At 41.4% G+C, this 72,089-nt stretch overlaps 1 protein-coding gene across 4 annotated transcripts; it reads right to left on the minus strand.

Moving 5' to 3' along the window:
• Nucleotides 1-10,656: 10,656 nt before the first annotated feature.
• On the minus strand, nt 10,657-55,805 carry RRAS2 (RAS related 2). Of its 4 annotated transcripts, XM_080617211.1 has the most exons (8): nt 55,533-55,805; nt 23,889-23,976; nt 23,056-23,158; nt 21,569-21,625; nt 20,599-20,707; nt 12,842-12,953; nt 12,577-12,695; nt 10,657-12,104 (listed from the first exon to the last, which is right to left on the minus strand). In XM_080617211.1, the coding sequence occupies exons 1-7, from the start codon at nt 55,635-55,637 to the stop codon at nt 12,595-12,597; spliced, it is 675 nt and encodes a 224-aa protein (XP_080473337.1). In that variant the 5' UTR covers nt 55,638-55,805; the 3' UTR covers nt 10,657-12,104; nt 12,577-12,594. The 4 variants fall into 4 exon arrangements, with proteins under 4 accessions (XP_080473337.1, XP_080473339.1, XP_080473338.1 ...); XM_080617213.1 differs by lacking the exon at nt 21,569-21,625; XM_080617212.1 differs by lacking the exon at nt 12,842-12,953.
• Between the last annotated feature and the right edge of the window lie 16,284 nt (nt 55,806-72,089).

Raw genomic sequence — 72,089 nt, forward strand, 5'->3', positions numbered from 1 at the left:
AAGATTTCAGTTCTGTGTTACAAACATTGAGGTGCTGCATCACAGGAAAGCAACCATCCCAGTGAAAGCTGGGAGAGAGACTGGGTGCTGAGCACCAAGAAAGCAGAAAACATGCCTTTTTTTCAGGTGTTTAGTATCTGGCACATGACCTTTCCACCCTAACAAATATGATTTGGGATATTGGCTCGAGCTGTTGAAATGCCACAGAAATTAAACTGGCGGCAGTGCTGAAGGAAGCAGGATGTTCCTGCACTTTCATGTTGCCCATAACTTGCTACAAACAAGTGACAAAGTGCCTGGATGGTGCCTAACAGGCTTAACAATGGAAAGTCAAAAACCCAACACAGCACAACTCCAGATGAGGCAATCTGGAAACACTCTGAAGTTTAAGACTACATTTTGGGCATCTCCAGACAGTCATTTTTCCAGCAACACATCACATTCATAGTCAATCATCTGTTCCATCATCCGGTGTCTGTGGCTGCAGAATCTGCCCCTTCATTACAGTCCAGCCAGAATCCAGAGGTGAGCTCTGGAGAGAAACAGAGACAGGTCTCCGCACCTGTCCAGCCAGAACGATGCTGGCCAGAGCAGACTACATGTTTGCTTTCCCACTCCAAAATCCTGACACCAGCACATGCATGGTCAGTGAATTAATAGCCAAGATCTCCCTTCCTATGAGGCAGGGCTTGCAGCTGCACCTGCCAGCACTGCTCAGGTTGTTTTCCTCACCAGGGCAAGCTCCCCAATGAGATTAAAGTCCTTCAGCAGTGCTAATTAGTGCTTATGCAATCAAGGATTTCTCCAAGCCCTCAGGGCTGCTGCCTGGAGGGGGCGATGCTCCTTGGCTGCAGGCAGTGGTGTTGTGCTGGGGATCTGCACCAGGGCACCAACTGCCCCTTCCCTGCTGCTTCAACAAAACAATCCTCCCCACCTCCAGAGGGGCTGCCTGTGTTCAATGCCATGGCCAGGCAGTCCCAGCTGGTGAGGAAGAGTGAGCACAGAGGACTCCAGGCAGGAGGCACAGGAGACCTGGCCTCCTGAGCGTCCGCTGCCTCCAGCACGTTGCTGGGGGACAGTGCCAGGGAGATGTTTATGAGAAGCAGCAGGAGAATTTTGCAACCCAGTATGTGTGTTAGCTTCAGAGTCAGGCTGACTCGAACAAAACATGTATATTCTCCAGACAGATATTAGGACAGCAACAGGAAAACCTCAAGAAAAATCAGTTACAAACTCTGACACCTGGGCAGACATCATCCTTGTATCTGTCCCTTGAATAAACATCTGGGCCTCTCTTAGAGACTTGAGTTTACACCTAAGCCCAAACACAGTGACCCCCTGCGGTTTTAGCATGCTCGTGAGTCTATAAAGCAAGTCATCAGAGCCTCAGAGAGCTTCACATGTGCTCCAGAGATTTAGGAGTTAAGAACCTCCGTCACTAGTCGGTACCACATGCTGTTCCTACAGCTAAAGGTACTTGACCAGTAGCAATGTGAGATGCTAAGTGTCCACAGATACAGGAACGGTGCTGCAGAACCTGCCTCCTCACATATGGCTTTGTTGCCTTATGAGAAGCACGACATGCAAGTGAAAGAAACACTGCATCATTGAAAGAAAACCAAAACCAAAAAAAAACCAAAAAAATAAATCCCAAAAGCAAGCAGCAAAGATAGACTGCGAGGCACATCATGTCCTGCCACAGCAGCAGAAAACACCATAAAAGCATCTGTGCTGCTGGAGAGCAGCTAGCTGTAATGAGAAGAAACACATACCAATGGGAAAAGCAGAGAGGAGTCCAGGCCACGTAACATCTCTGCCAGGGACTAATAGGCCAGTGCCTCGGATAATGTCGATTTTTATACTCAGGAGCTAGGGAAGGTGGAATGCTGCTGTTTGTTTTCCCACATGCCCTCATATTACCCTGCCAAAGTAAAGCTCATAAAAAGTTGGGCTTAACAATTTTGTCTGAAAAGATATTTACATCTTTAAGAGCATCTGACATATTTCTGTATCTCATCTTCCTTTCAAAGGATAATGCAGCTTCTAAAAATTCCCTCCAAGAGTCATTATCATTTTACTCTGCTCCCAGTACAATAAACAATCTCATTTGTCAGTCTGCAAGCACTTTGCAAAGAAGCCAGCATCCCTATTTACATCTTACAGAAAGGAAACTGAAGCAGCACAGCTTTCCTAACAGCTACCAAGAAACCATGGCAGGCACCCATACTGCCTGCAGTCTCTGGGTCCCACTCCAGCACCCTGCATGTTGCAACGCCCCCAAGTCTTGCACATGAACAGAACAACACCGACCCTCTGATAATCTCTGCCAGGCAGTGTTTAAAATCCTGTCACCCTTCCTGGCAGCTGTGCAATCCAGGCTTGTTTCACAGTCCCTCTCTTCACAAATACAAGGAACTGGTGCTTGCGCTCATGAAAGTTCAACTTCTTTCTTCCTTTTGAGTGATTAGAAAATACCATATTTACTATATATACTACATGTGCTATGCTCACTCTATAGAAAAGTCTATAATTATTAAACCAGAGAAAATCCATAGTAGCATGAGTGCCGATCTGTATTTTTTAGCAGACACTGCTTTCCTCAAGAACCATATTACCAAAAGGACTACACGCTGGTTTCACCCCTTTGTACAGTCTTAACTGCTAAGGCAATCTTTCAGTAGCTTATTGGCTCTTTTCATTCCCTACTCGCCTTGGCAATATTTGCTAATTTCCCAAATGTGCATGTGGGAAATTTCCCCATGTTGTACACCAAACTTGAGGTTGTGCTGATGGATGGTTATAGTGACCTTCAGTGAAGTATTGCTCTGTTAATAAAAAATAATAATAATAAAAAAAAGAAATATAAAAATTGTTTTGACCATTCAGAATTTCCCTCAGGTTGAAGAAGGTACAAAGCATCCAACCACATCCCTCTCCTTCGGAGCACCAGCAGCTCCTTGATGCTTACCTTGGGCTGCAGCAGCTCGCATCAGCCCTGAAGCCCCCCAGGAGCCAGCTCTCAGCTTTGCTCCTTGGGAAGCAGCACAGAAAATTTGACACAGTGCATCTATCCACTCTGCTGCTTGCTGCCTCTTAGCCAAATGCCATTCATGGTGCAGACGGTAGATAGGCAATGCTATTCAAAAAGGCAGCATTTCACTGGTGTATATCTTTCCGTTCACATGGACCAGAGATATAAAGACTAGAAAAAGCAGGGAGGAGAGAGCAAAAAATGGCACAAGAAAAGCCTCAGAAGAGGCAGAGAGGAAAGACATGTAATTGCAGTGACACAGAAAGAAGCCAGGAGAGTAATGCAAGATCCCAAACCACCACTGAGATACAGCAGCCGTATCAGACACCTCAGGCCCAGAGACAGGTTGTGAAGAATTATCTGCGAGGAACAGAAGTTAAGTATCAGAAAAGATGAGCGACTTCATTGCAGCTAGGCTGAAGTACGCAGCCCCAGAGGTGTGCGCACAACAGCTGAATGTATTGGTAACACAGAACAGGCAAAGGGACATGCTGCTTTTGGCTGAGCCCTGATTGAGCTGTCCCCTGCTCTGCTCCTCAACCCTTGAGCACACACAGGTGCTGAGCACTCCCCAGCAAGCTCACAGCCAGCTCTTGCCTTGTGCATGCTCTTCTCCACAATACTTAGAGCAGATAATGTCCTCATTGCTGGGAGTGAGCTCCAGATGGGGAGGCAAATGGGCATAGAGGATGTCCCACAGCAACAGCAAGGTTAAAACCAAAGAGCAGTTTCCAGCAAGGGCAGGATGCAGGCTTTCAGCACAGCCTGCCTCCACCTTGTCAGATGCCAACAGTTCAGAGCACTTTTCACCCTAGGGTCCTGCAAGAGTGACAATGGCAGATAATAACCTGGTCTTACAGCCAAAGGGTGTTTTAAATCCCTGCTCTGCACTATACACATCATTCCCCTTACTATTCCTCCACAGTTCTGGCCAGCTTTTGCATTAAGAAGCAAACTGCTAATGCCTCCATTGGTTGCGTCCTCAACAGCAACTACTGACACTCCCACAGATTTCTGTAACTACTACAGAGAGTGGGTAAATTAGCCACCCAGGCATCCCTGCCTTAAAGCAGTGCAGTAACAGCGACCATCACCAACTGGCTTCTAATACGGGAGTTTTTAAGCAACTGTACCTCTTGCTAAAGAAGAAACACAGTACCAAGAGCATTACAACAGGGAAGTTCAGGCTTTTTAGATTAGAATCTGGGTGTGGGAGGGAGCAAAAGTGAAATTAGCTGATTTACCCTTTAAAATTAATATGTAAAGCTTACAACGTAAGTTAATGTTATTGAAATGGCATGGGAAATGGGGATTACTTCAGGACAGCAGAACAGGAAGTTCATAAAAATATGAAGAAGGTAATTTGAGATTTTGCAGTGAAAACCAGACAGACAAATGCCCACAAACCCACACACGTACCTCAGGCTTTCTCCTCCGCTGGGAACCAGGAGCTTTGTCACCTCAGTGCAGCGACACCAGCCAAAAACAAGGTGGCCTCACACCTGAAATAAATGCCATCTTCGGGAGAGCTGGCAAAAAGCACCAATACAGCTCCACACTGCTGTCAGCTCTACTGCATCTCAGGGGGTTTGTGTGAAAGTGGCAGATTTCATGATGGAAAACACATACACTCCAATTATGCTTTCCAGCTTTTTAACATCATTTTGAAATAATATAATTTCCAGATATGGAAGAAAGTCACCTGATCCTGCTCTGGCTGAGAAGAGTGGTAAACAGGAGTGTATTCCTTATTTGCACATCCAGAGCCTTCCAAAGGCATTAGAGTTAATACTAGTGGGAAGAAGTGATCACAGAGCAGCTCCTGGCAACAACGATGAAGCCCAGGTCTTAGGACCTAGCAGTGACAGATACCTTCCCAGACACCTTACAAAACCAACAAACCACGGTATTAGACCTGGCAGATGTTGATAGCATCACGAAGGTGGCTATTGCAATGAGGATTTTAATGATCTCAAGCTGATTGTTCAGGAGAAAGATAAACAAAGAGAGGTCTCAAGACCTCAAGATCAAGAGGTTAAGACAACTAGTTCCAAAAGGCACCCGGAGTAGAGAGGTGAGCAACTTCACTGCGCAACTTGCATATTAGGCACACACAAGACAAAAAAAGGTACCAAAATATTCAGAATTCACCAGGTGTTCTCCCTCTCATTTCCCAGAAATACAAGCGGCTGAATGGGTATTTTAAAAGCAGTGCTGGGGGCAGACGGAAAGGTTACAGCAAGCACATGGTACTTTACAAAACCTTGAAAATGCAGCCCTCAGAATGATCAAAAGTCAATCTTCTGAATGGGAGGGATTGACCATTTAAATAGAAGCGTCAGTTCACGTTGCCAGGGTGGTACTCTATACTTGCAAATAACAAAAGTCAGACCAAGACACGGAATGAGGAAATAAATGAGGAAATAAAGCCATTTACAGTGAAACATGAAGCAAGCAATTCAGGAATATGACATCCTTCCAAGAGGCAACGAAGGACAGGCAGATTTTACAGTTTGAAGGAGAAACATTAGAGCACACGTGAACTTTTACTGTTTAAAAGACACAGCAGGTGTTGTCTGAAAGTTGCTGTAGGAAGGAGAAAACCATTAGAACGTTGTTTCAGTTTCAAAGGCCAGCACCACATTCAAGAGATTTCCCAGCTCCTCAGGGAAATGCCAGGCCTGGACGAGAGGGCCATTTTTCTCCTGCTAACAGCAACCCTCATTTAGATGTATTATTTAGCTGAACATGAAGCGTTTATACATAGCTTTCAGATTGCAAATTGTACATGTTGCTAATGATATATAAACATTACTCATTTTATTTTGACTCCTGTACTCCTGACACAGCTGGTGACAATAAGAGCTTGGCAAATTATAAAGAAACTAAGGATTTGTACAATATTTTAATTAACATGCATCTAATGGTTTAGATTGCAAGCATTCTTCTTGCTTTCCACATGAGTTTCTTCAGAACTACTATTTATAAATCATTGTTTTTTCTCTCACTACTAACCAGATTCTACAGAGTTCACAGAACAAAATAATCTGAAATAGCACTGACACATGGCCCTGTTTAATTATAGATCAACGGCTTTGTTATGGTTCTTGTCCTTCATTCCTGCCCTGCTTGTAAAAATAAGAACTTGAACTCTGTACAACGATCTTGGCAAAAGCAGCCCTGAACAGCCCTGTAACTACTCAGGTATATGCCTACCAACAGTGACATCTCGTGGTTGTCAATAAATCGTTCCCTGTGCAATTCACATTAACTAGGCCTGCAGCTAATGATTATAACAGCTGCTACAGCTTTGGCTGAACCTTTCAGGGTGGTAGTTAGCAGTTTTCTTTAGCCATTCTCGCCTCCTTATGCCTTCACCATAAGTTCCTTCTACATGGCTTTTATTGCTGTTTTTAATCCCACCTTTCTTCCCTTTCTTAGAGGTGGATCCCCTACGCAAGTCCACTGCTTTATAAATCATCATAACAAAAAGATAATACACCATTTACTCCTAGGAGACCTTCCTTCTATAGAAGTGCTTGTCTTACCTATTCAGATCACAGCCCTCCACAGAGAGGACAAACTCATATTACGTTCACATGGTGGGCTGGATATGCGGTCCCAGACAGGTCTCAAAATACTACTTCACAGAATACTTTTTAAAGCATATAAGCTATTCTTATCACCAGAGTAAGTTTATTTTTTTATATTTCTCATAAGAAACATGAGATGCATTCATAGGAGTATCTGTTCTGTGCTATAGCTCTTCAGCAGCCCAGTTCAAGTGAAATGCCTGGAGAAGAGAAGGCTCTGGGCAGACCTTGTAACAGTCTTCCAGTACCTAAAGGGGGCCTACAAGAAATCTGGAGGACTTTTACAAGAGCATTTAGAGATAAGACAACAGGGAATGGCTTTAAACTGACAGAGGGCAGATTTAGATTAGATATTAGGAATAAATTCTTTACTGTGAGGGTGGTGAGACACTGGAACAGGTTCCCAGAGAAGCTGTGGATGCTCCATCCCTGGAAGTGTTCAAGGCCAGTTTGCACAGGGCTTAGAGCAACCTGGTCTTAGTAGAAGATGTCACTGCCCACAGTGGGGGGCTGGAACTGGATAAAAACTGTCTCTAGTACATGTTAACTTATGACCAGGACTAAGAGACAGAGAACTAAGAGGTTTTGTCATTGCCCCTACTTGCATTTGTGGTGCCCGTACCCTGCTATGGTAACTTCTCCCTCTCTACAATACTTCCATGTCAGAAACATTTTTCAAAAATGTAGTAATTTAGAAAGTGTGAGTGCCACTACAAGTTACTGAGTACCAAATACTGTGGGTCTTAATATAGCTCACAGCATCCAGTTTGAACAGCAGCTGAACAGACTGACTTGTTCAAGGATTAACATGTTGAACATACTTCTACTTAACCCCTATTAAAACCCAGAATCTGCTTCAAGCCTGCAACTTTAACTTAGCTTTCCAATAGAACCAGGTAATCATGGCAAGAAAAGCTGTATTTACAAAGGGGCAAGCACTGCATTTACCATTTGGGATGCTCTGAGCAAGTGCCCATCTAAACGTCAAGCCTTGAGGTTTTGACAGATTGCTGCTCTGCAGTGGGTCAGCTGAACAACACAGGAAACACCCCAGTGCCCCCACCTTTCCAGCTTGAGTGTTTTTCAAAATTCAGTTTGAGTGCTTAGTGTGGTTTTGGTACATGAGAGTAATCGACTTCCAAAATCTGACTAAATTAAGCGAACAAATGCATTCCCTGTTTTGCAGATTCCTGAGCTTTCCCAGGCAACACACTTCTAAATAAGTGCAGATAACTTCTGGCAGTGCTTGGCTTGTGGTGACTGACTTCAAGAATCTTCTATTTGGAATAAGCTTGTTAAAGCTTAATAACAAAATTATATGGTAAGGCCAGTCAACGACAGCTACAGCTAATCCACGGGTGAAATCTTGTCACATAAACCGATGTCAGATGAGCATTAGCTGGAATTTTTGTATGAATCCAGACTTGAACTTTATCAGCAATGACTAACCACAAGGCCATGCATAAAGTCAGAGTTTTCTTTGGCATCAGTGGGTGTTAACTCATTTCAAATATATTTTGCTTTATTAACCCTTTCACAACAGCTCATTTCATTACACACTCCTACACCAGGCTAGCCACCTAGAGCTAGAGCATTTATCTAATCACCTCTTGCCCAATAGCCTGAGAACCTAGCACTTCTCCAGGGCCAACACCATTAGCCAAGGCAATGAGGAAGGGGTGGAGGAGCCTTTCTTCTTATGCAGGAAGAGGGCAGGCGCTGTCAGGGTGCACCGCACCATGTGTCCTGTGTGCTGCGAGACACCACAAACTTAGAAAATTGAAAGGAAAACAACTGTGATAGGAAGAGCACCCACCTCATATGCCTACACAGCTCTGCAGTTTTATCAGACTAGGTTAGTTTTAACCTGCAGCATAAGGGCTGACCAGTTGTAGATGCACAGTTCAGGTAGATGCCCGGTGCAACAGGCTGGAAACAGACTAAGCAACTAGTCTTTCTTTTGATTTCTCTTTTCTGCACAGTCAAGGTCAATTTATAACTATCATCAGTATCAGTGGCTCTACTGCCCCTGAACAGGCCATGTCACAAAGAGCAGTTTTAGAAGAAGTAATGTAATACCTTCTGGAAATTCCCCCCTTCACCTGTATATGTTAGTTAGCATGAGTACTGATGCAGAAGAGTTACTAGGTCAGAGAAAGCAAAGACATCAATCAGAGCAGGTATAAGGAACTACAGTGTACTTACATGGAAGTAATTCTTCCTCAATTACGGTCCATCTATAAAACATCACCAATTACAGAAAAAGGCTTTTGCCTATGAGCAAGTCAGTCCTCCTCATCCAGCAGAGTAGCAGGCTCAGCAGTGTGCAATTCCAGAAAGAAGAGAGTTATTCTGTGCTTTGAAACAAAGGCCCAGACCCTCCTTCTCTGCCCTAGGAGGAGCAGGAGGTCATTTTTGGGATACATCTTGAGCCCCCCAAATTCCTCAAGTGTGAATCTAGATGATTCATGAATGTGGTCTTGAACTGAAGTAACTACAAACATAAGTTACAGACCTTTCAGCATTTCTTCTGGCAGGTGAAGTCATAAGAAACTCTGAAGTTGACAGCTAAATTGATGTCCTACAGCAAGGCAGCAATATTGCAATTCACAAATAATCCAAGGCAGACAGATCGGGGCTACTACTGTTGAGAAGACTGACAAGGTCCCTCTTGCACTTTGCAAGCTCCACGCTAGGGAGAGAAATGCCATCTTTCACCACTACCTTCAGGTGCAGCAATTAGAAAAGCAAATCTTTGAAATACCTCAAGATGTTTGGAAATGAGGACCCCCTAGATCACTATTACTGTATGACTTTTCTAAATACCAACTTCAAGTCTGAAGAGTAGGATCAAAATAGCTGCATCTAACAGTGTCTTAGAGTGCCATACATGAACCACTCTCAAAAAGAGACCACAACATTATGTAAAGATTTCCCTGTACATTCTCTGCAGCAGAAGCCTTAAAACACATGCACAGGAATATATTGTCTTAGTTAATGAATATAGAGCTGACTTCCACAGCAGCAGCTGATGGTCCCACTTCTATTTAACTTGCTTATACAGTTTACCACGTGGCTTAGCAGACAGGAGTAGGTTGCTTCGCATCAATCACCTCGAAGCTATTCAGCTTTCCCTATGAGGAAAAGCAAGGGTGTGGTGCTCTCCACCTTCTTTATGAATTACAGAGTTACATATTAAAAGACCTATCTATATCACAGTCTACTATTTTAAAACCAGTCTATCATGAGTGAAAGGTTAAAAAAGGGAAAAGAAAAAAATAAAAAAGATGAAACTTGAAGGTATTTGCGCCTCAGAAATTCAGCCTCAACACACATGCTGCAATTTGTTGTCTTAACTCATCCTAATGCCACACATTCAATGACTTACCTCCAGAGAGCTTTGCATATTTAAGAAAACTTGTGGGGTTTGCTACAGGCTGTAACTTCTTACATTTGACTTGAAAAATGTAATCCATCTCCCAAATGTACTTCCACCGTAACTCCTTGCTTGAATTTTCTACACATTATTCATAAGTAGCCCTTCAACAACCAGTAACTCTATTTAAACAGGATGAAGGGGGAGCTACCCACGCTTTCAAAACAGTATTACACAACCTAATCTAAATAACACAAACAATAATTAAATTTCTCTGCTATGAACGACACTAGCACTACTTCTAGGTTTAACACTTTGCTGCTCTACAGGTAACAGAACTTGTTTCAGCACTGTTTTCTCAGCAGATGTTTACAGATTTATGGCAGAGCACCTGACTGTGAGCACAACACCACAATAGCTGTTGACCGGACCACTGACTACATACTCCCAAGTCAAAACAAACATCAGCTTTTATCATCTATTATGATTTAAATGGAAGTAGGCTTTCTTTACTTCCAAGCTTGAAGAAAGTTTGTGCAGGTGTGCATATCTATCTCTTAAGCAGGTCCCATCATGCCCTTCTTCCCCCCCACCCCCAAAAAAAATCAGGTTTTGGAGGAGAGTCAGAAAGAGGCAATGTGCTTACCCCCTTATAATGGTTAGATCATCTTTAATTCTAGCACCTGAAGTTATACAAGGGTTTGCTTAATAATCAAGTTTCAAAGAGCTGTTGGACACATTCAGTAAGGTGACAACTGTGCAATACCACTCAGTATTTCAATATCGGGGACCATACTCTTGAATTGTTTAAACACAATCCACAGAACTCAAAATTAAACAACCATCCACAGTTTAACTAAACAATCAGTTAAAAGTCTTACAATTTAATAATTCACATAATAGTCTTTAGTAGGGGATACTGAAATTCATTAAAACACAACACTAGATTTTACTCTATGGGTGTGTTGGGCAGGCACATAATTTGGCCATTCTTGGGTATAACAGAAGAGTAAGGAGAAGTTTACCACAGTTTGGCAAATCCCACATTTTGTCAGTTAAAAGTGAACTGTGAGAATTAAATACTCATCTTTACATATACACAAGTTATGCTGTGAAAGCATATTTGCTTACAAACATATAAAAATACTTGTTAACTAGTTTGATAAGAAAATAATGTATAAAAGTATATAGCAAAAACATTTAATCATCTCTGACAATGGAAAGATCAAATTCATTTTTATATCACATGAAACAAAAACAGCTACAATTTTAGTTTTCCTTAATCCCTTACCCAAAAATACAAAGGAAGACACAATTTGTTTCCAAACAAATGATGTGAAATTTCTTACTAAGCTGAAATGCCTCAAATCCAGAATAAGCTCAGATATTTGGCCATATCCTAATAGTAGTAGTAGCTGTCCTGTAGCTGTTCTGGATTCATAAAATAAATACAGTAGACTGTTTTGGCCACTGAAATAAAACTGCAGCATAAGCGAGAGATGAAAATTTTTGCTGACAATGAAATTCAGTGTAGGTTTCTTAAGGCTAGCTGAATACTCAAGTCTAATTTAACTGAGGGCAAAAAAAGCCAATCCACCCCTTTTTTAAAAAGTATTCTCTATACTTCAATATAGGTCTTTGTAATAGCGAAAGAAATTTCAGAAGTAAAAATAAATTAATTCACAAGAGACAACTTATGCATGACTTCAACACCTTGTCCTACACGGTTTTGTTTCATCTCCTTTGCGAATAAAACTCCACAAGGTGCAAGCTCTTAAGGGAGAGGAGGAAGGAACTGTGGTATTAAAGAAGCAGCCTTAGTGTTTTGCTTTGAAGTCTGCCCCAGGATGACCGAGTCTTCTTCAAGAACTATTTTGCCAGCTTCTTGGACTAAGGCTATTCTGGTGACCACTTTTAGGACATGCACATGTAAGGCTAGGCCAATACCAGAAGTGATGTAAAATGGTGGAAAATAAAAAAATAATCTGGCAGTTGATAGCTTGGTTCTTGGGATTCTCAGAAAATAACACAATGGCAGCCTTTCTTGTCTTTTTCTTTCCGTGTTGGCTCTGGTGAAGGAGGGCACTCTTGTTCTTGAAACTTTCTGAAAGAGATATTTCAAATTAAATTCAGAGAATCATTTTCAGTTAAATAAAAATAAATACTGCATTTTAAGTTACGGGGTTTATATCCTTATGGAGGATGGACTTACTTTTGACATTCAAACTACTGATTAAATCACAGCTTTTTGAGATTTGCCTTTTTTTTTTTTTTTTTTTTTTTTAATAAGAAACACCATTTTTTACAGAAAGCAAATTTAGTTTATCAGGCTTACTTACTGGGTGATCAATAAAATCTGAGAGATTAAGGTTAAGAAAATACCTTTCAAATACATATTACATTCATGCAAACATTTTCCCTTATACACAAGAACACTTTATAATCGAGAGGATTGGTCAAAGCTCACAAGAAACAGCAGACAGAATTTTCTCAGCGATTTCCCACTACATTTCAAAACATGTGCTGTAGCTATCCATTAATGTATGGACATCAATTACCTGGTCAAGTTATCATACCTTATAACTCTGACAAGTTCATGAAAAGCTTGGTCTACATTCAGTCTGATTTTTGCTGAGGCTTCCATGTATGTTACTTTGAGCTGCCGCGCTAGCTGCTGACCTTCCTCTTGCGTCACCTGTAACAGACACCAATCATTAAGTTCAAGGCTTCTGCGTATACCTGCCAAGGATTTATTTCCCTCGAGCAATAGTGCTCATTTGGCCATAGAATAGCTTCCACACTGTCCACATAATACAACTGGGAAGCAAATCCATGTGATACCTCTTTTCAAATGCAAGTGAAGACTCTGGGGTTTTTTAAGTTTCTGCAACAGGCAAAGACCAACCCTCCAGGGAATTTCCCTCACTGCAGCTGCCTCATCTTCACTCCAGTTCTGCATAAAAAGACCAAATTTTTCTTCACAGGCAAGCAAGTCCTTCACTCTTCAAAGCAAGTGCTTCAGTTTACATCTGCTAGATTACTAACAGAACTGTGAACACTATTGCTAAACTCACTGTCTCCCTGCCCCAGCTAAACCTAGACACAAAAAAACCCCCACCAAAACACAGATGACTATTTTAGAAACAAGAGCTGATGTTTAGCTTCTGAATCTTTATATTTAAAAATCTGCTTATGGAACAGCAAAATGTTAATACAGACAGTCTTAAATGTAGCTTAAATTACAAGAGATCTGAAAAACCCATTAAGCCTTCAGGCTATCCAGAGATATTGAAGAAACCCTGTCTACCTTTTGACTCCTTACGACACAGAAAAAGGAGATGAAGACAAAATAAATAATGAGTATCATAGAGTTGGTATAAAATTTGAAGAGATGAAGCAGAAGCCAGGAAGCTAGTGGACCATTATAGCAAGGAGAAATAAGTCAGCCACAGGGCAAAACCAAGGGTGATCATTGTGAATTTTTGGATGAAGTAAGTAGAAAGCAGTGAGGTCAGAAAGCAGAAGGCTACCCCGAGCAGTGCAAGGCATGCGAAGCTTTAACGGGAAGGTCACCCACAGGGCCAGAGAGGAAAGGGCAGCTTTCAGTGATAAAAGGAAACACAACAGATCTTGCCAAGACAATGCCTAGTGGAAGAAATGTCAAAGATTACACAGCTTTCACAGAACAATGTTAAAGCAGCACGCAGGGCGCTGATATGATGAGAATAAAAAAAAAAAAAAAACAAAACCAAAAAAAAAAAAAAAAAAAAAAAAAAAACCACAACAACAACAACAAAAAAAAAATCCACAACCAAAAAGAAGGTTTATTTTTAATTAAGCCTTGAAAACCACTCGTATATTCCCTTAGATTAAGAAGCTAAACAGAAATAGATGGGAATAAGAAAGCACAGAATTACTTACTAACTTGTAAAATACTTTCCTGACAGCTATGCACATGGTTTGAGAGCCTTCATGCCCAGTATCTCAACATCTTTGATTCTTCTGTCCTTAGTACCCCCACTGGCATTATATTCATTAATTTACTGCTGAATTGAGGGCTGCTCCCACTAAACCCTCATGAAGCTCTACAAAGAGATCCCAACTGGAGTAACTCAGGATGCATCTGCTGATCTCAAACACTCACAGAAAACTCTACATTTATTTCACTGTTATTACAATCAGCTGAAGCAAAAAAAAAAAATACCCTCAAAACCAACCCAACACCAAGATCAACTACTGGAGCTTCACTTTAATCTGCAGGGCACAATGTGAGAATGACTGGGACCCTTCAGCCCTCCATAGGTGTCTGAATACAGAATTATATTCAAGATTTTTGCTCCACTAGCTAGAAAAAACCCACTTCCACCTTCTTCTCTAGCCCCGGATGTTGAAGTATCCTTATTCCAAAGCTTACAAAGGCTGAACTTCGAGAAACATTCACAGGTACTTTCTGGCACATTAATGACATTGCAGAATCTCCCAAAGTTTGCATTAGGGCTTCCAGAACCTTCTCTACATCTCTGCCTCGCCAGACAAAAGTAAGTACAGATAAGGCAGTTTTTGCAAAACTAACCATTTTTACTTTTCTTCATCCCTACACAGTTTTTCTAGTCCCAGAAAGTGGGAGGCTAAAGTCTAATAAAAATAAATAATTGGGAAAGAATGCATAGGCCTGAGGAGAAACTGAACCCAGTCTTTAAACATACATGGCTACTACTTCCTTCATTACTGTATCTAAAGAACATTAGAAATACAAGTCAAACTAACACTGTAATAACATCAAGCTACACTTCCACAACATTGTGTTTAAAATACTATAGGTGCAAATTAAAGTTCTTTTTGCTTTTACTAGACTATCTGTGGTTGCTTATATTCTTTTCAGTCTGTCTTACAAGTGTATCATCAAGTAGCTTGTGATCATTTTTAGTGACCTTAACAAGGTCTGTTTAGAAAAAATATTTGATTTTGGGTACAATACAGAAACACTTGCAGTGCCCAAGCTGTAAATTAGAAGCCAGAACATACCAGTTCCATTTTTCAAGTCTGAGGGAAATGCAGTATGCGCAAACAGACAAAAATATGAATTTACATCTTTTTACTCTCCCTTCTTGAGTACAACTCTGTATCATGACAGGCTTTTCAGTAGGTGTGATGCCAGAGCTTATTAAATATCACCAGAAAAAAACAAAAACTAAATCTTTTTTCTTCAAAGAACACTGTATTTTATTTTGACAGAAGTAGAGAACTACAGATTTTCTGGTAGTAACTGTGTGTGTACATGTGTACATGTGTTGGTTCTGCACAATCTCTCTTTAGTTTTGCAAAACTTAAGACTGAATACTAATGGGAATCATGATATTTATCCTTTTGTTGCAGGATATTTTACTGGGGTTTGGGGATATTATTAATTCATGTTGTTCAGACATTTGGTAAAAGTTTCTTAAATCTTCTATAATGGTGTTTAGGTTAAGTGAGCAAGTCAAACACAGAAAAGCTTATTTCCCAACTCCCTAAGCTTACAGTCTTCTTACTAAAAGAGTTACCATTTGAGTATCTGTGCAAGAATCCTGTGAACATATCTCACGTGGCCCTCCCTTTTAATTATTGTAGCTGAGAACTGCCAGAAATACATTCATTTCTGAAGTTTCTATTCTTTCCTCCACCTAAAGCAACTCTACAAGGCTACCTAATCCAACGCTGCATCTGTATTTTGCCTGGACACTTACAAAGGGCCATATTGTACTCATGTCAGCAGGTAACAATTAAGTATTCCCTCAAGTTCGAGAGGAATCCATTTCTAACTCCTTGTGGTCATCCTGCAGTGCTCTCTGCTCAGAAACATTGCCTATTCCTGCCAAGAGCTCCATCGCTTCTGAAGAGTGCATCTGTCATCCCATCCACAAGTGCTGCTTGTTCATGCTTACTGTGGTCTACCATAATGCTTTCCTAGGGGAGTCCAATACTGACCAATTCTATTGTCTGCATTCTCATATAAAAGGTCACTTTGGTACACATAAACTGTGGTTGTGAAGCACTGACACATATTCAGACTGACTTGCTGCACTCACATACTGCATCAGATACCCAATTGTTGGTTACCTATAAAGCTCAAAATCAGGCAAGCCAGGGGAAGACCTGAAGGTACAACCCATCTCTAAGAACAGAAGCATCACTGTATATGGCCATAAAAACCTACCACCTCAAGAAGTTAATGTCACACTGCCATACAAGTTCATACTCATTAAGAGAAGGCCAAAACAAAATGTTAGTGAATTTGGGTAGGCAACCACCTGGGTCCTCAAACCCATTCACCTCCTGGAATAAGCCAGCTCAAGCCAACCTATTTATGAAGCTGAGATTCTGCAAAGCCAACATTAACTGCTTGTTTGCCAGCATCTAGGCTGATGCTGATCAATGTCAAAGCACAAGGCTGCTTGCCTGGGATCATTAGCTTTGTTCATCATCTGTCTGCATAAACTGAAGTCACACGCACCTCTCTTTAAAACCTTGCTTTAAAGGTATCTAGCAGCACAGATGGTATTAGCACTAGGTCATTGCCTTAGTTTAGTCATGATGCAAAAGCAAAAACTGGCATTTAATGAAACCCAAGCACTTTCCTGTTGCAACTTGGATCTTCCTTGAAACCCTGCCATCTGGGGAATGATCAGACTTGACCCAGTTTAAACTAGCAGTTATCTACTAAAACTCATACATATCCTGCACTGACAAGTCTACTCTGTAAGTAGTGTTTATTACTAAAACATATGGTGCTCTTCTGTATTGTCTTAGTGTAGAAACATCCAGTGTTGTTTGACTTGTACAGAACTGACCAATTTAAGAGAAAGACTACTGTGCATCATTTACTTTAAGGAAAGAGCCATGAGAGATGTGACTGATCAGGGAATCTGGAAACACTGTTAACTTTATTCCTTATCGTACACGGACATCCTGAAGTTTAAAGCTTGCTTATCCTCCAATAACTCATTTTGATTTGTCAACCTAACCTGTGGATATTGAGGACTCTGCCTCCCATACCACAAAAGAAACAAAATTACAAGTCTACTTAACTCCATTTATCTATACAGGTATCACTGTAGCAAATCACTATTTCAAACTTCCTCTTTCACCTCTCCCCAAAACACTTGTGAGTTGACTTACAGTCTATTACAGTCACCACTCTTTTAAACTACACCTTTGGTATGCCCTGACACTTTATCAAGATCATACGATTGTTTGTGCACTTGCTCTGTACAACCTAGTTCATACATTTCCTGAGGAACAGTTGCCACCGCACAAGAATTAGCAGTTCCACATCATTTGCTCCCAAATGTATGGTAGCACAACAATAGTAATCTGCACTGCCTTCAACTACAGAACAGTTACTTGCATAAAGGTGTGGTCAGACCCTTGAGACACCGAAAACTTTTATACATGTTTAACTCTGGCTCCAGGAAGATTTGTGTGTTAATTCTGTTGAGAATTATTTGCTGATCAAAACACACACTAAATAACTTTATCTCAGCCTTAGTCTCTCAGAGGTAGCATGTGTTCTCTATTATTTCACTGGTTTGCCCCTGTCTTTTAGGAGAAAAGGACAGGAGCCCAGTACAAGTAGTTTTGCTCTAAAAATTCATACCCAACTTCCTCAATTTCTAAAAATGCTACTTAAGTTCTGAAGCTTAAAAACTTATGTTTGTGACTAAACAAGACAGTAAGACGTCTTCTTGTAGAACCGCCAGGTACGTAGAAGGACAGCAGTGTGACACTAGCCTGGCCGACCACGTTTTCCATGTAACCTGAGTGAGGCCTGGCATATCACCAGACTGAAGACGCAAAATGCACTTCTCACAGTGAAACTGGGACACCCCACCCTTCCCACTTGCCCCAGCACTCCTAGGCAAGGTGAGGGAGTACTCTTGTCTTTGCCCCAGGCCTCTCATCACAGCTGCACGTGCAGCAAGCCTGCAGCCAAAGCAGGACGACCTTGCTTGTCAGGAGGAAGTTTTCCCATACTTGGGGAGACCTGGTGGCAGGACTAGTTTTCAGCCAAGATTAGCAAGCTGGTCCAACTCACTGACTGGATGTCTGCATTGAGAGTTCACATGATGGAGCAGAAACAACCCCACCAATGAAGCAGAAACTCTGGCTGCATTTAACACCCTGCTGATAACATCTGACTGCTTGCTGCTGCTGCTGCCAAAAGGCAAGATCTCACTTTCTACCCCCCACCCCAACTCCTCCCTGCTCTGCTCCAAGCCACAGTCCCACGCCTTCCCATGTTTCCAGCACTGGTACTCAAATCTTTGCAGGCAGATTTAACTCACACAGATCCCAGAACACCATTCCAGCTCGCCTGTTTTTCTCCCTGTCCAGGGATGATTCAGCTCACAAAGTGCTTCAAGTGAGAACTAGGGCCAGAAAAGGAAAGAGCAAAACGTGCAGTCAAGAGGGAGGGGAGCCTCTCCCTTCTGGGGACCAATTAGGTCAGCTCAGCATCCTTAAACCATTCCTTCAGGCTGACTTAAGGCCAACTGAAACACACCACATGGTGGGGAAAGGGCAGGGAAGAGTTAAGAAGACATAAGTAGCTGTTTAAGCAAACCTAGGACTGCTTTTTCAGCTACAACTGCCTAAGCCTTAACTTCTGATGGAAGTCACAAATCCACCAATTTGACTGTACATTGTGTGAGTGACAGCACTAAAAGTTATGCTTGTCAACATCTATTCAATTAAGGCAATTAACAGCCATAGAAAGCAAAAGGAGCTTTTGGGGATGTATGCTTTTATTTGTGTTAAGATATGAGCAGCAAACCTGCAAAATTAAGCAATTTCAAAACAGCTGCTTTGAGCTTGAATGTGTGCCAGCCACCATCACCTGAAAAAGCAGCTAGGAATAAGGTGCAGAAGGACTACCAGCGGAACAGGTGACAGGCACCTCTTTCCTCTTTTAAGGGAGAAACAGATGTGGTATAATAACATTAGGAAGGTGGAGGACAGAGAACAAAGTTCATAACGATTTCTAGAAATGTATCTACAGGATTGCCAACTACATTTGCAGGTATCCTCCAAAAACTAGAGCTGACAGCAATGATGTTATTTCCCTCCCAAAGCACCTGCACGTTTATTCTTCAGCAATTACTGTTTGCAGAGCAGTTCAGTTTCACCTACATGGTTTCCACGCCAATATTTGTGCGTAAGATAAAGTACAGTAGGTTCCAGGACCTGCAAGGTTAAATTCAGGTATTTTGATTGGGGCATGATGGCAACGGAAGAGTGAAAGTTTCACTTCCGTATCAAGGATAGGCTGAAAGTTCTGTGCACGTGTGAGTACATGAAGTTACTCCTGATGAGTCTGTGAGCTACTTCTGTAAAAACTTCTTTCAATACAGTATCTTTCAGCATTGGTGTTGATTTCGTCATGAGCTTTCCACATAGGTTCTGGGGTAAAAAGGCTGTGACAATCAAAGAAGCATACTCAACAGGAGTATTTTTGTACTGAAGGTTTTATGTACTATTCAAGACATTCATTAAACAACAATGTACTAACCCACTAAACTCTTCAATGTTATTTGTTTTGAGCCTAAATTTTTTCTTATCCCAGACACTGTTTTTTGACAGAGAAAAGAACAAAACCTACATAAGCACTTGTGGACAGAAATTAAGTCATGCCCTGTTACACAAATCTGGGAATGTCTTATTGTTTAAAGTTGTGCTTTCCTTGTGAAACTCTTCAAATAATTACAGCAATTTTAGTAATATTTAGTTTACTCTCAGATAAAAATTGATCACATGTTCATACCAAGCTTTTAAGAGTCATCTTACTGACTCAGGAGAAAATACTAAACTTCTGAAGTAAGTTGCTAAAAAAGAATACAGGTTTGATGCCTGTTCCTTTCCTGCTGATGTAGTAAGATTAGTTTAATTTCAGCTCAAGTCAGTCTGATTCATGACAAATCAAGAGTAAATAGGGAAAACAAATTTAATTCTCCTTTTTAAAATCATTCTAAACTAAATCTTTTAAGATCTCTTTACAACTAGAGGTGAAGTTGAATATCTACTTGTTTCAAAACTTAAATCTTAAGGTACTTAAATGGAACAGTAATTATGTTGCTGTACTTCAAATTTTAAAAGCACTAAGTCAGTTATACAGAAGATGAGCAGCCAAACAGAAACCAGCAAATGGCTACTCACTTATACATAACAAGAGCGAACAGTAAAAGCAACAGCACTGAGGTCTCAGGATCGTTAGAGCTAGCGCTGGAATGCACTCTGCTTGGCACAGCGCACTATGGTGAGTAACAGAGAGGAGGAATTAGACACGTTCATGCCTGAGTAATCAAGTCATGACAGAAAGCTCTCAACCCTGTATGTGAATACATTTGGTCTCAACATAACCCCACTGAGTCAGGCAGAAGATGTGCTGTATGTGGAATGCCACCACACTAAGTTCTTCAAGTACAGAAACTGAACGTCATTGTGTTTCTCGCATTGGAACTATGATACGATTTTTCATTTGTTTCTTCCTCCCAAAAATAGAGTGGGAACAAAACTAAAATTTCTAAAAGAAAGTGAGCAGTAACTAATAGCAAGTGAATTACCTGTCTTTGGTGGTCCAGATCTGCTTTATTACCGACTAGAATCATAGGAAACTCATCACGATCTTTCACTCTAAGAATCTGTCGCTGAAATTTATAGATTTCTTCAAAACTGTAAAAGAATAAAAGTAGACCATCAGTGTACTAATTAATAGATTCTCAGTTTCTGTAGAAGCTCAGAAATTATGAGTCACCTATTTGGACTTGCCCTGCCATGCCACACAAGCACAGACAGCTGCAGGCACTCTACCAGAGTTCACTGTCACAGCATGACCAGTTAGAGAATCATCCAATGCCCAAGTTAAAACCAAAATCCTGAAGTTAGCAGTGTGCTATGCGCTGGGCTTAGGTGGGGTGACCTAGAAGAACTTGGATGCCAATGTGCTACAGAGAATCAAGTGACCACAGTCCATTCCACGAACACTGATTCAAGCTAGAATATCCCAGTTACAGTCTAGAGACCCTGGTGATCAGCATTTCAGCTGGCAACCTGCACAGCTACTTCTGGGAAACTTGGGGGAAGCTATCAAAGCTGGACAATTTTATTTCTTGAAGAACAGAAAAATGGCAGGGCTAAGTGATAAGAGCGCTTTCCAGTTACCAACTGAGTTATACCAGGTACTGATGCTGTTCAAGCAGTAAGGAATAATCCAGCAGTACTTAAGGGAAAGTGAGCAAAGCAGAAAGCTACAAAAACTGTACATAAAACAAGTTAATTCTGGCCTAAACAAGGATTTCTGGAGGCAGGGGGAGGGATGGATAAATAAATAATTGCTTTCAAGTAAACACTATTAAAGCTACATCACTACATAAGGAGCTTCATCACAGATACTTGCAATCACATATCCTTTGGAGCACAGACCTCCCAAGCACTGTATTTAATTCCAGGCATACAGTCTGAAGCCATTTACACTTAGATTGCAAGCTAAAAATTTAAAAGCAAGATGATTTATCAGTAAGAAAATTGCATTACCAAAAAAAAATAATTATGCAGTCAGTCATGAGAATGCCAATCCACACAATCCATATACTGCAGCCATGAAAAGAAAGGTGAATTAGAAGGAAGGTATGCCACTAAGCATAGTTGCAACTCCATTTAGATACACTGTTTTAATACTCTGCTCAGAAGTCTGTAGCAACGAGAGAGTTGAAAGTTACCAACTAAGTCCTCTAGGTTTCTTCTTGCTTCAGAATTATTTTCCATCACACAAGCAGAACAGACACTGCTAGCAGATACTTCATTGACAGGCAAGGAAAGCCTTGAATCAAATGGATATCAAAACAAAAATGAAAACTCTGCTTTTCAGAAGTCTTTGAAGGATTTCAGAGGAAGACGATATGCAAGTTTAATGTGTCAAGACCTGCTTAAAATCAAGGCAGACCTTTAGCCAGAAGAGCAAACAAAAACTTAAGATTTTTAGATAAACCAGGAGTTCACATGATGACTTCAAAAAACTCTACAGTCCTCTGTAGCAAAAATATGTATGCTAACACAAGTGCTCAGTATGTCCTAAATCCACAGACCCAGTCTCTTCCGGATGGTACATCAAGATGAATTTACACATTTAGCAGCATTAAGTGTAAGATACACATTCAATGGAAACATGCTTATGCTCCATAGAATATTTATCTTAATTCGCATTGATAGAGCTGTTAGTAAGATCAGAAGTAACATATTAGAGCCTAGACTGAATCTGTGAGGGGGGGAAGAGGGAGGAAATCATAGACCTTTTTTTTGTCATTTTATTGCTCTCCTATTGCAACTTGAAACAAGTAGGACAGATCCGTGAACACTTCTTTATTACTACGTCTCTGATAAGCTCAACGGAGGAAGATCACAACCAAAACATGAAGTGATTGTCTCTATTATACACGGAAGTTTCCTACTCTTACAATGACCAGGAGCTTCCTGACCAATTTCTGTGAGCTTCTAAAAAGATGTTTAATCTCAACTCCACAGTCAAACAGCTATGCAGCTTCTGGTCAATTCAGGGGAATAAGAGTGAGCACTGCCTGCAAAAGAGTGCAGAGACACACTCTGAACTGGATAACTTGTTCAGAAATCCAGAGCCAGACACCTGACATTGAGAAGCACACAGCGAGGGAATATTTCTAAGAACTGATCAGACCATCTAGTTTAAATTTCTGTCACCTCCAGGAAACCAGAATTCTGGACTGTAATGAAGTGCTTGAACAGAATTGCCTTTTTTTTTTTTTGGGGGGGGGTGGGGGCGTGTGTATGCTTTCAAGTAATCTATTCCAAGAGACCGATACTTTCAATAAGCAACTGGTTTAAAATGGGTTTTCATCAGTGATGAGTGTCACACCATGGAATCTAAAAGTGAACGCATAGTTAATGTTTCTGTTTGAGATTATCAATAAAAGATAACCGCTAGGATTATAAAGGATAATAATTTAAGATTAACTACAATTTGTTTAATAGCTTGACATCAGGCTTACCTTCCTCTGTCAGTGACTGAGAAAACAAGCAGGAAACCTTCCCCTGTCCTCATGTACTGTTCACGCATAGCTCCAAATTCTTCTTGCCCTGCTGTATCCAGAACTGAACATAAGCAAAACACTGATTACTATAGTTCATGTTCTTAAGAGTATAGACTAAGAAAAAAAAAAAAAAAATCCTTTCTAATAGGATTATAGCCTCTCCTGTCCACCATAACCAAGCAGAAATCACCTTTCACAGATTCTATTAGATTTTTGCTAAGATTCCCAACAAGTTCTTGGACTGACTGAACAATTCAAGACCTACCAAACAAACTGAATAACAAAGCGTGGTGGACTTTGGCTAATTCACAACCAGCTGAAACAGCAGGAAAATGCTTATAGAGACTTGGGTGAGGCGCTGATTTGTCCTTAAAGAAATCACTGCCAAGGGAGAACTGAAACTTTTAAAGCAAAGCATTTATATTGCACTTGGAAGAGACTGCACACAACAGTCAAGTGACGTGCTTTTCACTCCACCACGTCACCCAGGTAACTGCCAGGAGTCACATAAATTCTCCTAATTTTGTAGACACTATGGATTTGGGAATAATTCTTCAAAAAAATGTCGAATTTGCTTTAAAGATAGACACACATACTTAAGGCATAAGCACTTCAGATCCAGGGTATCTTATTAATAAAACAGAGGTAGGTAGTTTTTATCAGCCATACACTTACATAAACTTCACATGCTGCACAGTTGTTTACCTGCATTACATTTTATGCATACAGACATAAACACAGGCACCAACAGCTACAGGCTGTCAGTACCACGCTTTAGCAAGGCTACTTACTGTCCAAGCGCGCGGCTCTCTCATCTATCACACATTGCTTGGTGTAGGAGTCTTCAATCGTTGGATCATAATCCGTAACAAAATAGGACTGCAGAAAATAAAACAAGTTTGTGTAAGACAAGCACATATAGGACACTCATCAAGTAAGATGCTAAAACCGTACGCTTGGCAGCATCAGGAAGATGAGCAGGTTTTACCCATGTACAACTGTTTGCCAGTTTACCTAAAAAGTTACAGTTAACAGCTTCCCTATTCCTAGCAAATGCCCATAAACTGTAGATATTACTCGCAGAGCCACTGCATTTACTGGATACCCACAGAATTTCTAGCATTTTCTAGAGACTTCTGGTAACTCCTAGAACTTTCAGTATCTAGTGTTTTTTTTGGTCTCTAGTAACTGCTAAGTTTCTCTGAACTTCTGATAAGGTTTAGAATTTCTGGGAATTCTCAAAAGTTTCCAGGATTTCCTCTCCTGCTCCCAGAGGCAGTAATTTCTAAGTGCCAGGATTTTCCCAGCTGTTTCTAGGATTCCCTAGCAGTTTTATAACAATTTCTAGCAACAGCTCCCCACAGCACAAACAGCACTTATTTTGTAAGGTGAATAAAGTTTAGTGTATTGTTCCTGTTCCCAGGATTTCTCTCCTGGTTTAACGGACTAAGCACACACCCCCTTCAAAAAGAAAACTACTGAAAGCAGAAAAAGCCATGGAATGCCTGTGTCACTCATTCCCTCAGCACAAGGCTCTACCAGATATTGCCAGTCTGTTGTTTATCACCCAAACTGCAGAGCAAAGCACATCCTGGTACATCTTTTCTAGAGACTGGGTGACCCAGTATCAAATACTGGAGTAACAATACTATCTGACAACAAGGTTAGATTTCAAAGGATGACTTTTTAGCTCACATGCAGCTACAGCAAAGATATTTTCACCCAAAGCTAATGCACATTGGCATAACAAATCTGAATTCTGATCAAGTTCCTCCCCTCTGTGCCCGATGAAGCAGGCACTGGTGATGTGTATACCCTGACAGTTTAGAAATCAAGCACACTGGGCATGCACACACCTAGATGAATGCCACAGTAACTAAAGGCATACTATCTGAGTACATTACTCAGTCCTGTAAGCCAGTAAGGAAATAGGAATGCATTAAAACTACATAATGGCTCCTAGTAAGCAAAAAAAAGAAGACATCACCAAAAATAGGGTGCATCTCCATATTCATGTCAGAATTAAGAGTTCTCTCTGAAGTGTCTTTCCCATCACACAAAATCAAAGATATCAACAAGACACTACTCTGTTCCTCTAAACTTATCAAACTCAAGTCCTCAAGCGTGAACTTGGGGGGGGAGAGAGAAAGTGTGCAATACAGCACTAGCCCACTAACCTTCTCCAGACACATCACGGCCAGTACAGAACACAGCGAACTCAGCTCTTGCAGATATAGTTTTATTAGTACAGATGTATTTGTTCTTCTCCAGTTTCAATTTGGAGTTGCCCACGGGCAACTGCAGCACTGCTGGCTGCAGTGCTCTGTCCTAACTGCACCCAGCTGACTCCCATCATTTGGGCACATCTGCACTAGGTTTCTTGTCTGACAGTGTAGACATGGGTTCCTCCGCAAAGCTCATCAATCCAGCTGCAGCTGCCTTACTGGGAGAAGCACATCATCAGTTGTAGCACACTTCACCAGCTGTGTATACTATACATAACCCATGGTCATATGCCACAAACCCACTGTCATGCAGTTGCCTACAGGAGGAGTATGTACAGGCTGCTGTTGATCTATTCATTGAGATCTGGGGTGTTGGTCGACGAGAAACTTAACATGAGCCGGCAGTGTGCGCTTGCATCCCAGAAAGCCAACTGTATCCTGGGTTGCATCAAAAGGAGTGTGACCAGCAGGTCAAAGGAGGCGGTCCTGCCCCTCTACTCTGCTCTCGTGAGACCTCACTTGGAGTATTGTGTGCAGTTCTGGTGTCCTCCACATAAAAAGGACATGGAACTGTTGGAACAAGTCCAGAGGAGGGCCACGAGGATGATCAGGGGGCTGGAGCACCTCCCGTATGAAGACAGGCTGAGAAAGTTGGGGCTGTTCAGCCTGGAGAAGAGAAGGCTGCGTGGAGACCTCATAGCAGCCTTCCAGTATCTGAAGGGGGCCTACAAGGATGCTGGGGAGGGACTCTTCATCAGGGTCTGTAGTGACAGGACAAGGGGTAACGGGTTAGAACTTAAAACAGGGGAAGTTTAGTTTGGATATAAGGAAGAAATTCTTTACTGTGAGGATGGTGAGGCACTGGAATGGTTGCCCAGGGAAGCTGTGAATGCTCCAACCCTGGCGGTGTTAAAGGCCAGGTTGGTCAGAGCCTTGGGTGGCACAGTTTAGTGTGAGGTGTCCCTGCCCATGGCAGGGGGGTTGGAACTAGATGATCTTAAGGTCCTTTCCAACCCTAACTATTCTATGATTCTATCTGGCCCCATACCGAAAAACTGCTGACCCCTAGAGCAGAGACACTGAATAGCTCTGCACATCTCCTTCGCATTTTAAGTAGACAACAGCAAACTGTCCTCTCAGGATACACCTACACAGCAGTCTCAGTCACCCTGCGTCAACAGCACCACTGTGGAACCAACTACCCTTAGCTAGCAATAACACTAAAACACAACCATGTTCCCCTCCAAGAAGTATAAAATCTTAGCAGTCTGTCCCACCAGAGACACCTGTGACACGAGATGTTGCAATTCACTCCTTTAATAACATGTAAGTCAATGTGGTCATTTCTAGATATGAAATACTGCTTGTTTAAAAGATTCACCAGGATAAGCAATCCCTCCCCTTCAACCCTTCCCAAAACCTCACCCTCACAAAACAAACAAAAAACTCAACAAACCACAGCCCCAAAACTTAATAACAGACTTTTTAAGGAATTAATTCATTCATAAACTATAAATTAGGTCTCACGTCTTCTGCAGCCTTTAACAATCTTTGAAAGAGGGAAGAGGAATTCACTTATGTGAACATGCAAATAAAATAATTTACAAAATCTGACTTTAAAAGGAACGATCACAAGAAAGGGAATTTAAGTCTTATGTTTCATTAAGGGAAGAGAAAGGGGTATTTATAAAAAAAAGAAAACAGAAGAACCCCAAACCATGAGGTAACATGGTATATCTAGAAATTCAGGGTTGTGATTTGGAACATAAAGCACACACTCTGAAGTTACTCCCTATCCTTCTCCTGCTTTAACTTTCATTTCCATATCCTGCAAAATTCAAAGTTACTGTCTGACCCTTCACATGCATAAAGTGGTAAAGTATGCCAAGTTTTAAATAAAACAAAGAATTTGGAATCAATTTACTTCACTGTCATGAATTAGTATTAGTAGATGAGCTAAAGCAGCAAGTTTCTATCCAAGAAGGTCAATACTTTTCACTGAGGGAGGTCAGAAGAAGAAAACCATAATTATCACAGAGGAATTCTTAATATTTTCCTTATTATTTGTTCAAGGGCCAAGAACTGCAGCATGTTCTGTAATCTCCAAGGCATTTCTGTGATTCCCTCCACCCTTTTTGGTTTAGTTTTTTGTTTGTTTAACAAAATGAAGCTACACACAAAGTGAGAATGCCAGACTAGCTACAGAGACATGGAACAGGATTCCTCTCTCAAAAAATGGAACAAGAGTAACATGTCCTGATCCAGCATCAGCCACATCTCAAATTCAGGATGAGCAGAAGCCAGAGCTCCCCCATTTAACAGGCCACTTATGTGCAATTCCTTCCTTCCCATGGAGCTGCACTTCCAAATCTGCTGTCACAGCCACTCCAGGAGAGGTTTGCAAGGCAATCAGCGCTGTGGTTTTACCTCCAGGCGCTGGACAAAACTAATGTGCCTGAAACAGCTGCTGGTTTTGAAGGAGTCTTTCCAAATTGCACTGGGACTATTTGCCACAGGGAGCACATCAACCATAGCTTGCAGGCCTCATTCAGTCAGGGTTGATTTACGAAAATTAGATGTAGCAGACACAGTATTTATCAGTCTGAGCAGAAATGGACTTTGCTGCTGTACAGACAGTGATAAAAGAACTGAAGCACTTCAGAAGGCTGTACCTTTACTTATGAATGCAACAGCAGGAAGGTGTCTGCACACCCAACAAGTCCAAGACCATACACGTGCATATGTAGCTTTGTAAAGGTCAAGTAGTTTGCTGCAAAACTGCTTAGAAGACTAACAGGAATGCAATTCTAGCAGATGCAAACCATTTCCAACCTACTAGTTTTAAACTGATGCTGAGTCCAGACAAATTGGAGGAGCACGCACGCAGCACAGTGTGTGAAGACTCAGGCTTGCCTGCTGCTGTCTCCTTTATGAAAGCGGTATGTGCAACTCCCAACACTTCAAAGCAATTGCCCTGTTAAAATACTAAACTATCAGAAAGCTACAGCAGGTGTCTCAGATGGACACCGCACCAATCTAGGGTGATCCCTTACAAACCAGTTTGTCAGATCTGCTCTTCCTGGAGCAGCTGAGTTTCTATGATGAATCATAGGAGCTAAGTCACAATCCATTGGCTCCACCGCAGCTGGATATCGCCTGCAGGAAATAATTAGAAGAAACTAAATTTCTTCTATGAAGATAGTAATTTGAACATGCTCTTCTGTTATACCACTCCCTTAATCACTAACGGTGTCAAGGCTCTTTTCCACCCACCTCCGAGAAGGGAAACAAGAAGCTGAGCCCAGTAGTCTCATCAACCATTCAATTTACCCAAAATATTACGCAACACGTTTTCTAGGTTTCCTCTTTCTAAGACTGCTGAGGCAACCAAGTCCAGAGATGGGAAAGCCTGCCAAGGATGCAAGCTGTTTTGCAGAAGGGAAAAATCGAAACAATCGCAACAGCAACAAAAAAGTTCATCCCCACACCACACATCACTTGCAAGTAGGCAACCCACCACCAAAAGCCCGTCCTATATACACACTTGTCATCTTAAAATGTATTTCAAACACAGTCTCCTGACCTTTGCAGGGGTTTCTACTTTTGGCAGATGACACTACTACAGTGAACACTGCTCTAGCAGTCTTTCTCCATTTAAGGTAATGGTAACCCTTAAATCATTGTTTCAATCACTCAAGTCTTTTGGCAAAGCGAACATGTGAAAACCTGCTTTCAGTTTACCATCTTCCCCCTTTGTTATGCTGCCTTGAATATACATAAGGGAATTCTTCCATTAGCTGGACTCATTTACAAGCTTAGGAGTCCCACTCCATAAATTAATAAAAACAACTACCTAACTAAAGACATCTTACATTGAAAGATGGAGAACCCCAATCCAGTTTCACAAGTTCTGTGCAGCTTTTCTCATTTAGTCTTTTAAGGTCATCAACAGTCCACAAGCTGAAAAAACACTGGATTAATTTCTTTTGCGCCAAAATTGGACGTTTTAAGGCAAGAAAGAAGTCAGACACTATCAACAGGGAACTGCAATAAGCTGCAATCCAGAGGCTGCATAACATGCTTCCTTTTATCTTTATACAAAGCTTGAAGAACATGCAACAAAAGGCAGCCCAGCACAGTGAAAGCACACCACTATGAGTAAGTTAAAGGAGTGGTACATGCCAAAATAGATATTCATCCTTGCTGTGTCTATAATCTTCATTTGTATTTACTAAATATACACTTAATATTTCAAAGAGCCACTAGTTGCTTATTTAGATTTTTTCCACATGTTTAAATTTTTGGTTTCAGCCGAGTGAGGGTAAGGAAATAGAAGGGTTTCCTCCAAGCTGAAGTTACAGACCAGCTCTGGATTTAAATAGCATCCACAATTTCAGCATTGCAAATAGCCCAAAATACTTCCTAGCTATAATTTGTACGTTAGAACTTAAATCAAACATGCTGGTGAACGTTACACGCCAGAGCTTCAGCTTTAGACTTAAGTACATTGCCAAATACCCAAAATACATGATCTCAAGACATTTTCAAGGCTGTAAGTGCTACTTGACAGAGTATTTCTTTTGGCAGTTTCTCTTTAGGCTATCTCTATCATTTCTTCTCTACATTTTTCCTTGTTTCCTCTGCAATTCACCAAGAACATTTCTCTGCTCCTGTCCCACTCAACAAAGTTCAATTCACGATCAGTAGTGGCATGTCCTCACCATGGGTATAGAACTAATAACCATACCAGCTGCAGCTCTATCACACACCACATTGATCAGATTAGTAGTATTTCACCCAGAAAAAGATAGAAACCAGACCAAGTTCTCTTCTAAACAGCTTTCCTCATTTAAATGAGTATTTCTGGCATTTGCTCCAAGTCACAGACAAAGTCAGTGCCTTTGTGTAAGACTCCAGTGTCCTGGCCAGTTAGTAGGACCATAAATGGACACCTTTCTGTTTGAGGCACTTGGCTACACCACAGAAGTTTTCTCAGACCATGAATTAAGATGTAAATGACTGACTGCATAAATCAGTTTGAAAGCTTCACTGCTTTGCCACCCATGGAAATCTTACAGCCTCCACCTCCAGCTCTTCTACCTAGAAAGAATGACACAAGAGACAAGTCCATACTAACGTGACCACAGTGTCACACTGCACCCTTCTCCAGGCTTCAGAGGGATTAGAGACCATTCCAAGGAGTTTTAATCTACATGTCCATCCCTGTTCCTAGAGATTCAAACAAATTCAATATCATCACAGACATTTTCTCAGAGAATGGGTGGCAGTAACCTGCCATCTTGCTCAAGCATTACCCTGGCCCAGGTCCAGCACCAACCCACTCAGAAGAACTGGTAATTAAGCAAAGCAGCACTAGGGCATCAGCACCTTAAGAGATTAACCAAAGAACCTCCTTTTACACCACAAAGGAGGACCCTCAAGTAATTCCTTTTGAAATATTTGAGTTGCCTGGCTGGAAAACATGCAGGGAAAAAACTGTATTTACTTCTGGAAGCAAAATTAAACCCAGAATGCATTCCAAAATAAAGGAACAGAAACAGCAAAACATACAAATTTAGTATTTTGCAGAGTCCCATGTACTTGTGTCACAGGAAAACAAACACAACCCCCCCACACCACTGATTAGATAGCCTTTGACCAGCTTGTTAAATATCTAATATATACCTCCCCAAAGCAGGTGGTTCACTAAGACCTCATGTCTCCAGGCATGGCTAATTGGTTGGTGTTGGGGGAGCAGGAGATTAATGCTCCTGGGTTTGATAACAGGCAGTGCCATCTCTGCAAAGGGCTTCGACACTGCACAAAACCACACCATGAAGGCTGCAGGAGCTACCCATAGCAACACAGCACTGTTTTAAGCAGAAGTGCCTGAGATAACAACGAACAGGTTTTGCTGGCATAAACAGTCACACTTTGTAGAACAAGGGGAAGTACTTTGGTCTTGAACATTGGGGAAAGTAGGGACCAAAGGCCTAGAATTATGCTGATAAAAGACCAGACTGCAGAGATACTGAATAAAACACTGGATCATGCTACAGAAGGCCAGGTATATCCCCCTCCAATTATCTCATATTCATACAAACCTTTAAAAGTTACTTTCTTTTAATTACACAATTAAGAGCACCTGTTCCTTTCTTCCAAAAAATATAAATTAAAAGACAGCAGTGTGTGTAAATAATTGATGCTTCCCTCCATTTACACTATTTCCTACTGTTCCAATGTATATTGCCAGCATTGTTATGGCTATCCAGGGAAATAGTAATTTGTAACTACAGTTCCTGCAATTATCCAGTGATGTGAAACATTTGACAATTTCATAAACAGCAAAAACTGAGATACAAAGAGGAGAAGATTAAACTGGAGAAAGTTATAGCAAAAGACAGATGACATGAGCCCTATATAAATTAAACCCTTTGGAGATTCATATACAAGTTGAAAAGTTCTTTTATTTGTTCCTGAAGAACTAGCATTACACATACATATAACACTGATATTTATTATTAAGTACCTGGTTCATCAAATCTCAGTAGTTCTGTTAAAGAAGAAAATCACAACAGAGAACGTAATATTCTTGAATAACCCCTTGTGGCCTCAGAGTGCATCCATTAGATTACCCCCCCCCCCAGCACATAATTCGAGGACAGGAGAGATACAGATCTTAAATTCTGAATAAGATATGGTAGGACGCAAAAATCAACATCCAATTTAGGTTTAGGCAAGTCTTCCCCTTAACCTTTTTATGCAATGCATGGATTGTAAAGATCTTGTGCCTGGGCTGGAAACGCTAAAGGAAACATAAATTAGTCCTATTATATGACCACATACTCTTCTCTCTTTCTCTTTCTGCTTCCTGCCCTTTCATATATACAGTGATCACCGAACGAGCACATCAGATGAAGAAAACTATTAAGAAATCTGTGCTCAGTGCACAGGTATATTTACCACATGTATCCAAATATAACACAGCTTTTTTCTTTATGGCCTTTGTTGTGGTCACTACCCGAAGTGCCTAAAAGCAAAACTAGCTTTCCTTCCCTCATAAGTGTCAGGAAACATGAGTTAGGATAGGGAGAGCAAGGGGAGAAAGGGCACAGAGGATAAATCATCTTCAATCTTAAGACAAATAGACATACCCAAGTCCTGTCTACACACTTTCAATTTTCATATTTCCTAACTGAACATTGAACTCTGTAACCATAAAACCACTCTATTCCATGATGTTTCTCTAGATATCCATACACTAATAAATTCTACAGATATTATCTGCAATTCAGCAGGATTAACTCGCGTTAGGGATTTAAGAGTTGGTTCTGAGGCATCAATTTATTGTGCAGGTCACACAGTGGACTAAGACTCAGGAAGATGAGACTAAAATGAAACTGACTTTTGTGCTCTGAAAGAGAACATCCATCTGGCTGTTTACACCTTTCAACACTCCTGAAAAACTGCCTGACAGTTTTTGGCCTTCCCCTAAATGCTACTTAGAATAAAGCAGCTTACCTTTTCCAACCCTGCATGGGTTGCAGCAGCACAGGAAAGAACCTCCCTTTTTTTTGCTTGCAAAACGGCTCAGGCTTACAGGAAGAAAGCTGGAGAGTTTAACTGCTGGGCAGATAATTACAAGATTCTGTGAAAAAAAACCTAAGAATCCCCCCCAGTGACAGCACATTTCCCTGAGGAAGAGAGAGTGTCCTTGAAACATAACTATGGCAGCTCTCAGTTCACAGAGAGTTTAAGGAATAACTGTCACAGCTACTTTGTTGAAAAGTTAGATGCCTTTTTGCTAGCACCCTACCAAGCTTACACGTGGTGTTGGGTAAGTTGTAAAGCATTAGTGCAGGCCTCCACACTTAAGCTCGATGATGTTGAAGGTCTTTTCCAAACTAAGCGATTCTACGACTCTAATTATAGAGTGGGTACTAGTTACATACACGTAACATGTGAACACCTTTTAAAACACTATCTTCTTTAAAAACCAGCAGACTGATACTGGTTTTAAAACAGCTTTCATCTTTTAAACTCAAACTGAATCCGCACTATGCTTACCTCTCCTTTCAGTTACTCACTTCAAGCTCTCCACACTGTACATCAACTCTGTATTAGCAGCTCACCAGCGTGTGAATATTTGCTTCCAATTTCTAATTCTCAAATTTCTCAAAACCAAACCACACCAAACACCAAGTACACTCACAGAGACCTGTTTTAGGCAATACATGCATTAAAATTTGGCCTTTTGAATACTTACTTCCTGGTGATGCAGATTAGAGAACATACCCTTTCACTGACTGTTAAGACTTCTTTGTAATGCCTTGAATTAATGCCTTTTAATGCCAGTAAGCACCTACAAAATTCTTTGAAGGCAGCTATGTAATTTCTCAAGTCGAAACATGTCTGACTGTAAAATGTACTCTATACTGCAAGCATAGATGAGTCTTGATTTCATTTAATTTCATTTTTGCTTCACAGTAAGAACATGAAGCAAAAAATGTACAAGATACTACGTGCAAGAACTATGAACGCACCAAGTGCTTAATCTTCCTGCTCTTGGCTACTTACAATTCAAAGAATGTTTAAAATATTCACTACATACTGTCTTATCATCACAAAATTTTGTCAGGTTCAGACAGTTTTCAGCATAGCAGCATCCACAAGCTCTTCAGGATGAACTCAGGTTTTTATCTCAAGAAGCGTATGATGAGTTTTAAAAAGTACATATCTGATTTTAGGATACGTGTATAACCAGATAACAGAGACTGTAGCTATTAGTAAAAAGAAAGTAAGAAAGATTATTCAAAAAAATCCCCTGGTGGGGCAGAAGTAAAGTCAGTGGAATATCTTTTCACATACAAATGAAATCATTAGAATATGTCAAGGTACATGGTGTAACGTAAGAGTTCTGATTTAAAAATGTAAGTATAGTAACAGGGTAAGACTTACAACCAATCAAAACAGCTCTTTACTTCAGTAACTTAAACCTAACTAAAACACAGTAACAGACTTCAGGTTAGAGACTATGAGGAAGCCCCTGTTTAGGGCATTTACAGCCTATAAAGAAGCCATTTCACAACTCCTTGAGGAACATACCAGAAGAACTGAAATGCAAACTGGAAAAGTTAATTCCATGGCAAAAAAAATCCTGAGGAGAGTGCAGGTGTTCACATCAAATCAGAACCTTTAAAATAGGTTCAAGCTACAAACAAATTGCTTACTAATAGGACTGTTTGGATTGTCCAGCCAAGGTTATGGACATTTGGACCTATACAATTATATTAATCAGTAAGAAGTTTTTCTAGCCCAAACAAGCCAGTAAAACAAAGCCTCTCTTCAGACACGCTAGTGCATTTTAGTAGTGGTAACTCCTACTTCACTTATTAAGTTCCTGAAAATGGTTGAGCCCTCAGACTCCACAGCAAGCTAAGGTCAAAAATTTATGAAGTTAATACCCTTAATTCTAAAAGTAGGAAGTAAAGATCTGTTTTAAGTAGTAAAAGCCTTTTTCTACATTTACCATTACATTTCAGTTCTCTATATAGACAGGCACTGTTGTCAGTTGTGTAGGTCTGCAACAGCAGGGAAGCAGATGAGGGCTTGGACCACAGTTCATCAGAAACAGTCAGGTAAAAAGCCTGAGGAAGATAAGTTCTCCATGTTCTTGCTCTTAAAACATTTGTTTAACATGGAGATACAGCCAGGTTAACTAGTCCATTAAGCCCAGAGCCTATAGCTCTCTAGAATGATTCAAGTTCGGATTAAGTATTTGCAGTAGTATTTCAAAATAGTGTTTCAAAATACAATTAAACTACATTAGCAACTTCCTACTAGTGGAAGAAGGAGTTTTGTCATCCCCACTCTTGATCTTCCACCATGGTTCCCTGCTGCCTGCAACACAATTAGGAGACCAGCAAGTTCATATTGCCTGCTAAAAACTGCCAACTGCAAACCACCTTTACATGTCCAGCCACTTCACAAAAGCTGACACCATATCACTAAAAGACACCTTTTCCCCCCAACTCTAATATATATAAATAAAAAAAAATAAATTTAAAAAAATTATTTGCTTACATATAGGTTTATATATGTATGTATGTAAAGTGCCAAATGGGGACTGAAGCAGAAGACTAAAAGCTTCCAGATTTCATCATACCACTCATTATGTCAGAACAGACGACACAGAATCACTAGCACCCAGGTAATTAAAAGTTCAGATGACACTTTCAGAGCTGCTAATACATCTCATTTATACTGAAAGTTCATTGTAGTCATAGATAGCAATACACTAGTTCCTGTCCTGTAATTATGCTCTTGTGGTTTTTTTTTTTAATTGCCACAGCTGATTCCATGGAATTTTTGAACACCAGCTTGGACAACATCCAGCATAAAAACATTCAGCTTCATTAGCAAAGCCTGAAGTACTTTATTTTTCAAAGATTTATTGACTGATCATTAGAAGCTAATTATTTAGGAAAAGCTATAAAATAGCACTTATATCTAATAAGAACTATTGTGTCAGAAGATAAGCACAGTTCTAATAGCTTTATTTGCCTAAATTACATATTTATTCAACTCCAACCTTTTAGGCTGAGACTAGACTGTCTAGACTCATTTTGCAGACTACAGACAATTATTATATTTAATTTTTCAAAGTGCCATAACCAGAAGTGCCAACAATGCTGCAATGGCAGCTGTATTTAGCCACCTATTTTCATTAGAAAGGCTAATTATTACTAGCCTTCCCCCAAAATCCTCACTCAACTAAGTAAAATACGCAAAGCAGTAATCTTTTGAGATATGAAAATTTTAAATGATAATGAAAGAACTGATTGCTTACCTATGAAATAATGGACTTCAAGCCATTCAAGACTGCCAGCATCTGAAGCTGCATGATGCACGTATAATGTTAAAATGTGCAGCAAAATCAATTAAAGTTACAAGATACTAGGCAACTTCCCCTTAGAAAAAGAGTATCCAAACAGCTTGCAGGTGGCAAGCTATCAGCAAGAAGTTATGCTAAATAGTAATAACATGCTAAATGCAAACTTTTAACAAGGCATTTCTTAAGTTGTCCTTGTACCACAACAGACATGGCGTGAAGGCTGCACCAAACCATGCTGATCAACTCAACACATATGAGCTCCATGCTGCAGTCCCATCAGCCACGGCAGCTCACCAGTTAGGAGTACCTACACCAACACCAAGTATTTTTGCACATCTGTATCAGTCATCACACTGTATTCTAGATGAAAATGTGTTTTCTGCCTCCCAGAACCATTTCTGAGAAGTCTGTGGCTAAACAGTAAAACCTCAGATAGGGGGAGAATTTGTACTGGCCAACAAGTGTTTTTTCCATGTGATCTGACTTTCAGATTTGGCAGTTCCAGACAGAACCAGCACATGGGCTCCCACAGGGACCAGGGAGAAGAGAGCACCTACACACCAGTCACTCCTGAGTCCAGCAACAAGCTCCATAACCTTAATGTCCCCCCTGCAAAGAAGCTTTTCAAGAAATTGACATTTTAGCATCAGGTTTTTAACCCAGACGCATCAAGTACTCATAACTTCACTTTGGGATTTAGAACCAAGCAACAAACAGCTTAAAAAGAGTATTTTTTTGCCTTATATCTAATCTAAGGTATCAGGTTAACCCACCTAATTGTGAGAGCAGAAAGGAGGGAAGGGGATCTCTTCCAAGGTAGGGCAGGCTATGTAAGACTTTTCATGCTAGAGATTGTGTTCAGATCTTCCTGGCACACAAGCAGTCCCTTTGTTTTGTTTCACTGCTTGGGCATGGCGTTCAACAGATCCCATTCTGACAGAGGGGAAGGAAAAAAGAGCAGATTTGGTCATTGTCAACAAAACATAGCAGAACAATGTGGTAAGTTATTCCACCCTTGAAGCAAGACAGAGAAATCCTACCCCATATCTAAGCAGAAATACCTGACACAAGATTTCAGTGATGCAGGCTGGCCTGAAACCATGATGAGGCATGATGCCTGTCAAAAAGCACAAGTATTTTAAACAGAGGCTAGTCTTACTTAAGTAGACACTCCTGCTTCCTAAGTAGTGGTTCAAATTAATATCACTATTTTCAGAAACTCCAGGTTTCTATAGGAACAAAAGATAAGAAATCCAATATTTGGAATTCAAGGAATCTGCAGCATGGACTTGTGTAACTGAAACACAGCTTCAGCTGGACAAACCACTTTGAAAAAAGTAATACTGAGTATTTTCCATTACAGATACCAGTAGAGTACAACGCTTTTCTTTCCAGCCTAATCAGTGTTTGCAGAGAAGTTAAATCTTAATGTCCTCGGAGAATGTGTTCATAAGTCTCTCCTACTACTACCAGCAGCAGATTTCAAGATCAAAGGTTATGGCTCCTTCACATCTGACAACAGCGTAATTCAGACTGGTTTTCTCATCAAGTAGTAAGCTGCAGTACAGTGCATAGTGAACGGGGATTGTTTACAATAGGAAATGTAGTATTTTATTTCTGACCTTTCAGAAGCAAAGCCATGTGTATTGGAACTTTGACATCAGAGACAGTTAGCTTAAGTTCCTAGAAGAAATACAGAAAACTTCAGAGAAAATTTTATCCTAAATAGAAGCTAAAAAAAAAACCCAAACCAACAAAAACCCAAGCAAATAAACAAAAACCAACCAAACAAAAAAACCCCAAAAACCCCAACAAAACAATCCTCCCACCCCAAAAAAAAAAAAAAAAAAAATCAACAAACACCAACCACACAGTTGGGAAGGCTTAGAAGTTACTATTCTGTTTGGTATCAGTGTGTTCCACAAGCCAATCCAAGCATACTGTTCTGCAGTAGCTCCAGTCCCCATGCTTTATTTCTCTGTTTTGAGGTCTGAGCCCATGCCTGTGCTACACTTACATCCATGCCTCAGTGGCACAGAGTTGCTCAGAATCAGCGAATTCTCTTTTAAATCAGCGAATTTGCAGACTAGCACCTGAAGTTTCTGTACAACCTAACATTTTCTGTGCACCTCATCCCCAAACCATAGTTGTTTACTCTTAGCTGAAGGGCACCAAACTGGGCAGTACCTATCTTACCCAAATTATTTTTTGTAGTGTGCATGAAGTTGTATCAACATCAGAATCACACAACAAACAAGAGTGAGATGCTTTCCCGTCAGAGGATGCATGTATGGCCCCCCTTTCACTCACCGAGGAAGCGGCTGCACACAGGCACACCCCAACAGCAGGGTGGTCATGAAGACAAATCATTCACAACAGGAATGTTTACTAGGAAGGTTGACAGAAGCAAGTTCTTGAATGGCATTATCATCCCAATTAAGGAAGACTTCAAAAGCAAAACATGACCAACATTGTCACAACTTACACATGAGGAAATGTGTACAGACTCAAATTCCAAGAACCAGAAACTTATTGACTTGTTTTACAGTTGCTAATCCTGACATGTGAGCAAGATTTCATAGCATAGAACTGGTTACAAGCACTGTCTTGCTAAAACTAGCTTGGTAGCTGATCTAAAGGGAAAAGGAAGATATCCTAAAGCCCCAGTAAGCACAATTCAAATGCTCTTAAGCAATTCTAGAATTTCAGCCTCAGCAACTTTAAAATCTAAAGTGAAGAGAGTGAACGTCAATGGAATCATACTTATGTTCAAGTTTCATTAAAAATGTTTTTCCCTTCATTATTCAGTCTACACTTTTAAGCAAGCATCAATTTCCATCTTAAAAAAAAAAAAAAAAAAAAAAGCATATTTACCAGCAAAATATTTGGTTATACTAAAATTACCCACAGTGTTTCTTCCCCTTTGTCTCTGCACCTGCAGGAGTAGCACCACTCTGAGTTAGCATCACCCCAAACCACCACAGGGCAGGGAAACATAAAGAAAACTCGGAGCTTACTTTTTGCTTGGAATAGAGAGATAGATATAACCAACACTATTTAACATCTACAGCATTAATAATGTCAGATTAACATTTCACATGATCTTTGAACTAGAAGACCCGAGCAGTTAAGTGTTAACTCTGGTTTTTTATACTTTTAGAGAATTTATTATCTCAATCACAAGGACCGTTTCATTTCAGTGAGATTATAGTTACTCCCAAACCCAGTTCTGTTATAACTAAGGCAAAAAATAAAAGCATGTCCTGAAAGGCACCACCCTCTTTCAATTATCGAAATCCAGAAACAAGGCACGCTGAAGACAAGCGTTAGCAGACTTGTTCTCATGTTAAGATCTGCTCCACAAACTACAGTTTTATGTGCAAATACCTACTTTGACATTACAAAAAGCCACATCTATTACGAACCACATCAAGAAACTGCAAGCAAACATTCAGCTGAGGTGCTACATAATCAAACACTACATGCAGTCAACAAATGTTTTTACAGTAAGGCTATTTATGGTAGCAGTAAAGAAGGCAAATGAAAGACTGCAGCAGTTTTACACCAAGCAGCATCACTCCCCATGGTGGAGCTGATTCTAAGTAACAGATAAAAAATGATCTGCATTAAACACTATATCCACAGGCAATCCCTTGGTTCAGGGAATTCACAGTTTGAGCTAGAAGCATTTGCTAGAGTCACGTAGACCTTAGAATCCTATTTGTTGATGGTACTGTATTCTTTCACATGCTTCACTTCAGGGAAATACCCCATCCCAACTACAAGAGGGCAGAACATTATCAGTTCACATACAACAGAACTCAGCTCAATTCACTTGAGCAAAATATTAACCTCATCCTCCTGCAGCATTGCGTCTTTCTATGTTTATCTGAACACATTTGAGCCCCATTTTCTGTTGGCATTTGTTACTAAGAGGAGCACAACTAAACCTTCGGAGCCACCCATGTATATCCACGCAAAGCCTAAAGGACAACTCTTTATCAAATTTCATTTGAATAGATTAAATTGGTCTCTCTCTCTCCTGCTACTCCCAATTTCAGTAAAACACAATCTTATATTTTAGGAGGCTTTCAAGTTTTAAGGGAAAATAACGGGGACACACACCACTAAAATTTTTAAGCATGTTATTCTCCTACACCATACTCATGTTGACTAGTTCATCATCCCATCCTCAAGACTGGCAGACTTTTGGATTTTTAGGTTCATTAAAGGTGTGATCTTCAAAACCTAAAGGTTTTTAAGTTTAGTAACAGCACGTAGTCAAGATTCGCTGCGGGGGTTTCCAGCAAGGTGATTTCCCTTCTGTCCCCTGTGTGCTCTCATTCTTACAAAGAATTTACATAAATTCTCAAATAAACTTGTTTTCTAAACTTATGAGTTCCTGCCAGCCTGCACAGAACAGATAGATCACATGATTGACTTCACCTGCATTAGAGGATACATGCTGACTTCTCTATATAATATTCCTTTACAGACATCGGTTCAAAAAAAGCACCACTATCTGGAAAACACAGGTGCATGAGATTAATATAGGTCATGAAAAGCATTGGTAAACAGATTATCTAAACCATGTACAAGTATGATCAAAGTGAGGACAAGGGCTGATGAAAAATAACTCAATCATGCTAGTCATATTTCTCCATTTTAGACAAGTTGGTTCTACTACAGGCCACTCTCTCTCTGATTTTATGAACACTAACTTGTAACACATCTTCAGCAAAGTAAGCTACCTTCTTCAGGACAGATTCTGTGAACAGACACTGCCACAAAAGCAACTCAATAATTTGTTCACTACTAACACATTTTGCCTTTAAAAAAAAACAGAAAAAATACTTATACCAATATTCTTAGAGCAGATAAGATGCTCAGAAAGAGGATACTGGTATGAATCCAGCAAAAAGCACAGAAAGTATTAGATTTCTACATAGGGTATTAGTAACTTACAAGGAAGATCCTTTTTGCTTAACCATCTTACAGTGAGAAGTTGTACTTCCACTATCAAATGCCACAATCATTTGCACTATGCTAGTTTACAATCTTTCAACTTGTAAGACTTTCCAGGAGGGAAGCCATCACTGAAATGTAACCTTGGTGCTCTCAGCTGCCTTTTGGACTTCTCCAAAGCAATCCATGCATTCCTCACCTCATTTCTGGAGACCATAATCCAAGAGGAGGCTGGTACTATAGTGCAGAAGGCACAGCACCAGAAGAATAAGCTATCCCATGCAAAGTGGAAGAAGAAAACAACCCAGTAGTTTTGACAGTATGATATAGAGCAATTATAAAACCCCCAAACAAAACCAATAGAAACAAAACAAATTCAAGTTCTCCTCTCTGCAAGCAAGTATACATTGATAGAAACTGAACAACTGATAAATTACCCAAGCCCAATTCATAAACATGTACAGAACTGAAGAAGTCATACCAAACTACCCACACTTATTGCATGCCATAGCCATTTAGTACTTTAACAGGGTAGGAGCACTTGAAAAAGTGGCAGTATCGTACATCTAGTAGGGAAGACAGCTGAAGACATCTTGTCCTGAAGGAAAGAACATACTCCATCACCAAAAGAATTCATTTTCAATTAAAAAATAATATATACAGCAACTTCTAAATCCAAATTGTAATGAGCAATATTCTTCTTTGGTCCGACAGGCACACACAAAGTATGACTTTAAATAAGTAGAGAACATCATTATTTGATTGCTTTCTTGAGCAAAGAACTTATGCAAATGTTTTGTTTAAAGGTGTAAGGAGGCAGCAGTGCAGTGAAAGCTATCTTTAAATGTGTGAGCAGTGTACAAAGACCTTCAATTTGTTTACTTCAGAAGAAGGTTTTAGAATGCACGGGGTTTGATCAGAGGGGGTTTTGTTGGGTTTTTTGAGAAACCTACTGCTATTTCCGCTCCCATATTCTACCAAGTAGTGATCTTGTGGTAAAGGCATTCAGTGAAGAGAAAACAGAGCGTGGAATGCACAGGCAGACAGCCTTCTGCACCGAAACCACAGGAAAGTACATTAGTTTCTCTCATTTTTATAGATTAGAAACAGGTTCTTCAACTTCCATCATACTTAGAATAATGGACTATTCAGTGCTATTCAGAATTCCAGTAATCACAGGTGACATCTCTGGACAGGCAGTACATCAGTATGACAAGCAGAAACTCTACAGAACACATTATCTTATTCATTAACTTGCACGTAGCCAAGTATGAATGTACCTCTGAACACAGCATTACCATCACACAGCTCTGCCAGCTTTTAACATACAGCTAAGCTAATGTTATTTACAAGGGCAGGGCGGATGTTGCCAAGAAAAATAGTTTCTCTTTTGAGCTTTCTTCCAGCATTATAATGTATTTTGAAGTTTTCTAGACTCATTTCCTGTGCATGTGCTAAAAGCCATCTTTTGTAAAGACCAAAACTCAAAACTGGTAAAATGGGCCATATGCATTACAAACTTGGTGAGCAAAATCAAGATTGTACTAATGTGTTGCTGGTTTGGGGGCTTTTTTCAGAAAGCAAGCAGAGTTACAGCAAAATTCTTTTCAAATACATTTTGGCACTGACAGCCTACGTGCTTCAGGTTTAGGAAATGATTCTCAGATCCTGAAGACAAGACATAAAACGAATCTAAACACATCTTCCCATGAATTGCTATGGTAGCCCACTGCCAGCAGAGCAGGCAGCCACTGGTTTGCAACAGCACACATTCAAAAGTATTAGCGTGGAAGCTGGCAAAAACTCAGTGCTCCAATTCAGAGATGTTCAGTCAGCAATCACAGAACTAGCACAAACATGGGGTTTTGTCCAGGAGAATCACAGTCCCTTTCGCTAACTACACTTCATGTAGTTTCTAGATTCAGGAGAGACCAGAAGGATCATAATCCATCCAGGGAAAAGTTACATAAAGATGATTAAGACCTAGCTGAGTAGTGTTAAACTATCACAGTAGCATCTCATAACGACTAGCACCAGGGAAAAGCTTTTAAATTTTTGGGGCTACTCAATTGGCATGGAAGTCCTCATGCGCAGAACAGCTACCTCAAGTACATGCACTGCAGGAAATGTTTTAAGTTTTAACATAAGCTGTTCAGCTGTTAGAAAGCTCAGTCTCAATTATCTAGTCTGAAGCAAGTGGCTGCAACTTAAATTATTTATCTTCTGCAATCATCCTGAACAAATTCATCCAGATCACCACCTTTCCTCACACAGGGAGGCAGCCAGAGTCTTTTTTCAGGAGATCACATCAAGAGATGCAGGGCTTTTGTTTATTTTCTTCAGCATATTTGCAAATTGAAGGAATGCACAGAACACAGAATTCCAAGGTGTAATTTTAGCTCTTAAAATAGCAAAGATGCCAAACACTTAAACCTTCAGCAAAATCCCTAACTCATTGGGATTTTAAAACTCCAGGTCACAGTTCCACTGAGCAGACATCCAGTCAGCACAGATCACATGAGTTTCAAATTCTGCTCAAAGTGAACAATTCTATTATCAGCTTCCTTTTTTGGGAGAAGACTTCTGTGTGTCAGTCGAAATATTCAGGTCCTCCCACAAAACAAGTCAAAGCAGCTATGGAGGAGGGGAAGCCACTATTAAAAAATGTGTGGAATGTAACCTACTTGGAAGAAGGCAGATAATACTGGGACAAAGAAGTCAACTACTTCAGATCTGAGACTCTTTGCCCATACAGTCCCACCAACATAGATACTGGCCAATTTCAAATTTACAAACATTAGTGAATTTCATTAACCTTTGTAGAACATACATGACTAAAAATTAGTTTCACAGACACACACACAAAGCTATCAAGTCCTTTTGTTACCTGGTACACACTATATCCATTCTAATGGGTGCAAAACCTTCTAGACAGCAAACAGTGTCTTTAACTACTTCAAAAGCTGAGCTTTGAAGTGTCTTTTTTTTTTTAATTTTAAAGAAGTGGAGAGGTATGCAGCAATATATTTGAGTGTACCTTTCCAGCAAGATAGAAAGAAAGCAGAGACTCCGTAGGAGACGAATCATTTTCTATAGTTATTAGATTTTGGCCACAGATACAGAAATTAAGAAATTTTTCAGGTTTTAAACATCCTCGATAAAGTAAAACACTTAGTTTAACAAAGTCTCCTCACACAAAGTGTTGCTCTTAGAACTAATACCCAAGGGTTCAAAGAGCCAACCCAATGACAGACAGTAAACTAACTTTCAGCCTTAGCAGTCTCAGAAACGCACAGGCACCTGCTGTGGATAGACTAGTCAGAAGACAATAGCTTGAAGCCTCAGAGCTGCCTTAACGTTTCCAGATGAACCAGAAAGAAATCAAACCTCTTGCTCCATTAGCTGACCTGACACAGTCTGAAGTCAGAGAGGCTTCAGCTGAACACCCTTTGATCAGATAACAGGACCCACTCATCAGTATCACACACAGGAGGCGTTTTGCAACTCTTCTTGTGTTCACTCTACACAGTAAGAGCAACCACTCTTCAGTCTCATTCTCCACTTGAGCAGAGCTGGAACAGGTTAACTTCCCCCCTGCTGCAGAGGGCTTCATGCTGTTGTACACACGTCTTCTTCAGTGGTTAACCTACTGCAGAAGCTGTTGCCTGTCCCATCCTTCCCCCAGTCGCTCTAACTTAACCTGCTGCAGAAGCTGCTGCCTGTCCCATCCCTCCCTCATTCACTCTGCCTGCACACAGGCCCCAGTGTAACTGTGTTAGTCCACATTACCTATAGAGAATTATATCTGAGTTTGTGTGATCATTTTTATAGCATCATCCCCAACAGCTGAAGCAATGCAACAGAGCAAGTTATGCTGTTCTAGAAGCAGAAGCATCTTAAATTATCTTTCCTGCTGAAGACCTGTAACATTTAATGCTAAAATCGTGCTCAAAAAGTTACAGTCAGCAGCCCAATTCTTTTCTGATGATTATGTCATGATTCTGGAGTGCCTCCAGGTGATTAATCTTCCCATAATCCAGGCATGGTATACAGTTTATATGTTTAATTATTGCAGCAATCAAACAAGATGAGAGTTTTAAGGTTCTGTGCTTCAGCTGTTGCTAGTATCACTCATATAAAATAACATTGCACTGAAAGCTAGAGAAGCAGTTAAACCATGCACAAGATTGTACAGCAGTTTAGTATGTCTTTTCCTTTAGTTTATGAGAAGAGACTTCTGGACTTTAAAGAGTTGGAAGCACAAGCATCCAAACCAAAGCTAAGCAGTCAACAGCCCTGTTGGTTGGTGACAACCTGTTAAGAGCCAGCACTAAACATAGCCAGGCAGGCTATTCAAAGCGGTCTGTCCACAGGATGTCACAGGCAGAACACTTCATTTCTAGAAACAAAACAAACAAACAAACCAATAACCACACCACAAAACAAACAAAACACCACCACACACACACACTTTACCCGTACAAAGCCAGAAATGAGATGCAGCTCCACGTTTTAAAACTTCTCATTTAACTAATCTCAGACAGCAGGGCTTATAGAGTTCTTTTACCTTGCTTACATGTTAGGAAGTATTTTGGCCTCACAGGTTTACTTTCAAACTGGAGGGTCTGGAAATTATTTATAATGGCATATAACCTGCCATCAAAGTTTTCAGAATTCACTCCACTGGAAAAATACTTCCTAACATGTAAGCAAGGTAAAAGAACTCTATTAAGCCTTGCTGTCTGAGATTAGTTAAATGAGAAGTTTTAAAACGTGGAGCTGCATCTCATTTCTGGCTTTGTACGGGTAAAGTGTGTGTCACAGGTTAATTTCCAGACCTTCTAGTTTGAAAGTAATTTATAATGGCATATAACTTGCCATCGAAGTTTTCAGAATTCACTGCACCACTACAGGAGTGCTGCTGAGCATGGGAGGATAGTGCCCCCACCCATGATATTTTAAGACCCCAAGCAGGATCCCAAGTTGGTAATCCCTAGAAGGGTTAGTGTCCGGTTCACAGGGAGGAACAACATCCGTTAAAGTCAAAGTATGGGAACTCAGAATGAAACAGCATGTGTATTTGCATCTTGGAAATCTCAATCAGGACACGCGGTTGAGATTCACATAACACTGTTTGAGGCCTGCGGAAAGGCAGTGGAATAAAGATGCAAGTGCAAGGATAGTATGTTTCCGGAGCACAAAAAAACAGCTAAGCAGTGACTGAAGTTGCAAGACAAAGTTAAAATACACTCATAATTGCATTCTTAGTAACACTGGGTCATGCAAAGACAGAATCCATTTAAATACACCACAGCTACCTACTTTTACCAAGTTTTGCTAATGAAGACTTTCACTTCTTAGCTAATAGAGGAAACCATTGTATGCATTTTTAACAGGATCTTGTTCTTAAGTGGTAGAGTTGGTAGTACATAAAAAAAGTATATTATCAACAACTACTTTTTACGCACGATTTTAAAGGACCTTCATAAAAGGAAAGATAAACACAGAAATACTACCAGAAACACTCTATTTAGAAATGGCCTGCCTCACGCAGTACATGTTACTGTAATCCCACTTACTTTCCTCACACAGAATAAGTCTAATAACAGAAGAAATTTAGCAGATCACTTGTCTACCCAAAGATGCCAGATTTTTCACACAGATTTATCACTGGCATCCTACCATTTCATGGTCTACTTACCACATAAAAAGCAAAATATTCAAATTTGCTTGCAAGTTTACAGATTTCTATCTGCTTAAATGAGGAATGCTGCAGATGCTCTGTGATATGAGCAGAGCAAGTTAGTTTTGGCAGAAAAACTCAAAACAGTAACTGCAGTGATTTTAAAATTTCTACTTTTCCTAGGAAATATAGTTTGAGACTCAACACATTGAGTTTGTAACAACTCACTACAGTTACAAAAAACTCAGAACAGGACTGGAAAAATAATTTGCTTGTAAGTTGTGTGGAAGATCAAGTTTATTTCCTGGCTTAAAAGACTTTAGAAAAGTGACATGTGACAGCTATGAATATGTGCACCTAGGATTAATCTGCCGAGAAATAGCACTCCTCATAGGTCTTCCACGTAAAGATCTTTGTAGAATACTTTGGTTATTAGCGTTACACTATTTATTTTTTTTCTTGAACTGTAGCATTTTTCTGTGTCAATGCTAACATCCAGTTAATTATTAATGTAAGCTGGTCCTAGCAGCTAGTACTTCATGCTGTCTTTAAGAGTGCCCTCCTGCGTACATTCCTACTGTCTGAACTCACTCCTGACCATATTCACCAGAAACTACAGTCTGCTTTCTGGACACAGCTGAGAAGCTGGTGCAGGTCTGGTTAAGTGAGCATGACTGCCAGATGAAGCTGTTTGCTGAGCTGCACGGTGAACCAGACAGGGTAACTGATCCCGGGTAAAAACATTCTCTGGTTATTTTTAACTCTGATCCCTTGTGGAGTTTCAGTGAACTAGATGGAGTAAATAGCTATAGTGGTGAATTGCTGGGGCAATGTGGAGACTTTCTGAGCATTTTTCCTTACAGTAGTACTAGCTTATCAAATTAAACCTTCAAGTACAGCAAAGCCCTGTTTTTTCAGGCTTGAAGTGTAAAAACATTTCCCTAGCCTTGTGCCTTCCCACTGGTGGTCCCTTCTCAAAAGCAAACAAATGATCAACTTGCCCTCACTTCAGTTTCTCCAGCTGCACCAGCACACTGATCTGACAGCTTCAGCATGGCCCTCGCTTTCCAGCCTGGTCTTGGGGAACTCCACACAAGCCTCTTCCAGAGGCACCTTCTCCTTTTCAGTCCTTTGTGAGCTTTTGTGCAAGCACATTTCTACAAATTACAAAATTCACCACAGAACTTAAATCATCCAACAGGATCTCCATCTGTAAGCAGAACTTACGGCACTTCCCCACCTAACTTGAGATATGCACTGCAGTCCTCCCCAGTAACCCCCACTCAGCTCAGGTTTGAGGCCCTGTGTATCCTTAAACACAGTTAAAGCCCAGGTTCTCCAGCCTTTCCCTTTCCAGTGGCAGTTAAGAATCCCTGACCTCACTTTAATGACAGGCAGCCATTGTGTTCAATTCTTGATTAGTCGCAAGATCAAGCACTTCAAACATGAATACATGACCTTCTTTAACTTAATCATGAACAGCCCGTGCACTGCATTCCAGCCAGCCCTCTTAGAAGAAACCTAGTGAGAGAAGCAATCTATAAAAGGGAAAAAAAAAAAAAAGTCATTTTAACCTGATTGAAGTTCCACCTAAAAGCAGTGCTGCTGCATATCAGGCAGTTTACACATCAGGATGTGAATAGCTTAAGTATAGGCATGGTGTGTTGGAGGAGGAGAATAAGCAAGAAAAGGCAAAGCAAACAGATTAAGTAAACATCCTTTTTTTCTGCTATCTACTCCAAGTAATTAAGTTACAAAAAGCAGAAAGAAATCTTTTCTTTTGTGTTACCTTCTTCCACAAAGTGCCATACAGGCTACCCTGGATCCAAGCTGCAGCCACAGTTAAGCTGCAAGAGAGAACATTAAAACGACAAAGAACGGGGGGGGGGGATGGGGGAGGAGAAGAAGGAAAAAAAAAAAGCCAAGGGGAAAAAAAAAAAAAGGCTGTTCAAAATTACAGGACCCATCTCTCTGAGTAAAGCAAGCTATAGTTCAAGGCAAATTGGAAGGAAGGGCCTCACTCACTGCATTTACCCGGGATCCAACTCAACTCTACATTTGTAGTAAAAGTCTACCACTACCTTTTGTTGGCATTTCAAAACAAAACTCCTGCAACTTTGTAAGGCAAACCATTTTTCAGACAAACACTGCCTACCAGTATTACTTGCAGTTAAAACTTTTTCAACGGGGATCCAGTTCACTCTATCCCTTTAAGTATAAGTTTGTTTTGGTTGATCAAAGATACATCCAGAATTCAGTTTTAATGCTGGTTTTACATATTTCTTGACATAGAACACATTCACAGCAAGTGCTGCATTTACCTGGATGTTACATTTTCCTTTAATGGTGCTTATGGCCATAACTGAAGACAAGACTACCAAACCAGGGCAAGTAAGCCACCTGAATCCTCAGAACCAACACAGCAGTTATCCACTTGCATCATACCAGCCTAGACCTGAAGAATAAACAGCTTAGGAAGGTCTGAAAAAAAAAAAAAAAACCCAAAAAAAAAAAAACTATCTTCCTACCACCTAATCAGAAGACTGTTACATTTCACTTCATTAAGCTGTTATTTATCTAGGGGTACATCAAAGGAGCTCAGTCACAACATTTTCAGTGCTGGTAACTCTTTCAGTAAATGCAGACAGGTTGCGTAAGGTATACAAACATGAGGCATTCAAGTCCTTCAAAATTCCCTGACTATATGGGCTCTACCTACATGAGCCACCCTCTACCACGACTACTGAATACTGAAATTTGGAGCTCCAGCCAAAACCAGAAGCCTCTCCCTCTAGCACGGGAAGGAGGAACAGGGTTACAGGCCAGCGGCTGCCTATTCATCCCCAAGAGTGCAAAGGGCATACCGGCCAGGAATTTGAGAAGCTGTGCCAGTACTTCTTGTGCAAGTGGCAGTAGAAGACAACCTGATAACCAAAAGGTACGTCAATATTTACCCACTGTATAAGCAACTGCTGCTAGGGGTTAACGCATGGAAAGGTACTTCCTGACTGCAGTGTGGTTTAAGTTACCTCAAAGGAATTTCACTTTGGAAAAGTACTGTAAATTCCTCAAAACCAGAATGATGAGTACCTCAAAATTTAAGCACTACTCCAAATTTATGCCAGCTTTTGAACCCAGCTCAGTTCATTCAGCTACATGCACGTTAATACACAGTGTCCCTGAGGGCTAAGTTATGATGCATTACAACATTTCTAGCTATACAGAACAGTAACGTGCAAACCAATGCTTCCTTCTTGCCTGCAATTTAAGCTTGAAGTCATCTACTACATTTCCCAAGCTGTAGATGTACAACTAACTGGAGTGAGACAAATCTTTTGCTTGGTAGCAGTGCTCTAGGAAGCAAGGAGCCAAGCAGCTCGAGTTTCACAAGAAGCGCAACAAGCAGCCCTTATTATTCCAGGTGAGTGCATCACAAGTGCTTTGTTTTTATTAGGATTTTTATTTCCCACCTTTAACTTCAACAGACGCCAACAATCAGTTGCTCACTCTCCTAAACTGTATTTTGCTACCTTGAATTACATTGTACTAGTTACCATAAGTAGGCCCCACACTTTATCAAAATGTAAGCATACCAGCCCCAGCATAGCCCTGCATGAATCCACGGCCTGGAATTCATGGCATTTAATTCCTTTGATTTTCTTATGGGCTTACTTGAAAAGCATTTTTTCTGATGGTCAGCAACGGTTAGTCAGAATACCTAGAAACTGCTGAGGGATTTGCACATGCCCCAGGACTAGCATACAAAAGTGGTACACTAAGACATTGGGGTCTGTCAAACATCCAGCATGCCAGCTCCAACACCAGCTGCGTTTTCAGTTGTTGCTTTTCAATCTGCTTTACTACTCTATTTTAGAGCTTTACCACCAAATTCAGAGCAAGCTATTTTCTTGTCTAACAGCTATATCAGAGATAAATGATACTTTGATATAACCCACCTTTAGCTTTATTGCTAGTTAATGAGAACTAACAGTCTTGTGAAAGTAGCAGCTTGGAAAAGGAAAGGAAAAAAGTCTGAACAGCTCCTCACCACTCATCTGCAAGTCACATATGCTTGCTTTCAGACAAGTGTCTGATATTAACTTTAAAGAGTCAAGCAATCTACATCCAACTCATTTTACTCCCTAGTTAGTAGAACAGTAACCTCAGCTCAAATTACAACTTGTTACTGGTAGTTTAAGAGCGGTAGGAAAATATTTTATTTTACAGATTTGACAGTAAGTCTTAAGCTTGTAAATCACGTAATCAGTAAACAAACAAAAACAAATACTGAACCCCTGCACACATTCTTAACCAATACAGTCTTGTAAGTCACCAAAGTCTACTCAGTATGCAAAAATACACATCACTGTCACAAACCAAAAGCCACAGTTTTATGAAGAGGAAAACCAGTACAACAAATAATATTAACAATTCTGATCAAAACCATTCACTATTTTGAGGAGCAGATTTGAAAGAATAAAACATTAGCGGCTTTTTTGCTGTATACTGCTAAAACTAGCTACACATTGTTCCATTTAACAAAAAAAATTAGTATGAAGTAAATGGCAACTGCAGGACAGAAAAATGCAAAGGGTGATGAAGTATTGGCTAGGCTGTACTCCCTTTGAGCAAGGAAACCTGAATATTACAAAAGGCCGAGTTAGAAGGGAATGTGGGGTATTTGGTGACAGACCTCTGCATGACAGCTGGAGAAAAGCTATTGTGGCAACAGCTGTGTGCTCTGCACAGCTCAGACTCCCAAATACCTCAGCCTGCTAAGAGGCCAGTTAGCCGGCTGCAATGCATTTTTAAAGTCTTCTGCCTCTTGGGATTTGAGCATGATGGATTGCTTGTGTATGTTTTAAATAACAGAAGGAATGTTTAGTTCTATCACTTACAGTTTTACAGAATACCATGGCATACGTTGAACTACCATCCACTGCTGCTTTCCTGAAGTTTATAGCTGTGACAGATCCAATCAACTCTCCTCTACAATTAAAACGTCTTCACTTCCTGTCTTAACAGTACACTGACTCGACAGCACTAAGTTCATATATCATATCCTGATTTAAAGGAAATGATTTGGTATTTCCAGGATGAAATCCTGGCCCACCAACAGCAATATCAAGCTCTGTTTATCTCCCCAGAGGAAGAATTTTGAGGAACACAGCAGCCATTTAACCACTAAAAGCTTTGATCTGTTAATGTGTACTCTAAAGTTTCTCTAAATTGTTAGATGAAGTTCTGAAAAGTGAACCCAAGATCACATTCACTAACATTTGACCAGTTAGATCTCTCAGACCAGTCCTACTGCACTGTGCTAATGAGCACAATAACAGTGAACCCAGTATGTAAAACAGCTTTCAAAGTACGACATGGGTTTGCTTACACAGCCTCCTTACAAAAACATTGTTGTTTCAGCTCAGATGGAGGCACGACAATCTTCCCGATACTTTCGCACACAGAACAGCGTGCACAGGAGTGCACTACATGCTGACCACTACCATAAGGAGCCCAACCACAGCCAATTACAACTCTTGTTAGAATGAAAACTCTTCGTTTCCCCACCAACACCTAAACAAGGCCGTAGAGGATTCGCTGTGCACAAAGCCCAGAAAATTGGCAAAAGAAGAAGATGAACTGGTTGTTCTTTACATTCTCAGAGTCTAATGTTTTCATTTATTTCATCTGAAATGAAGGGTTGTCTCATTTCAAATACAAATCCCATCTCATCTTTCAAAGATGCAATGTAAATCACAGCACATGCTTCCCCCCATGTTATCCTATCACCACAATAGTCTCATTTACTGGAAAATAATCAGTAGCACTGAAGGAAAACTAAGAATAACTGCACTTTAGTACTGATTTACTAAAAATTAAATAGAGGATTATAGGAAAGCAAGACCAAACGCAGAAATATTTGCTATTATCAGTAAGAAGAAACTTGCCTTTTTAAGCTTCAAAACTGAGTTGGTGACACACAAGCAACAAAGCAAAAGACAATTTGAATGCTTCACTGACATCAAGATTTGTCATGTGGCACGAGCTAGTAAGATCCATGTTTTAGTGAAGGCAACTACAAGTTTGTCATTTAATCCTGAGCAATTCCAAAAATGAAGCATGTGACTTACTTGCAATCAATTTTAAAACATTTTGGAGCAGTTTCTATGCAGCCTTAAGAGACAAACAACATACTTGGCAATGTACTTGCCATACAGAAACTACACAAGTGGCTGCATGGCATTGCAACCCACTTGATAACATCATAGCTTTAAGAGCTCAGGAAAATACTGTGGTATAAAAATAATACACCAAGCCTCATCTCTTATTGTCTGTAACCACCCAGCAAGCACGGAAACAATCCAAAACTCTTCAAGGTACCTAAGGTTCTACTCAGAAAATCTTTATTTCCCAGCTATTTTCCATATTTTTCAGAAGGTTGAATTTTCTGCTAAACACGACTTTGTGGTGGCAAGATTTCATCTCACGATAAAGCAGCTGAGAAGGCAAAAAGATGTAGATAACTTAATACAAACTGACAATAAGTTGTTCTGAAAAATTTACACTCAACATGTCAGCTTAACACCATAGAGCTGTTCCCTCAACACTCTTTCAAAGTAAGGTATTTCTTTTTCTACTATTAATTTGAAGAGATCCTTATATGTGACAAAGCAGATGCAGGTTCCTCTTCTGCAGATATTTGCTGAAAGACAAGTGCCAGTCACAGCACTTGAGCCAAAACTCTTATTTCTATAGGGGTGTATCTCAAGCTTTTAGTTTAAAGAATCAGTTTCCAGCAGCATTCAAATAGCGAAGTTACCCAGTGCTCGACAGAACCTTCCTGCTATTAAAATAAATGGACATACCAAGGCAGCAAGTGTGCACTTCACTTTCTTCTCCTTACATCCCTAATAGAAATTTCAGCTTTTTTTTTTTTTTTTTTCCTTTTTGTGAAGTTAAAATTATCCAAAAGCCTCTAACACCACCAGGGACTCCAGAAATCCATTCAGCAACATTTTCCAAGACAGCAGCATCTCAGAACTGAAGCCATGCACAGCTGCACGCACTGTTGTCACAGCCAGTTTAGACGTCCACAGAAAGACTCAGGCAATACCATCTAAAGCAGCAGTACCATGTTTGGGTGAATGGCACTCTAAACCAGCTTCGGTCAACCTCAGTAATTATCTCCATATACAAGCAGCGAGGAATTCCATCAACACAGTGAGGGGACTGCAGTTATTGTAGCCCCATCACCTTCAAACACATCAGCAAGTCAGCATCGTGCCAGTATCTGACCAGCTATCTGTGTCTCCAACACACAAGGAACCTGTGCAACATGTATTGCTGTTCCATCTCAAATGCATCATTCAAACTAATTTGCAAATAACTGATTCCCCTAAAGCATCAGCTATTTTAATGTCCTGTACAATACTGGATTTTCTAAACATTTAATTATCCAGTACTTACCCAGATTTTGAAAGCGCTGTTTGCTATGTAGTTATTTACATCTATGAACCAGAGGTTTACATTCTCACCAGAATATTACAGCTACAATCACATGGATGCGTGCATTAGTTAAGAAAATCTGAAATAAATAAATAGTCTATTTGCTATCAGATCAACTGTTCTAACGCAACATTACTTGAGAACATCATTGCCCCAAACATTAAAAACCAAGCTTGCCTTGCTGTCAAACAGCCGATCTTAGGGATAGGTATTACCGTAATTTTTCAGCGGAACTAAAGAAATGAACAACAAGTCATTCTCTCCTGATCTGCTGATCTGCTATCAGCAACACCGGCAAGCAAAACACAAGTAGCCGTCTCCTTCTTCCACCCCTAAACACACAGAGGCAGAGGAGTGACAGCAGTAGAAACGTTAAAAGCAACAGGGCAGAAGATGAAAATGAAGGGGTATGGCCAAAATAGAGGCGGAAAAGGGCTCTTCCTCATGAGGCTGATACACCCCCTTTACATCACCTATTCTGACATGTTTTTCACTGAAAACGAATAGAAAGTTACAATTGTCTGGAAGTTGAAGCCTCAGCCGCAGGAGCTCAGGGGGCTTTGGGCGATGCCGCCTCAGACCTGGCACCGCCTGTTAGCCCCCGCAGACCCCGCTCCTCTCCCGAGGGGCTGCAAGAGCTTCCTCGCCCCGCGCCGGGCCGGCACAGGAGGGATAGACTAGGCCCGGGGCAGCTATTTCGGAGCCGGACGCCAAGTGTCACCGCTGCCCCGACCCCGGCTCCTTACCGCGGCTGCCGCTTCCCGAGAAGAGCGCGGAGCCAGACCGCGCCCGCGCCACCGGGAGGCCGCCGGTCCCCACGCCCGACCACCCCACCCCGGAGACGCGGAGGAGGCTCCCGGCGGACTCCAGAACCTTCCCGAGGGGCTCACACCGCCCCGGGGCGCCGCACCCCACCCGCGGCCCCGGGCCCCTCAAGGTCATGCCGCCACCTCCCTTCCCGCCCCTGACTTTCCGCTTCCCCGCCCGGCAGCGCGGCGAGCCCCGCCGCCGCCGGCCGCTCGCGGCGCCTACGGGATCTGCCGCCCGCCGCCACGGCCCTGGCCCCCCCCGCGCTGCGCGTCGGGCAGCGCCCAGGCCCCGGCACCGAGCCGAGCCGGGCGGAGCACAGCACTTCCCCCAGCAGGGCTCCGCGGCCCCTCACCTGGATGAACTGGATGGTGAGCGCCGACTTTCCCACGCCGCCACCGCCCACCACCACCAGCCGGTACTTCTCCTGCCCCGGGCCGTCTCTGCAGCCCGCGGCCATGGGGGAGCCGAGCGGGGCCGATCGCGGCAGCGCCGCCGGGTCCGGCGAGCTCTTCCTCCCGCTGCCCGCTCCTCTCTTCTCCTCCTCGTCCGGCCGGTGCTGATCAGCCGCAGCCCCGCCGTGCGGAGCGGCAGCGCCGATCGCCCCACAGCCCGGGCGCCGCGCTACAAATGGCCGCCGCGAGGCGGGGCCTGACGCTCGCCGCCCCGCCCCTAAGGGCAGCGCGGCCCGGCCCGGCGGCAGAGTGCTTGGGGCCGGCTGCTCAGCACCGCAGCTCCGCGTTTGGAACGGGCCGGCTGGGGCAGCCCCACTCTTCCGCACTCTCTCCAAACGGAGCTAGCGGGAATCACCGGTTTCCTCCTACTCCGGTCCCGCCGCCGGGTGCTTCATCGCCATTAGCGAGCCTCTCTGAATACCCACGAGCGGGGAAGGAGGTCGTATTGCCCCTACGTACAGCTTGGTTTAAAGCCAAAGCGTTGTTAATAGGGCCAGGAGGGGAAAGGGGGTAAAAAAGCCACAGAGACTTAAACGCTTCCCCACGCTTCAGCAGGAATTCTTGTGACCATGCACGCGAATGGGTTTCCCACGCATTTAGGCTGCTCTGATCAAGACCAACCTCTCCTCCATGTATCACCCACCACCGGGTGTCACAGCCCCTACTCATCCTTTTCTGGACAGAGCACACTGGTTGCAGTTGGAGGTAAATTCACCTCAGTCCTTTAGATCTCCGGACCTCTGCTGGGGGCAGGCTACTGATGTTAGTGATGACTGGCCCATTTCAGTAATAATTTACTGTCTTTCTGGACATCCAAAAGACCAGGCAGGTGGCCACGGTACATTCTACAGCAAAGCACAACTTTTGCTAGTACACTTATTTTCAGGTAATTCCTTCTTCCCCTCCTCTCCCTCTCCCCTTTTGAAGAGATATATGGCAATAAAATATGATACATATGATTTTACATATACATATATATATATCATACAGCCTTTTACCAGCACAGAGTGACAGTTAGTTGTTACCATGTGTACCGGAATGGCGTAGTCACACCATCAAGTCTGTAACATAGACACACTCCTCCTACCTAGAAAATAACAAAACCAAAAGTAGTGTCCATGTGTGAAAGTTCTGCTGAAAGGATTTGCCCTGTACAATGCTGGAGCTGTCGGAGGGGCAGGAACAGCAATCCAGGCAACCTTCTGCCTATTTGCCCAAGAAACCCAGATCTTCTGCGTTCGACACATGTTTCAAATCTGCACCAAGTGAGGTGAGGGTCCCACAGGCAGGAGCCTCCTTTACACTACAGCACTGACTGCCTCATCCAGTGACTAATGGAGACCCACAGAGAAATAACATACTCTGAAGTTAATTACGAGTTAACATGATACCATATATACACATGGGGGTAAATCAATGATGTAGCTGCAGTCTTAATTCCACCATGTCCTAGTTTGTCATGCTGAACTTTGCAATTCCTTCACTGGATTTCTCTGCTTAAGAAAGCAGAACTGTAAAACCAAAACCAACACAATGAATAACATCTTTCAACACCCCTTCTGTTTCAGCGGAGGGGACGACTGTTTTGATACACAGGAAACAAACCGATACCTTGTGACTTGATGGGGTAACTGTATGACAGGGAGATACTTTGTCACCAGGATTCACAACTGTATTTTGGAAGCGGAATGCGAGAGCTCAAGCTCTTTTGGCTTAGTATTCTCCTGTAGTGATAAGCCACTTTTTCACATGTTTCCTTATTGCCCTGGCTGATCAGAAATAAGGAACAACTCACAGAGGAGAGAATACATAGCCTAACATTTTCCAGTTTGGAAAAGAGATAAGTGTGTGGGAGATACAACAGGTCTGTAAATTCCTAAGCAGCAGAGAAGTTGAACAGGGAAAGTCTCAAAATAGGAGAACTAAAGGACACCCAGTGACAGTATGAAGAAACCACTTTAAGAAGTGGTATATGAAGTATCTTCTTCAAACAGAAGAAGTTACTGCCATAGGGGACTGTGGAAAACAAAACTGCATCCAAGCGACAAAAGTTTAGATAAAGTCACAGAGCATAAAGCAGCTACTAAGCACAGCGGTCAGGGACACAGTTTTGACGTGGAAAGTTCCTAAAAGGTTGGCAGCCTGAAGGTTTGCTGTAAGGAACAAGTTACTTTTCACACATCCTGCACCATAGGCAGTGCCCCCACCTACAGATCGCTTACTCACTGATCACTGTCAGGATCAGGAACCTGTGTGACTATTAAGCCAGCAGGACAGGCCTTCTCCCAGTTCTTAATAATATTTTCTATCTTAATTAAAAACCAAAGTACAGACCATGACGAAGTGAAACTGCTCCTGGTTTAGCAAGTATTGGGTGGCTTTTAAAAAAATACAGTTACGATCTCATAGTTGGCTATTAGTACAGTAACCGGCCAACTCCACTGCCAGGAATGACACTGACACAAAAAGCAGATCTTCAGTGAGTTTTAAGGACACACTAATCTCTATGCAAATGACTGCAACATCTGTTTTCTTCATTTAAAGACACATAGAAAAACAAACATTTCTATTTTCCCTTCTCTTTTTTAGGTTTCAGTTTCATCATACATCCTTTCAAATAGCTATTGTTGCTGATGTGGCTATCCAATCTTGTGGATTCTACAAGAAAATCTTGGGGTTTAAACAACACTGACAGATATGTTAAAGGATTAAAACAATGTGATCATTCATTATGTTAAAAAAGACTCTGGTGCAAAAAAAAAAAAAAAAAAAAAAAACCAAACAAAAAAAAACTATTACCAATAAATTCTTTACATTTGTTATTTTTGGTAATGAAATCCAGTTTTATAAATAGAGTGATACTATTGCGAAGCACAAGATAGTGATCACAGAAAAGCAGGACATGGACAGCAATCAACGAACAGCTTTTTTTTGGTTGGTTCTTTGGTTGGGTTTTTTGTGGGGAATTTTTTGTAGTTTTATAACTGTATCCAAAATCCCAGTAAGAACTGTTTTCTCTTTGCTGTATAAACGTAGGTAGAGGGAGAAAGTCTCAAGTACCAGAGATTTTATTTTATAAAAGCTTGGGTGCTCCAATCTCTATGCCTAATAGTAAGCTTATACATGGAAACAGTTGGTTTGTGCTCCTTTTGCTGTCAATATACTGAAGCTGGACCCTCCAGGGAAGTGTTCAAGGGCAGTCAGGGCAGAATCAGCCCTAGAAGTGTCAGTAGCTACTCCCTGCATCCTAAGCTCTGGCAGAGACCCCAGCACCTTGTCTTCCTGCAGGAGCAGCCCTTGCTATGAGCCTGGTTTCAGGACACAAGGGGCCTACATGTGAATAAAGACATGGAGATGAGGGTACAACACAGTGGAGGTTTCATTTCTCATTTCAAGATCAGCTAACCTGGGAAAGGTTGAGTGGTGGGGGACCCGGAGGGTGAAGACAAGAAACCTGTGACTGAGAGGAGGTAGCAGAGGATGATGATTCAAAAGGGGGGTTTGTATGATCTATGCAGTCAGGAAAATAAATCTTGCAGCACCAGTCTGCATATCCCTAGGGAGGCAGAAAATGCAGCGTTTCATAACAAAGAGGAAGGACTGGAAATACCAAGACTTGAGATGATGAAGACATGACAAAGTTTTGATGAAGCAGCTGGGAAAGAAAGTACAGCTTTTAGAACCGTTACATAGAAAGAAGCTGTGTCATTTCAGGTCTAGCCGATATGCATATTTAAAAAGACAAAATCAAGAATGACATCCAGATGGCAAGCTTAAAAGAAAGAGCACCATAGCGCTTTATATAATGACAGGGAAAAAAAGATTTCAGGAAGTGCTTGGGGGAAAGATCCAGAACTCTTATTTTACATTGGCAGCCTGGCAAAGATGTGGGTTTGGAAGGTCAGAGGATGTGTATGGAGTAAGTGACATATTCAAAGCTAAAAAGCGCTGTGTGAGAACGTAATAGTTTAATTAAAACTTGTTCACAGACTTATCACACAAAAAAGTTACAAAAATCTTTGGACATGAGTCAGCACAGTAGGTAACTAACACTGAGTTATTCCACTAATTTAGGATTATATGTGTGCCTCATGGTTGCACTTGTTTATTTACCTTGCTGAAACAGGCCTTAAACGTCACCCTTGTGCTGTGTGGATAATGTGATCTAAGGAGAACCATGTGCTGCAATTCCCACCTAGGAGTCTACCACTGACCATAAGAAGATGGGAGGAAAACAGCTTTCTCGAAGCCATTAAACAAGAAGCTTGAGAGAAATGTTACAATTAGATTTTCTGTGGGATAAGAATGTAAGACCACATTCAGAATAAAATGGGTAATAATTGGTCTATGTATAAAAAAAAAATGTGAGCTATTATTACACTTATAATGAGCACCCAGAAACTAGAAAAGATGAGCCATTTCTCCTCAGACACACTTGTCAGTTTCTGTCTGAGTAAGAAGTAAAACTATTTTCAGCCAAATAGCTACAAGCTTTTGTAAATGTTCATCTATTTTTGTATCTACCTATTCCAGTAAAATAGCCTACAGTAAACACTTCAACATGCATCATTTTCTCTGAGGCTTGAAATTGATCTAAAAAGAAAAAATATTATGTGCCCCCTTTTTTGTGCTGTAGTTTGTAAGATAAGCTCGTCAATTTTTATTAGTTATTATCATAGGACAAGGGGTAATGGGTGCAAACTTAAACAGGGGAAGTTCAGGTTAGATATAAGGAAGTTCTTTACTGTGAGGGTGGCCATGGTGCACCATAAAGTGTGATGCTTTCAATCTGTTACACTACAAATCTCTTTGTCTACTCTGGTCACCGGTGTTCCATCTTTCTCGCAGTATAGGACCACAACAGAACATTCCCAGAGGCTGGTGAGCCCCACATGTGCCCTCAGTCGCTGTTCATGCCCCTTGAAGAGAGCTGAGACCAGGGGTCTTCACAGCATCTTGTATGACCTATCTCTGGGCCAGAGGGATAGGACAAGGCCAGATGCTGCTGACTCGGGGACCTCCAGCGTTCCAGAGGAGCTTGTGTTATGGTGCTTGTTGCGTGGTGGGTAACTACACCCACAATTTCTCAATGCAGGGGGCACATTGAGCATTATCTCTCAGGAGCAGTCAGTTACTGAGCAAGCCCTGCAACTCCTAACTTGCTTCCATCAGCCTGTCAGTAGCAAGTTTAGGGCTGAGAGCTGAGCTAACACCTGCAACTCTCTGTCCCTATGCTTGTCTCAGTGTGCATGCCCAATGGCAGCACATGGCGTCTCCAGGAAGGCAGCCTGGCGGAATTCACAATCTGCCAGGCTCTCATTCATGCCCCAGCGAGCTGCTCGCGTCTCATGTCAAGCTGTGGGAGAGCTCCCCCCAGCCTGATGGTGATCAGCAGCCAAATTCACTGAGCCCACGACCTCCACAATGTGGGGGAGCACAGACAGGAATGAACCAGCAGTGCTGTGAAAGGTAATCCCACAAACCACAGCTGGATTTCCTTGGCCAGAAAATGAGCTACCTTAATCAATACACACAACCACTTCATGGACCACAGTATGACCAGAGCCTCTGCCCCACACAAAACACAGAAACTGAGGTTTTGATTCTTCATTGCCAAAAGGCTAAACACTATTGGTTTCCTTTCCTCTTGTACAGGATATAAGAAACTTCTAATTTTCCCCTAACACTCACAAGACTATTTGCTTTCTTACATTGATGATGTTTCCACAGAGCAATGAGGGAAAGGCAAGATAACAGTTCTTGTGTAGGAAATATCTGGATATCCAAAACAGCCTCTGAATCTCAAGGTTGGGAACAGCCAGATTTTCACCCACCTCTCAGTCATGCATAATCCTGCTGCCTCAAAATGGAAAGAGGCAGTTAGCTTTTGCCACCTGCACCAATAAACTTTTTCCTTGTGAAAAACCTGAGGGTTTGTGGGCACATCATAGTTGGCTTCTATTGCTTTCCTGGTGTTGGGAAGACAGTGCAGCCAAGAGAGCTGCAACGTCAAAGCCTATTTCTACTATTCTCATAAAGTTCCCACACCAGTACTGCTCTTCTACGTCCACTTAACTGTGATAGCTAGGCTTGAATAGAAAGAAAGAGCAAGAAATCACTTAGGTAGGTTGGACTACATCAGCTGTGCCTGACAACATTTCTTAAAATGTACATGGTGAGCAATGTTAGAGGCATTGGTGGTTACCCTCAGTGTTTTACAGAATATGGATGAGAAGTCCAGAAGACTGAAGAGGATAAATAAATTAAAAGGGAGAAAAAGAAGAGTAGAGAATAATGGATCTATCACTCTAATTTCAGTTTCTGTAAAAGGTACTAAATTATTAAACTGTTTGTAAAGATCTGGAAGAAAACAAGGAGGTAACTGACCACCTATATGTTCTTCTCCAAGAACAAATTGTGCCAAATCAAAATATTTTTCTCCTATGATCCGTTAACAGGCACTTGAGTAAGAGGAAGCAGTATGCATTCTGTATTTTGATTTTAGTACAGATTGTGATACTGTCTTTCATGATGTGCCTACAAACAGGCTAGTTCCCTGTGTCATGTTAGATGGCAGCACTGAAGCTGGAGCAGGGCAGGTGGCAATACTGGACTCAGTGATTTTCAGAGGTTCATTGATGAAATTGAGTATAGTACCACGAAACTACCTATGCAGAAGATCTGATCTGATCTAGTATTATTGAATATTTCAGTAATAACCCAGATGATGAAACAAAAAAGCACATGTCCTACATTTTCAGAGGCTGGAGGGTGGGGGGGAAAACACGACTTCCATATGACCACAAGAATTAAAGAAAAGTACTAAAAACAGAGAATGCAGTTCAGCAACAACAAATGCACTGTTCTGAGTGTAGGCAAAAAATTGTTACTTGCTTGATTGCAGTTAAGTATATTAAAAAAAAAAAAAAAAAAGAAAAAAAAGAAAAAAAGGAAAAAACCAAACAAGCCGTTACTTTCCCTTCCCTGGTGCTTTCCTTAGCTTCTTGGTTATACAACACCTGAGCTTGAACTCCCTCTTCTTACTTATATACTTTTAGAAATATCTTTCCTTGCATTTTATTTCATTTGCTAACTTACAGTGTAATTTCCATGATAAAGGCTTGCACCACCACTTTAGTATAACTCCTTAGTATGATGACCTACATTTTATTTTCTGCATGTTTCCTTCTTACACTGAGATCAAACGAGAGCTAATGATTGAGGCACTCTGGTCTTACTAAAATTCCTGCCCTCCTTTTGCACTCAGATGGTGTGTGCTTGTGCTTCACAGCATTTCTTCAGCAAACTGCCAACTCTGTTATTTCCTATAAACGTGTTTTTTGTAAGGCCACTCCCTTGCAGACTCATTTCTCTTTACTACTTTTACCCTTCATGAGCCATTCCCATGGATTAATTTTCACATGCAATTTTTCTAGAATTCATTCTCCCAGTATTTCTGTACCGCAGCCGGATGCAGAGTGCCGTTTGGTTAATTCTGAGAAGTCTAAATCCACACAGGAGCAAAATGCACTAGGAATCATTTACTGAAATGCATGACCTTGAAATAGCACAGTTCCATAGCACAGATGGAATTTACCAGATGTCTGAGGCTATGAAATGATAAGATTTAAAAGACTCAGTACTTCAGAGTGGTTTAAACAACTGAGATTGCAGTATAGGATAGACATACTGGAAGTCTATTTCAACAAGCGCATTTATACATAGAACCATGCTTTTTGTGCCTTGACTAGTTTACCCATCCTTCCTCTACAGTGTGCACTTACCTGTGCAATAAAGGTACACCCTGAAGATCATAGAATCATAGAATCAAGATAGTGAAAGGTTTACTCTTCATCAATATGAAATGTCAGACATTCTTCCTTAAACTATCAGAACTGTCTGGTGGTATGAAAAATTCTCTCTGTTGGCTGTCCAATGTTTGGTTTTTCATGTCACATTCTGATCTCTTGCTGGTGACTAAAATGACTGAAAATCTATCTAATGCGAGGTCAGCAACCAGACAAAAGAGCTGTCCTTCAAAAACACTCACATCATCTTTTAAATTTCCAGTGCTAAAAATAGGGCAGTAAGGATTCTTCACCAAGGTCATGTCTTAAAACAATACTGTTGTTAGCAAAGAAGTTTGTACAGCAAGGTCCTGCCTTGATAGAGTTTCACAGATACATAAACGTTATTCTTTCTCTGGCTAAAAGCTGCTTGGGGACATGATTTTCTTTTAAGGAGATATTTTTCCTGTCCCCACTCTCTTTTTCATGCATCTTATCACCAAAGTGCCACATTTCTTCATTCCTCCAAGATACTCCAACAGCTGAAGCTTCCCGTACTATTTTTGTTGACTCTTAGGTACTGACCATGGTTGCCTATTAAACATAACAGGGCATCACTACTGCTAGTAAATGCCAGACAGGCTAGTCTGTTTTCAAATGTCACAGCTTGCTGAAATCACTGCTGTTACTTAGTAGAACTCTCTTTTCTCAGTTTGCAACAATTTGCCTCAGCACTGTCATTTCATCACTTAAAGGTTAGCTGCAGGTGAACAGGAGAAGGTTCAGCAGTTTATTTGCTTTGGACATGAGAATTAAGATGCCAGTGTAAAAATCCTGTAAGGTGTGGGGTTTTTATCCTGTTTACCATTCTTCTCATTTTTTCTTCTGAGGGCAACTCCTTGTTGGCAAACTCCCTCTCTATCAATCTCCTCTGCCGGTCTTGCCCTCAGGTTCCTCTAAGTCCTGCAGCCTAGCAGTCTCATCACAGATACTGTGCTTCTCAACACATGAACAATGAAGTCAACTCCCTTTCCACACTCTTCCTCTCATCGACAGGCCAAGGAGCCCCTTCTTCAGGGCAGGGGTATTCTGAGGTACTGCTGAATGCCAGCTTAAAGTCCTGGAAAAGTGTTTTCTCTAAAACTCAACTGACATACACTGCTCAAATGAAATTGTTCTCTTCTGCTTGCCATGGTTTAGATAGGGGGAAATCGGAGTGAAAGAATTTTTGCAGGTGAGAGAATGAGCTGTTTCAGAGTTTGAGCAATTCCTCCTCCTCTCATTTTCTTCCTGCCCCAACCCACATACCTCCAGGAAGCCTCCCCCCATACACATAGCAGAATACCCTGTTATTCAGAATACCTTCTGTTTAGCACCAAAGGCACTTGAACTTTTGGGTAAAAAGTGGTATCAGCAGACTTTGCCAAATCCATCATATTTTGACCAGTAGGGCCTATTTCCAAGAAGAAATACACATGTTCAAGTATGTGAAATTAGTTTGTATCAAGATTTCAGCTGAGGAATTAAAATGTATTTTTTTCTATTTGTACAAGTTGGGTTTTGTCCTGGGTTCAGCAGCAGCAGTAATTTTTTCTTCGTCTTAGTAGCTGCTGCAGCACTGTGTTTTTGACTTTCAGCCTGGGAACGGAGCTGATAACACCGATGTTTAGACTGACCAAGGACTTTGTGAGTCTCATGCTCTGCCAGGGAGGAGGAGAAGCTGGGAGGAAGCAGGGACAGGACACCTGACCCAAACTAGCCAAAGAGGTATTCCATACCACAGCACGTCATGCCCAGGATGTAGAACAGAGAGTTCCCGGAAGGGCTGGATCACTGCAGGGTGGGGGTGAGGTACCGGTTGGTGAGCGGTTGTATTCTCTTCCTTGTTATTTCCTTTATCATTATTACTATTAGTGGTAGCAGTAGTGATTTGTGTTATACCTTAGTTATTAAACTGTTCTTATCTCAACCCGTGGGAGTTGCATTCTTTTGATTCTCCTCCCTGTCCCTCCAGAAGCGGAGGGAAGAAAGGTGGGGGGGGGAAGTGGACTTCGTGGTTCTGATTTACAGCCTGGGCTTAAACCACGACAGGTTTTACCGCCAATTTAAAGAAACAGTATTAGTAGATCACACCAGTGGATTCTGTACCAACATGTCAACATCTCAGTTTCTGTTCCATGCAAATTACTGTCTAAATAGACAGAAGAAATATTATTATCCCATTTGCAGACAGGGCATTCAAGCATGAACATGCTAAGGAATATGCCTGAGGATATGCAGAAAGCCTACACCAGTCAAGTGAGCCATACTGGGTAACAAACAACATATATAAGCCCTTTGCTTACTCCTTCTCCAGACACTCCATATCTTCCTTGAAATCAGCCTACTAATTCATCACCAGTAGCAACATAGGTGAGGAAGCTGTTGAAATAGATCATAATTTTCTCATACACATGAACACAAGGGACTGAATCAATAAGAATCAAGGAGATCAATATATCTGCTGCAGGAATTAATTAAATTTTATATATTTATATATCTATAATTCGTTTTAAAAAGAAGAAATTATATTATTTTCTCTGTGCTCTCAAATCCTTGAATATATGAACCTGTCTGAAAAGTGAAAATTTACCTACTTATTGAAGAATGAGGAAATGAAGGTAAAAACAAACAGGCCTGCTTACTAACAAGTGCATGATAAACAGACATTTTACTGAAAAGGAGGCTTTTCAGATATTTCCATGACATGTTGTTGCCAGTTGAAATGTGGTGCCTTCTGGTGCTGTCTCAGAATATCTGGCAGAACATGTTGTATGTAATCAGACGCTATTTTTTCAATGTATAATTTTTTTCAAGTTCTGTCTTCCCTGATGAGCATCGTGCAAGACAAATGTTCTACCTGCTAAATGATTTCCTTCAGAAAAACATCACAAACACATCTTTAGGATTTTCTGCTACTACCAACTCTGACTCCCATTTCTTAAGTCCATAACACAACAAAGCAAAATTTTCAAGATGCTTTGGCTCACTGTCAAATCCTTGATTAAAGCAAAAGTTGTACAATATAAAATATATAATAATATAAAAATAATAATGGAACAAATTATAATAATCATTTAACCTACCTGTAAATCTAAATATATCTTTCTATTAGTTACATAGAATAAACAGTCACATTGAGGAGCTGGCACTACAGGCCCACTGAAATGTGGGCATTCACCACTCACTGAGTTCACTCCTGTGCTTGAAATGGCACTTTCCTACACTACCTTGTAGTAAATGATTGCTAATTGCTAACATTCCAGCGGACTCTTACCCATCATTACTTGATTCCCCATGTAGAATTTGTGCACAGACTTTTTCCAAAAGCATTGGCAAAGCGAGGGCCTGATTTTAACCAGCATTGTTTTGAAAAGTAGAACTGAAAGGAAAATGGTGAAAATGAAGATCAGCAGAGACAATGCTAAATAACATGAACGTTCGCAAGATACCTGACCATGAGGTCAGCACATCTCTGGCCAAGGCACAGCTTGTGCAGGAAACCAGGAAGCTTTTTCTCACATTATCACATTGGCAGGGAGCTATGCAGAAGGTGATCTGCAGTTTTCCTGGGTTCTGGCATGAAGTCCAGCGCATTAGATTTGCACTTCTTCAAAACAGCTTATAAGATGCAAGCAAATTTTTGTGCATTTGGCTCCTTGAAAATGAAACCATTTTTTTTGCTTGAGCACCGCCTGCTAACAAGAAACACAGTGAAATAGGAGTAAATCAGGAGATCAAATTCAGCTGTGCTGAGGTCCCTGCAACTGTGGTAGGCACTGCTGCACCAGTTTGGACAAGATGCATTCTGGTTCCCTGGACCAAAAAAGTCGTGTGTGTGGTTTGAAGCTCTGCACTCCCACAAGTTGTCTTTCCACCTGCCACATCTCACCCCAGCCATCCTCTCCAGTACAAGACCTCCTAGGCACAACCTTTTTGCTCTGATCATATTCCTGCCTTGGGACTTCTGAGTCTCACCAGTCAGCATCCCGGCAGGCTGTTGTGGACAAATCCAACACAGACAAAATCATGATTAAAGATCTCAAGGCCATCCTCCAAACCTTCTCAGTTTGGACTGCACAAGTCAGAGGGTATCACTGAAACATTCAGGCCACTGCTCTCCAGAAGTTCCCTATCTGGCAAGGCCCTTTCTCCCATCCAGTGTCTGCCCCAGAGCAGCTGCAACTACTTAACTCACAAGGGCTAGCATTCCTTTGCCAGCAGGTCTCAGCGGACCCATCAGCAGACTTACAGACATCCTGGCAGGCTTTGCTAGGAGGTCTCACATCTGTGTTTTCCCATTCTCCAGCATGAGGTTCAAAGGGAATGTTGAAATCTTTTTCTCAAGAAGGATCATTCACAGCTTAAAGTGTAAGAGGCTGAAACCCCTCTGTGCTGTTGGGTGCTGGAAGCCATACCCACACAACAGTGGGGAGCAGGGCTAGTTAAACCACATGCTGTGAAATGCTGAGTAAGTGCAATGTGCTTTTTTCCTTTGACTACAATATGTCAAGTCCTGATTGACAGACTAGACACAAATGTGCAAACTGCACAAGCTGCATAAATCAGTGTAGCACAAGCTGCATAAATCAGTGTAGCCCTGATGACTGCTGTGTCCTATACAGCTTCCGTAAGGAACTGGCTGAGGCTTTCCTCATCTGGACCAAGAGAACAAGAACTAGTTTCCTCAGCAGCTTTATGCCTATTTTCTGCAGTCTTGTGAGTAGCTGAAGAAGCCAGATGACCCCCTATGTCTGACCATGCCTTCATTAACCGGGTGAACTGAGCAGGTCAGGGTTGAGTCCAATTAACTATACACTACTTTTCTATCTCATACTTTTTCCTAGAGGAGGGGTTTAGGCTTGCCGCATTACCCACTTACTCCCCAGGGAACCTCAATCCATACTTCTGAGCAAGCATGGTTACTCTGACTATGTCTGCCCTGGCCCTTTGCCTTTTTTGACCTTTAGAGCATTCTGGCATGTGGCTGTGACTGCTGCCTGCCTCCACAATCCTCAGGAAACATCACAGGCTGAGCGCTATGTGTTTTGCTGAAGAAAAATGTGTCTGACAGGCACCTGTGCCATGCAGTTCAGGAAAGGGGGAGGGTGAGGAGAGATTTGCTTGCTGTCGTCTTCTTGGAGGCAGCGGAGAGGGTGGCAGAGGGGTAAGGCTGTGTAAGTAACTCAGATGGGGGAGTAAGACTTGATAAGGGCTAGAAAGGCAGAGGATGAACCCAGCTGCTTTTGTCCTGATCCTGCAGGACAAAGCAAGCAGCCTTTCACCAAGGAAACCTTTTTTATTTCTAAAGAAACTGGCTATTTCACCATTTACCTGGGCTTTTGGCCAGCTGCTCTGTTCATAGAGAGGACGTGCCTTCTGAACCTCACAATATGCCGCTTGCGCACTGGTTGTTATTAAGAATTTCTGTTTTGTGGAAAGGAGATGTCCCAGTGGTCACCATGTGGTGTGGAGCCTGCTGTCATTTTGTGTCTTTTCAGCCTACACCTAAAGAGGCCTCTGAAGAGAGGGGGACACAGCAGATGTTACTCTTCCTTATACTCCATTGACTGGTCTACCTAGCACTTCTTGGGAGCACAACTCAATGGCTGTAGAGAGAGCCAGAAACTATCCTGACGGAATCTGCAACTTGTATCCCCCAAGGAGTGCTCAAAGCCAGAAATCCATAGAAAAGCAGTTCATTTACTCAGGCTGGAATGAGAAGTACTGGCACAGAGGATAGCTGATGCAGTCTGGGGGCTAGGAGTGGGCTGAAGAGATTTCCTGGATTTGCCTTCTCTAGGAGACTCTGCGGTGTCTGTAAACAGGATCTAAAGGATACCTTCCCCTTGTGACTCTTATGCATAGTCTGTCCAGAGCATGGATATCCAAAGGCGTGTCTGATTTAGTGGTGTATTCTCACTGGAAGATGGGTTCAAGGTGTCTATACCATATCATAATATGGAAAACAGCTGCCAAGTCACCACTCCGCATGGTTCTTTCCTCAGGTCTTCAAGGACACCTTGAACTTGCTCTCATTACCAGCTGGCAACCTCCTGATAGTACTGCAGTGCTGTTTCCTCTGAACTTGGTGTCCTGGGTTCAGCAGCAGCAGTCATTTTTTCTCCTTCTTAGTAGCTGGTGCAGTGCTGTGGTTTTGACTTTCGGCCTGGGAACAGCGCTGATAACACCGATGTTTTTAGTTGTTGATCAGAATGTTTACCCTGACCAAGGACTTTCTGAGTCTCATGCTCTGCCAGGGAGGAGGGGAAGCCAAGAGGAAGCAGAGACAGGACACCTGACCCAAACTAGCCAAAAAGGTATTCCATACCACAGCACGTCATGCCCGGGATGTAACTGGGAGTTACCCGGAAGGGCTAGATCACTGCTGGGTGGGGGAGAGGTATCGTTTGATGGGTCCTGAGGTGTTGTATTCTCTTCCCTTGTTATTTCCTTTATCATCATTATTATTATTGGTTGCAGCAGTAGTGATTTGTGTTATACCTTAGTTACTAAACTGCTCTTATCTCAACCCGTGGGAGTTACATTCTTTTGATTCTCCTTCCCATTCCTCTGGGAGCGGGGGGAAGAAAAGGGGGGGAGTGAGGGAGTGGACTACTTGGCTAACTTGACGACAGGGTTTAAACCACAACACTTGGTTAGGTTGCTCTGCACTGGCTTTCCTGGAAAGGATATAGTCTGTCTGCACCAAAGCTGCTCTGTGGTTCCAAACACCAGGCAGCACATGAAGGCAACTGAGGACATTAGCTCCAGAGCTACAGCAGCACTTCAAGCCAAACTGCATATATATCTGCAGCTGATGGCCAGCATTGCACAAACCACAAACGTAACTGCTGCTGTAAGGAAATTGCAAACCAGAGACAAGACAGTGATACAGCCCTGAGATAAGACAGAACAAGCAGGCTCCTGATTACAGCTTGGCAACAGATCAGATCACAAGCACAGTCAAACCAGGTATTGCAGGAGGATTAACCATCCCCAAGGGGAATGGGAACAGGCAAGTCTGTGGCTTCAGCCACAGCATTAAGGATCATTGTCTGGCTGTGTCTGAAGAGCCTCCTCCAAAAGAGCACTGTGAACAAGGCAGGAGAAAGCAAGCTCAACTTGCTCTTCAAACAGGGCAGAAGAATCACATCACCAGAAGTTATTAGATGATGCAGCCAAAAGGTTTGGTCTGTTCATTTTGTTTGGATTTACCTGATATTACTGAAATGCTAGAGCTTGATGTTAGCACTGGCATTAAGCTTCTTACACTTATGCCCAAAGTGATAAAAAAGCTTTGGTTTCCAAATACTTTCATCATGCCATGCTTCCATATTTGCCAAAAATGCTCCTAAGTTTGTTGAAAGCAAGATTTCACACTACATGTTTGACCAAACTTTTTGTAATTCCTGATCTCAGAAAAGTTGTTTCTCATTTTGTTGTAGAAAGTCATAAAACCAAACGTGTCATTCATCTGTGCCCTACAGGCTTTTTAGACTCTCTTCTTTTGGCACTTGTCTTACTATTGGAGAACCACTCTAGATAATCAAGCAGTGAATTGTTAATGCTTTCCGGGGTGGGGAGTGATGAATAAGCTCTTTTCCAGAAAGAAACAGAATAAAACAATGTCTAATGTAGACAAAACTTAAGTTTTGCTCTTTGATGACCTTTTAATGCAGTGTATATCTGAACAGGGATTCATCCTCACCACTTTTCTTTCGTGTCAGTCTGGATTTAATAGAAAGAGGCATAGCACAAAGGCCATCTTTCTCACCATTTGGGAATGGATTGGATATAGTTATAGTTATTACATCCACAAGAAGCATGATTGCATTATTTTTGTGTTTCAATACATAAAAAAAATCTGCCCTAGGGATAACATGCACTAAGTAATGTACGCATAACATATGGGCTCCTATTGCGTATTTTTGACACTCCTTAGCAGTGAGAATTATGATCTATGGCTCTCATCCTTCAGCTGATAACATCATGACAGGCTGCAGTGACTACACAGAGCCCTCCTGAAATCAAATTGGTTTCTGAGCAAACAAAGCAGTTCATGTGTTCATGTAAGTCAGAAGAATTTAGAACGGCAGCTTAAACTGCAGCATCTACAGAAACAAGCCCTAGTTACTGCAGCAGATGAAGCTGTAGTTGATAGCTGGCTCTGACTTGGTTCTGTGATAAAGGGTCATGCTTTTATTTGGGGAATGGACAGGAACTACCAACAGCAGCTCATAGCTATGCAAAGAGGTAATCTCCGGTGGAAAAAAAACCCAACCATCACCTAACAATTAATCTTGCATTCCACTTGAGATCTCTCCCACACAAATGGGGGAAGGTGTGTCATGATTCAGATCACTGCCAAAATAACACAACGTGGCATTGCTTAGTTTAATTGTTTCAACAGATCATTTATTTTCTTCTGTAAGAATGAGTTTGATTTGAGCTCTCATCCTTGAAATACCAGGGTGGACTTCATTAAATGCAGTTTACCCTCACAGGATGACTAGCAAGACCCCCAGTGCTGTAAGAAGTACAGCAGACTGCACACTCTCCAGGCAGCTAAGCCAACACTGCACATTGCCAGTCACAGCCATGCTCTCCCTTGTCCTTCAGCATGTGTTC

The sequence above is a fragment of the Psittacula echo genome (genome assembly GCF_963264785.1).
Source record: "Psittacula echo genome assembly, chromosome: 5".
Taxonomy (NCBI): domain Eukaryota; kingdom Metazoa; phylum Chordata; class Aves; order Psittaciformes; family Psittacidae; genus Psittacula; species Psittacula echo.

What these genes read in the sequence shown, in the direction of transcription:
- RRAS2 (XM_080617211.1), bottom strand. Translation starts at nt 55,637, where the DNA reads ATGGCCGCGGGCTGCAGAGACGGCCCGGGGCAGGAGAAGTACCGGCTG. An exon ending in TCAGTCACTGACAGAGGAAG is followed by an intron (nt 21,626 to 23,055) that starts GTAAGCCTGATG and finishes TCATGGCTGCAG; the next exon opens with TATATGGATTGTGTGGATTG. An exon ending in ATCTGGACCACCAAAGACAG is followed by an intron (nt 12,954 to 20,598) that starts GTAATTCACTTG and finishes CTTTTTATGCAG; the next exon opens with AACTGGAGTGAAGATGAGGC.